Source organism: Sphaeramia orbicularis, chromosome 13 (genome assembly GCF_902148855.1).
Source record: "Sphaeramia orbicularis chromosome 13, fSphaOr1.1, whole genome shotgun sequence".
NCBI classification, from domain to species: Eukaryota; Metazoa; Chordata; class Actinopteri; order Kurtiformes; family Apogonidae; genus Sphaeramia; species Sphaeramia orbicularis.
This window is the reverse complement of record NC_043969.1, coordinates 51774243-51841742: the sequence shown is the minus strand read 5'-3', so window position 1 is coordinate 51841742 and position 67500 is coordinate 51774243. Positions and strand designations below refer to the sequence as shown.

The 67500-nt window shown below is 41.1% G+C and overlaps 4 protein-coding genes across 4 annotated transcripts in view; 1 reads left to right on the top strand and 3 right to left on the bottom strand.

Moving 5' to 3' along the window:
* Positions 1-4815, bottom strand: part of LOC115432054 (arf-GAP with coiled-coil, ANK repeat and PH domain-containing protein 3) — a 15914-nt gene extending 11099 nt beyond the window's left edge. The window contains 7 exon segments of the mRNA XM_030152830.1: positions 188-286; positions 288-372; positions 776-834; positions 2391-2444; positions 2538-2657; positions 4333-4390; positions 4470-4815. Of these exon segments, the coding sequence (XP_030008690.1) occupies positions 188-286; positions 288-372; positions 776-834; positions 2391-2444; positions 2538-2657; positions 4333-4390; positions 4470-4522 (528 nt within the window). The 5' untranslated portion in view covers positions 4523-4815.
* Positions 4816-21254: 16439 nt separating this feature from the next.
* LOC115431217 (WD repeat-containing protein 74-like) lies at positions 21255-29014 on the bottom strand. Its single transcript, XM_030151445.1, is given in 7 exon segments — positions 21255-21451; positions 25214-25549; positions 25552-25698; positions 25701-25767; positions 28302-28425; positions 28427-28655; positions 28658-29014. Coding segments are annotated over 7 exon segments (1350 nt in total). The 5' UTR covers positions 28908-29014.
* Positions 29015-29493: 479 nt separating this feature from the next.
* Positions 29494-47576, top strand: LOC115432059 (protein IWS1 homolog). Its single transcript, XM_030152834.1, is given in 18 exon segments — positions 29494-29697; positions 31436-31518; positions 32932-33566; positions 33605-33738; positions 35540-35605; positions 35742-35955; positions 37552-37609; positions 37683-37792; positions 38023-38054; positions 38057-38172; positions 38251-38333; positions 38512-38641; positions 38728-38845; positions 39032-39143; positions 40614-40675; positions 42218-42275; positions 43221-43332; positions 47320-47576. Coding segments are annotated over 18 exon segments (2292 nt in total). The 5' UTR covers positions 29494-29654; the 3' UTR covers positions 47446-47576.
* A 3193-nt stretch (positions 47577-50769) lies between these two features.
* On the bottom strand, positions 50770-59426 carry ostn (osteocrin). Its single transcript, XM_030152591.1, has 5 exons — positions 59377-59426; positions 57897-57992; positions 54839-55050; positions 52435-52576; positions 50770-51860 (listed from the first exon to the last, which is right to left on the bottom strand). Exons 2-4 carry the CDS (start codon positions 57990-57992, stop codon positions 52492-52494), a joined length of 393 nt encoding a protein of 130 aa, XP_030008451.1. The 5' UTR covers positions 59377-59426; the 3' UTR covers positions 50770-51860; positions 52435-52491.
* Between the last annotated feature and the right edge of the window lie 8074 nt (positions 59427-67500).

Below are 67500 nucleotides of genomic sequence, written 5' to 3'. Positions count from 1 at the left end.
ATGTGAGAACTGGACTCTGAAGGATAAGAAACTGTTGTGGACTGGTGACCTCAGACTGGAGGTGGTTCCAGAGCGGTTCAGGTACTTTAACTGTGCCACCAGGACACGGCGCCGCTTCAGCCGGGGCTTCGTGGACACAGTGAAGGCGACTGGACGCCGACACCAGTGGGCGGCTCAGTGCTCGTACCTGCAGACAGTAGTCCAGGGCAAAGTGCTGGTGGCATTTCCGCGTGGCGAGCAGCAGGTGACTGGCCCGCTCGGCGTCGGCGGCTTTGTGACGAGACGCCCTGAGCGTTCTTCAGCGCCGCCGTCTCCAGGTCCTCTCCGATACGGACGAACTCCCTCCTGGTCTCAGACAGCTGGGGCAGGAACCTCCAAGAGATGACATCACAGCAGATGATGTCACATGACCATATACAGGATGTGTGTGTGTGTGTGTATATATGTGTGTGTTTATATGTATGTGTATGTTTGTGTGTATATATGTGTATGTGTGTGTATGTATGTGTGTATATGTATGTATGCGTGTGTATATGTGTGTGTGTAGATGTATGTTTGTGTGTGTGTGTGTGTGTGTATATATGCATATGTGTGCATATGTAAGTATGTATGTGTGTATATGTATGTATGCGTGTGTGTATATGTGTGTGTGTGGTGTGTGTGTGTGTGTATGTGTGTATATGTATATGTATGTTTGTGTGTATATGTGTGTGTGTATGTGTGTATATATATATGTGTGTTTGTGTGTGTGTGTGTGTGTGTGTGTTGAACGTACCGTGTGCAGAGGTTGGACAGTTGCTGACTGATCGCCCTCTGAGTTTGATCAAACAACATCTGAGGAGAAAAAAAACAGGAGGGAAAGGAGTCAGTCATGAGTCATTGTCCACAGGGTTCTGATCTGGTTCTGATCTGGTTCTGATCTGGTTCTTTTTTCTGCTGTTTATGACTGGAATCATCTGGAACACAGACTAAAACTCCGTCCATTTCCACCTGCTTCTGCTCTGTTTGACGTCACACATGCGTCTGTTCTGCTTTAAGAATGTTTGGTGTTAATGGGTTCTGTTGTTTTGTCAGCTGACCTAATAACATTCATTCATTCATTCATTTTGAGCAGAAGAAAAAAACTAAACATTTTGATGTGTACAAAGAACTAATATCAGAGCAAATACATTAATAAATAAAGGTGACCAAAACAAAATACCAACTGTCATGTACACTAGTAATAAAGTAAATTCAATATGTACTGTTCAAAAAGGAGTTGGAAGAAGAAAACTTATTAAATAAAGATAAAGATTAAACAAATAAACCTAATATTATTAATGATAAGACAGAGCTCCAAAACAGCAGATGGAGGCAGAGGTGAAAGGTTGTCACCATGGTAACAGAGATGCTGTGTATGAAAACTCCAGAACTACTATGGTCTAAGAAGTGGGATTCTGTGATGGACTTCTGCTGTTTTATTGGTTTCTGTTCTGAATGATAAACTTGACAGTTGAAAATGTTCAAATGTTGAACTACTCAGGTCATGTGTTTTCATGTGACGTTTGTTTTAGGGTCAAAACACAGTAATGTCCTGTCAGAGAGTGAACTTTGCTTTTTGATTGCCATTCCGACATCTATTTCAATATAAAGTAGCTCCTTGTTCTGGATAATTCCTTATGGTCCAACTGAAGCAAAAAGGAATTTAAAAGTAAAATGTGGGTCATTTAGTAACACTAATCTGTCAAACTGTCTCTAAAATGTCCCATCAGCGACTTTTCAAATACCGTGTTTTGACCCTTTATGTCACAGGTGTCAAACATGCAGCCCAATCAAAAAATAATTTTAAAAAATTAAAATAATTTAAAAAAATTTTAAAAAATAAAAAAGTAAAAATTAATTAAAAAAAAAAAATGCAGCAAGGCAGCAAGAAAAGTTGCATTATATACATTATGTAGCCTAAATGTCACCTAAAATTAACCTTCATTTGCAACATAGTATAGCAAACTATTACATGATCAAAAATAAATAAATTTTAACTGAAAATGTCTCCCTTTTGAATGACTGGAGTCACCAGAAATGTGTGATCTTAAAATGGGGTCATGAGCCAAAAAAGGTTGGGAACCACTGATTTAGAAAAAAATGAAAACTAATAAAAACTAGCAAACCTGCTCTAAAAACGAATTAAAATGAACTGAATTAGAGAAAAAAAAGTCAAAACTAAATAAAACTAAACTATAATGAAAAATCCAAAACTTTTAGAACCTTGACGTAAACATGATCATAATGTCATTTGTCTTCTTTCTCTGTTGTGGTTTTACTGGTCCGACCCACCACAGGTCATACTGGGATGAATGCGGCCCCTGAACTAAAATCAGTTTGACACTCCTGCTTTATGTGCATTTACTCACAGTGTGAAAGCTGACCATCTCCTGCAGGCCCTGGTTGAACTGGTCCAGACAGTTCTGGGTTTGGGGGGGGCAGAGAGCTGGATCAGGACCTGAGTTCAAACAACTTCAACTTCAACATCATTTTTTCCAGGTGGAGTCAGTACATACGCTGATGACGCTGTCCTTTCTGTGGGGGGTGCAGAGCTCAGACAGACCGGTCAGAAACAGCTGATTGGCTGCGCTGTACGCTTGCCCCGCCTCCACCATCTTACCACAGAGCTTCATCACCTGAGTAACAACAGACACAAACCAGTCCGCTCACATACGGTCTAAAACCATCTACTCACAGTCCTCCTCCGTGGTAAAAGGGGGCCGGTTTGGACAGGAACCCTGGGCTGTAAAGGACCCGGTCCGGCCCTGCTGGTACCGGTCACCACTGGTCAGTTTCACAATATTTCAGTAACAGACTTTGCATATTTAATGGTCCCCTGTTCATCACAGACACATGTGCCGTTATCTTTCCGTTATCCGTTACCTGTTGTACCTCCCAGTACTTTCATTCAAATGTACCATAAGTTGTTTTTACCTTCCAGTACTTCGATTATTTATGTTTTTTTCTGATACAGTACTCTATTTTACAAGTGTGTATTTGTGTTTGTCTGTGCAATAACTGTTTTTATACGTTTTTGCTGTGTTTATGCTTTGTTTCTGTTTTTGTTCATGTCTCTTTTTCTTTGTATTCTGTGACTCAGGCAAACACACAACAATTCCAATGTGTCTATTAGAATTGTAACAATATGAAAATTTCATATCACGGTTATTGTGACCAAAATTATCACGGTTCTCATTATTATCACGGTATTGTTGAAATGTGCTCAAAATGTTCAAAAAGTACTGATACATAACCTGAAATAATATAACCAAGTTGTATTAAAAAAAAAAAATTAAATAAAAAAAAAACAAAAACAAATAAAATAATAGGCACAATATACTTTCTGTTGCAGAAACCTTCAAATACTAACCTGTAAACAACAAACATACAAATGTGCATTAAAGATGGAACCTTACAGCCATAATTTGACCATTTTCCAGATCAAGTTTGTGTTGAAAGTGCAGTAATCAAACACGGTTATCATGATTAGAATTTAAATGGTAATACTAACCGTCTGGAACTTTACCGCGGTTTATCGTTAGGGCTGTGTATCGGCAAGAATCTGGCGATACGATACAAATCACAATACTAGGATCACAATATGATATATCACAATATATCACAATACTGTTAAAAAAGCAATTTTTTGTTTGTTTCTTTTTTTTTTTTTTTTAGATTATTTCCTGAAAGAATTGAATTACACCAGAATGTACAAATACTAAACACATTTGTTATTGATCAGAACAAGATCTAATGCTATATCACAAAATTTTTCTAATTCTCCTAGTTTCCAAAGGAACTAAAATCTGCCACAAAGTGCTTTTAGGATGCTTCAAATAACCACGATTTAATAAAACAGTGTTAGATAATAATGAATAATAAAAAAATGAACCTCTGCTATATCTGCATTTGAATAAATACCTAAAAATATCCATCCAGTAATTTTTAATAATATCGATACAGTATTGTATCTATACTGTGATGTATCTGTGCAAATGGCAAATAAAGTCTATTCTATTCTATTCTATTTTATTGTATTCTATTCTATCTTCTCTATTCTATTCTATTTTTTCTCTTCTATTTTATTCTATTCCCTTCTACTCTATTCTATTTTATTCAATTCTTTTCTATTCTGTTCTATTTTATTCTATTCCCTTCTACTCTCTTCTATTCTATTCTGTTCTAATTTCTTCTATTTTTTTTTTTTTTTTTTTTTAATTTTATTTTATTCTACTGTCCAAGTGACATAAGATGAACAGGAAAAACACACGGAAGTCATTAATGATCATGTAATTTTTAAATTTTTTTTACCTTGTCCAGTTGTGTCTCCAGGTTAGAAACATCCGCCTCAAACTGATCCAGAGTCAGTCTGCACACAATCAACCAAACGTCATCAGGACTTCTGCACATGCGCACTGTGGACACCTGTCTGTTCTGGCTGTTCTTACCTGAACTCAGGTGAGTCTTGGACGCACTCCTCAAAGTCTAACAGTGTCTCCATGGTTTGAATCAAGTGTCCTCTCGTGTTTTGGTCTCCTCCACCCACTCACATTACACTCACCGTGTCACGCCTCATAATAAACCGGAAAATCCATCATCGGTCAGCGCTGTCGCCACCGCACACCGGTCACGTACTGCACATGCGCAAACGCCGCTCTCGCATGTCGGCGTAGTTCGTCTAAAAGCGCAGGTTAAATCCTTTTCCTGGAGTTTTCAGTCCAACAGCTGTCTGTGCATCCTGTCTGCAGCTGCTGTTGCTAACCGACAGCTCCTGCCAAACATCCGGGTTGGATTAGAAGACAACATCCGGGAAACAGCCCCTCCTGTCGGTCCGGGGTGGTACTACACCTATATTTACAGTGACGTTTGAGTTCCCATTTTCATCCTATTTAAGGCTGGAAGTAAATCTGTGGCATCAGATTCTGAACTCTAAAAGCCATTGAATTTCTAGCACTGATTTTTTTTTTGCACTGAATTTAAGTAACTGATTTTTTTTACATCTGAATTTTTGTAATTCTAAATTTATGAACATAGTTGAATTCAGAGACAAACAATTCAGGTGCAAAAATTCAGTGCAAAAAAAAAAAAGTCAGATACTTAATTTCAGTGCAAAAAAAATCCAGATACTTAATTTCAGCGCAAAAAAACCAAAAAACAAACATACTTAATTTTAGAGCAAAAAAAAAAATCCAGATACTTAATTTTTGTGCAAAAAAAAAAAAAAAAAAATCCAGATGCTTAATTTTAGTGCAAAAAACAAAATCCAGATACTTAATTTCAGCGCAAAAAAACAAAAAACAAACATACTTAATTTTAGAGCAAAAAAAATCCAGATGCTTAATTTTAGTGCAAAAAACAAAATCCAGATACTTAATTTCAGTGCAAAAAAAGTTCATATACTTACTTTCAGTGCAAAAAAATCCAGATACTTAATGTCAGTGCAAAAAAAGTTTATATACTTAATTTCAGTGCAAAAACAATTCAGATACTTAATTTCAGTGCAAAAAAAACAAAAAACAAACAGATGCTTAATTTTAGAGCAAAAAAAAAAAAAAAATCCAGATGCTTAATTTCAGTGCAAAAAAAAATTCAGATACTACTGTCTGTGGTGAGTTTTTTTTTTTTTTTTTTAAACTTTATTTACATAATGCCGTGTACAAATAGATCAACAGAACATGGAAAAAACATAATGCTTGAGGTGAGGCAGGAAAAAAATTAAATATAAATACATAGATAGGTAAGTAAATTAAATCAATAAATAAAAGCATAAGAATAAATAAGAAGGAAAGAAAAAAAATGTACAACTTTAATTCATTACATAAGGCTTTAGTTTTCACAGCTTCAGCGTTAGTGCAAAAGTTAAGAATGTCCAAGTAGGATTTGAAGTAGGATTGAAAGACCACAAAGCTGGGTTTCTGTTCGGCAAATCTGCTTGCATGCACATGAAATTTTGCTAATAACGAAATGAGATGAAGAATAAACAGTTTCTTAACAGGCAGATCATTAATAAAGAAACCAAATGAAATATATTCAGTTTGAAGTTTAGAGAGATATTCAGTTTTCTATTTAAAAAAAGACTGACATCACACCAAAAAACTGGACTGAAGACCCATTCCCAAAACAGATGAGTTACTGCTTCATCAGTATTGTGACAAAATGAGCAAAGAGGGCTGACGTTGATCTGATACTTATGTCTGTGTGGAGTGGTACTACACCTATATTCACAATGACGTTTTAGTTTCCATTGTCATCGTATTTAAGGCTGAACCCCAATGTCAAATATATAATCTTATTTAATTTATATAATTTCTTCTTTTTTTTTTTACCTCAAGCTTTTTGGATTTTATTTTGATTTATTTATTGATTTTTATTTTACCTACATTTGTATCTATATATTGGAAATGTAAAATATTTTGCGAAGTGTGACTATTTTTTTTATCCTACTTTGTTGCAATATTACTATGTATATGTTCTGTTCAATATTTCATTGTTCAACCCAGCCAGCATGTCCACGTGGGCCCCAGAAGGGTTACATTTGGGCTGCATATAAGGGTCCCATGTGGGTTTTTGTCTGCAGTTTCCATGGTGACCCCACATGTGTTTGCCCAGATCAGAATCAGAATCAGAATCTCTTTATTGTCATTGTACCAAGTACAGTGAAACTGAGGCAAAGCTCTCAGGTTCAGTACGAGAATTTACAGATAGACAACAAATATCAGTGAAAGGCTCAGTTATTTACATTAAAAAAATAAGAAGTACTACAAACTAAGATATTTGTAAAACATAGAATTTAAGTAGTGCAAATAACATGAGGAGTGCAAATGACATGAAAGATAAATATCATGGGATATATAGTGTGAAGAATAAATAATATGAGATATTTAGATCTCTGATTCTGATTCTGATCTGGGCAAACACATGTGGGGTCACCATGGAAACTGCGGACAAACCCAAATGGAACCTTTCTGGGGGGACATGTTGGCTGGAATAATAAATAATAATAATAATAATAATTAAAAAAAGGATAAACCTGCACTCATGAATGATGCAACAAACCAAAATTCAGAGATTATTATATTACTGAGATAAAAAGCTGACCTTATCATACTTATTTTTTTATTATTCATTATTTTAATGCTTTTTAAAATGAAATAAAAACTTGAACAGACAAAATGAATGTACTGATAATACAGGGGTCCATAAAGTCTGTTTTCAGTTTAACATATTTATTACAAAAGCAAATGAATCTACAGATGTGTGGAAATTATTACAACATGTAAAGTAGATATTGAAGTTATCTTTGCCTCTTTGAATCCACCTCTAACTGGACCCTTAGATGGTCCTGGGTTTGTGTCTGTGTGTCTGGATCAGAACCTCATTAATGGAGTCAGTGACATGAGTGATGTTTGTCTTCAGGTGGTTCATGTCCTGGGTCTGTGTTCCATCCACCACATCTGGACCAGAACCATCTGGACCAGAACCATCTGGAACAGAACCCCATGGACATAAACCCGTATCTGGAACATAAACCCAGGGCAGTGGTACCTGGTGGACCAGGTCTCCAGGGCAGTGGTACCTGGTGGACCAGGTCTCCAGGGCAGTGGTACCTGGTGGACCAGGTCTCCAGGGCAGTGGTACCTGGTGGACCAGGTCTCCAGGGCAGTGGTACCTGGTGGACCAGGTCCCCAGGAAACCGCACCATCCCTTCCAATCCACCACTGTGTAAATGTTGGCTTTAGAACCCACCTACATGTGGAACCCAGTGTGGTGGTGAAACATCTATCTGGAACATGATGGTTGGTTGAAGGTCGTCCAGTTGTGGTGACACACATTTAGTCAAAAGGTCAAAGGTCAACGTTTACACTAACTGACCTGAAAAATGGACCAATGATTGGACTGAACATGATTCCACAGATGTGACAAAAGTCAACTACTGCTTTTGTAATAATAGTTTTAAATCGTAAAGACACTCAGTGGACACCCTGTAAATCTATCTACTACATAAAGGTCTGAATTCAGCTCTTTGACCCACCATGAAGCTTCTGTCATGTATGTCATTAGGGCTGGACCGGTGCACTGGTTTGTACAGAATGAACACATGTAGTCTGTGTGAAGAACACAAACACTGGCCTCATGTTTCCACATGAACCTTGAAATATGAAGGAAGAAGGTGAATGTATGGGCTCGTGCCCCTGAGATCATCTTGTTTATTTATTTGTTTGTTTTGATGATGCCTATGTCATCATTATATGCATTTTTAATTTTTTAATTTATAGTGAATGAGTGCTGTATTAATGTGACTGTTTTGTTTTGTTTCTGTCACCTGCCTTTGGACTGCAGATGAAAAGCAGGTATTTTTACTAATTCTGACAATTTTATATGTGTATTTTTTATACAGCAATGTTCATAAATGTGCATGGTCCCTATTAATAAACGAATACTATAAAAATGAAAAATAAAGTGGAACACACACACAGTCTGCACAGGGTGAACACCAGCAGAACCCATGTGTAATATGTGATGTCAAATTCATTTTACTTCAGTTCCACATACATTCTCATATGATTTAAAGTGGGCCGGACCAGTAAAATAATATAAATATAAGATAAGAACTGATAAATAATGTCATCTCCAAAATTTTTTTCTCTGTTTTTGAAGTGAAAAAAGTCAAATTCCGTAATGAAAATGTTACATCTACGAACCGTACTTGAACATAACATGAACAAAATGAACCTGAAAATTCTTAAGAAAAATCAGTGCTATTTTAACAATATTACGCCTGTTTATTATTTATACATGTGCATCACAACGTACAGATCACAGTGGATCTAAAAATGCACCAAACATTTAGTAACAGGCACAATATTGTTACAATTTCACATACTTCTATAAGAACTTCAGGTTGTTCACATTTTTTGTAAAAGGCTAGTCTGTAATTGTAAACATTTTTGTGTAATTTTACTTTTTTTTTTACACTCAACAAAGAGAAAAATTTGTAGTTTCCGTTATTATTTATAGGGTATTATGATAGTATTTTACTGGTTCTGACCCATTTTAGATTGATTGACCTAAAATGATTCTGAATCCTTGATCGTTAATATCGTCAGTGTTATTTCTGCATTTCACAAATTCATCCCGGGGACCAGATCGGACCCTTTGGTGGGCCAGTTTTGGCCCCGGGCCGCATGTTTGACACCTGTGTCCAAGATGGACATCTAATTGGTCCAACACCGTCCACATGCTGAAGGTGAACCAGCTCAGAGCAGATACAGGTCCAAACAGAGGTGGAGAGCCTCCATCTGCTCTAAAGTCTACGATTATGGAACATTTAGGATTCAGTCAGATCAACGGACAGAGACAAGTCAACGAAAACAGGAGCGCTGTGTCGGCGTTATTTGGTGAAGATCAGTATATTTGTGGTAACACATCCACCTTCATAACGCATTTAAAATGACACCACCCAACTGTTAATAATTAATATACTAATAAATTAATTAATCATTTATATGTATATTTTTACTTGCACCTTAAAAAGACCCACAGTCGTATTAAAACTTCAGCTGTGCAGTGACACTTAAAGGTGGGGTAGGAGATGTTTTCCTTAAGCATTTTTTACTATATTGCTTAAAATCCCTTTCACACTTTGATTGCAACCAATTAATTAAATGCTCTAACACAAAAATAAACATTTTAGTCATCTGTGGAACGGACAGGACTGAAAAAACACCATCCAATCCTTTTAACCGACCCATCGAAATAATTGAACGGTGACCTGTCTATCAAACTCAACTGTCATTTGTCCCTCCCCCTTCCCCCTCTCTGCGAGTACAATGCTGTACTCTGGAGGCGTGGCTTCAGGGGGGAAGTCTGACAAAAGGGTTTGGACTTTTGAATTGTGTATTTTCAAAATGTAGCTGCTCAAACCGTTTTTCCAGGATCTCCTACCACACCTTTAACTGTTCGGAATATGCTGCATATTTACTTCAATAAAGTTTGTTTTATGAAATTGGTCTCCTTCACTGTACCGAAAACATACTGAAAATGTACCAAACCACAGTTTTTCTGTACCGTTACACCCCCTAATGTTCATATATTTACAGAGAACAGACAAACCTTTATGAGCCAAAGCTAAAGAAACAGCGTTTATTGAAAAACAGACGTGAAAACAGTGTTTGTGTTCAGAAGCTGACGGAGACGAGGATGACGGTGACGTTGTCTGCGCAGCCCCGCCTCACCGCCTCACTGGCCAGCTGTTGACAGGCAGCTTCAAACAGCCCCTCTTCCTCCTTTAGCCCCGACCTTCGAATCAGCGTTCCCATCCTGAGGAGAGGCAGGACCAGGGTTTCATGCACATCAAGGCCTCGGTTGGACATTTGAAACAGGAATGTGATCAGTTCTAAAAGCACAAACGCACCTGCAGGACGCCCAGGACGAATTTAACGGCTTCATCAGCAGAAAACACTTTGAACAGACCGTCACACGCCAGTGATGATGAACCTACAGGACCAACAGGACACAAACTAATGCATTCATGGACATCATTTCATCAATGCACATATTCATTGATGACTGATTGGCAGCTGTCATGTGTGTGTTCTTGCCTGTCATTGGCTGTGAGTTGACCCTCCTCAGGTCGGGGGTGGAAATGACGCCACAGCGTTTGTACTGACCGTCTCCAATGGACCGGGACACCTCGAGGACGCCCAGAACCCTGCCGTCCCTGAGAACACACACTGGGTCAAAGCTGGTACCAAACGGGACATGTCTGTGGTCCTGACTGTGTCTTTGAAAAGGTCTGATATGAACCTGGAGCTCAGTCCATTCTAAGTAAAACAGCAGCTGAAGGAGTGTCCTACAGGAGACATGTGAGGACCAGGGGACTGCGGGGAGTCCCCCACGGCGCTGACGTAGGGATGTTATGATATGAAAATTTCATATCATGGTTATTGTGACCAAAATCATCACGGTTATCATTATTATCGTAGTATTGCTGAAATTGTGCTCACAATGAACAAAAAGTACTGATACACACACTGAAATAATTTAACCAAGTTGTATTTTGAAAAACAAAACAAAACAAATAAAATAATAGTCACAATGTCCCTTCTGTTGCAGAAACATTCAAATAATAACCCTTAGTGGTCTGAGCCTATTTTGTCCGTTTTTCAGTCCTTTTGATTTTGCCTTTATATACGATATAAACAAATGTTTACTATACCCATGTTCGACAATACCTCAAATAAGGACATATATTTACCATTTTTCCATAGTGTCCAGCCAGGGCCAAACTGAAATATATACTTATCTCTACTGTTTCTTGGTTGGTAACATGCCTGTGTTTATTCTGTATATATATTTACACTTTTCTTTTCTTCTTTTAAACTGTTTTGCACTACGCACCACTAGAGAGTTGTCTCTTTTAATTTTGTTGTACATATGTATAATGACAATAAAGGCCATTCTATTCTATTTGGGATCTGATTTTTTCAGCACAACTTCATCTATATCATCTGCCTATCATATTTTTCACTTTAACCTACTATAAAAACATAAAAGGACAAAAACACAGAAAAAAAAATTCAATTTGAAATTTTTTTTTATAATAATTTATTGCATAAATAACACAAAAATGCTTACCGAACCTTTTCAAAGACTTTAAAAGTGAATATGGTTCCAAATATTAGGTATAGAAAATCAAATTTGTAATAAATTAAAACTATACTCAAACATCTGACATAAAAGCAGATCTTTACATAGGCGTTTTCTCCAGAAAAGTGCGGTAATCAAACACGGTTATCCTGATAATTAGAATTTAAACGGTAATACCAACCGTCAGCAATTTACCGCGGTTTATTGTTATACCAGTAATCGTTACATCCCTAGCACTGACCCCTGTGGCTGGTGTATATATGGGTGGGTCTGGTACCTGACGGTGCCTCCTGCCTCTGGATCCTCATCCTCTCCTCATAGATGGTGGGGTTGTGTCTTTACTCAGAGCCAGAGTCACTTGACCTTCCACGTCCGTCGGCTCCTCCGGCTGAGGCCTCAGGCTCCATCCGACACAACACCGCCTGAAGAATACACAGACCAGCTCAGCTCCAACAGACGGAACACAGACGGACTACAAACAGGCCACAGATGGACTACAGCATGGGTGTCAAACTCATTTTAGTGTCAGGGGCCAAATTCAGCCAAATTAGGTCTGAAATGGGCCGGAACAGTAACATAACAACATAATTATATATAAATAATGTCAACCCCAAACTTTCCTTACATGATGAAAATGCTTACATCTATAAGCTATTTTATAGAACTGTGAATGACATGAACAACCTTAAATTTATTGAGAAACATAGTACAATTTTAACAATGTTATGCTGTAGTTTTTCACTTACACTTGTTCATTACAACTTACAGATCACAGTGGATCTACAAACACACCAAAACATTAATAACAGGCAGAATATTAGTACAGTTACACTGACTTATATTAAGACACTTCAGGTTGTTCATGTTTGTTCAGAATATTTTAATTTTTTGTGAAATGATAGTTTGTTTCAGTGCAAATACAGGAAAATTACATGAAAATGGTTTACATTTACAAGAGGAAAAAAATGGGAGTTGTGAGTATTTATAGGTTATTATGACAGTATTTTACTGATTTGCACATGGAACCTAAACTGACATTTTTGTGAATATCTTAAGGGTAATTTTTGCATTTCACAAATTCATCCCACGGTCCGGATTGGAACCTTTGGTGGGTCGCATTTGGTCCCCAGGCCGCATGTTTGACACCCCTGGACTACAGACAGACCACAGACAGTGTATATTTTGTGTGTGTGTGTATGAGGGATGTCACAATACCAAAAATTCAGGAATTGATACCGATAACACTAAAATCACATGATTCTCGATACCAAAGTCGATACTACGGTTAAAGAAAAAAAAACAATCATCAGAACCCTAAACTTAAACAGAACTCCTTTCAGTATTGCATATAAATGAATATTACTGTTCGCTCTAACTCTCCCATCTGTTCCACTGTCAGTCACAGTTTCCTGCTTTGAATGCACACACCTGATTGGCTGAGTGGGATCATGTGGGATGGTTCTACATTACATGTCATTAGTCTGTGTGTTTCCTCATCTACTCCCACCTTCAGCTGCTCTGGTTCAAATAGAAGCGCTCCACCACCGGCTGGAGGTCCGGGTCCATATGGGCCGGCCCTCTGGGTCCAGACCAGGACCATGGTCCCCCTGTTAGTGACAACTGGTATAGTTTCAGCATTGGTCTGGGCGGTGGTCCACACGGGCCAGGCTGTAAAAACTGTGTGGGACCATCAGACTAGTACCAATGTGGAGCCCCGATGGGATCACATGTCAGATGTTTAATGTTGAAGAACAGAACTCAGCTGGATTCTTTAAACAGATCTGGATGTCTGTCTACAAGGTGCTTTGATAGGGTCATGGTGCCCCCCCCTCCCGTTTCCACAGTGGCTTATGCATGTCCAGAACCACGTCATGGTTGTCTACCTGAAATACTTCCACACATGACTGCTGGTCCTTTTGTGTCCATTAGAGGAGGCGGAGCTTTAGCTGCAGCTGTGTCCATTCTTTCATTAGTCCCTGGACCTGTTCCATGTGTTCTGTCGGAGTGGACTGACCACATCAGTCCTGGAACAGTAGAACCCTATCGACGGTACCGATTCATACGCAGGCATCGGGTTTTCAGTTTATTAAAAAAATTAGTGTCGATGACTCTTTTTTTTATCATAGTATCGAATGGTATCGTGAGTATCAGTTCTCGTGACATCCCTTGTGTGGACAGTGTGTGTGTGTGTGTGTGTGTGTGTGTGTGTGTGGTGTGTGTTTTACCGGCTGTCTCCCAGATTGGCCACGTACACCGTGTCATCCACCACCAGGACGCAGGTGGCCGTTGAACCGTCCTTCCACGCCGGTTTCCTGTACAACAACATAAAACACATGAGCAGCTACAGCGAAAACAACACACACAAACAACACAAACAACACAAACGCACACTCACTGCATGGAGGCTTTTTTCAGGAAGTCTTCATCTGTCTGTCGGAACGTGTCCAGGAGACACTTCTTTATCAGTTTGTCACATTCTGAGTTTCTTCCTGAAAAAGACAGTAGAGTCTTCACCACTGTCCCTGAGGACGGAGGAGGACAGGACACACACTCCACTCACCACTGGGGAACTTCCTGGACAGAGTGTGATGGAGGTTTTCTGCAGCGAATCGCGACGCTCGGGCTCCTCCGTGACCGTCAAAACACCGCAAAGTACGAAAACACGACTCCTGAACAACACACCACTCATCTGAGCCTGTTCTGGTCCATTTCAAATGGAAATCTCACCGATTTGATGACTGTCTTCCACACATTTATAATATTACTTTTTTCAAGTAATTACCTTTTTTTCCTCATATAATTTTCCACTTTAATCTGACAGAATTTTTCTGAAATTAATACTGGAAGTTTGACTTTTACTTCTTAGCATGTCGCCCCCTCCTCCCCTGGCTTCTTAAATGTGTATGTGTATGTGTGTATGTGTGTGTGTGTGTGTGTGATGCCGTTGTCCGTACACTCCGCTGGGCAGAGCCGTTAAACAGCTGTTCATGTCCGGCAGCAGGACATGAGCATCCTGCATTCTCCTCACGCTCACCACGCCTCGCTGCCACATAGCCTTTGAGCACGGGAGACCTGGAGCAGAAACAAACCCCAAGAAGTGGAGAGTGAACACACAAACACTGGTGTGTCCATGTGCTGGATTGTCACCTGCCTTGCGAAGAGCTTGGGAAGAGGAAAGGAAGCAACAAACATTGGTGTGGAACAGCTGAAAACCTTCTTGCAAACTTTCTTGAGCTCCTCCTCCTTTCCGTTGGTGTCATCATCTTCTCGCTTTCGTTTTAAACTTCCTCTTCTTTTTCTTCGTTTGTGGCCTGTGCACCTGGAATGAACCAAACATGTTTTGTTTTAATGTTTGGTTTTCAACTATCCAATAAACCCTCATATCAACCATTGATTTGATACCGAAACAATCATCTATCATCAACAAACAACTATTACTCAATTATTACAAACCAAAGCTGCCAACTGTCTGTGCACTGCCCATTATGGACAAACACAGACTGTATGCGCAACCCCTTCTCTGGGCAACATGTTGAGAATAAGTTATTAAAGAACCTCCTGGTTTTTTTTTATAATATGTATCAATATGACGATGAGAATTTTGCATTCAAAATTATGTGGATAACAGACACGGTTATTCCACCAGGGAACAGACAAATGGTGACATAGTTGTTCCTGCAGCTAGAACATGTACAGAGAACAGGCTTGTATAGAGCTGTTACTCAGTGGAACAGGTGGCCTTGTGCTGTGAAAAAATCTGACAACATAAGAAGTTTTACAATTAGTCTTAAGAAAAAACTAAGTAAGAAACTGTCCAAATTTGAGATACACTTGTAAATTACATTTGTACATGTTTTAACTGTTTTATTATACAGGTAGTTGCCTATTTTATAAACTTCTCTTTATATGTATGCTTTAAAATGATGTATGTGCTATTTTAAGTGATGATCCCAGGAAGACTAGTTGTTACCTTGGCAACAACTAACGGGAATCCATTTGAAACAAATAAACAAACCTAGAGTGGAAATAACAGGCTCCTTCATTAATGATATTCCTCTTTTTATTTGTGCTGTATTTGTATTTACATTACTTCTCTTTTTCTTTCTGAGATTCTAATATGTGGAGGTGTCAGGCTGAGTAGAACTCTGCAAATCTCCGTCTCCACTGAATAAAAAAGAACATTAAACTCAGATTTAGTACAAACATGTTAAAACCTGATGTTTCCAGCTCATCAACCCGAGAAACGGCTAGTTAGCATCTGTCGTACTTTAACGCTACTCGTGCTATTTCCAGATGTTTTCAGATGCTGGTTGGACAAAACTAGACATTAGAAGCCGTGGTTCATTGATCCTTTTATTGGAGAAGGGCAGGTCGTGGAGTATCTCCACTCACCGGGGGTCTGCGTGGGCTCCGGCAGGTCGTCGAACAGATCCATGGACTCAGGGATTAGCCAACAAGCTAACTAGCCTAGCTGCCAGGAAAGCTACCACGGGTAGGCTAAATGTTCATGTATGTCTTTAAACTACCACATCCGACAACAAGTGTTCACTTTATCCAGTTTTAAACCGCTTTGTTTTCTTTTAAACACACAATATTAGGAGTATGTGTAATCCCCGCTGGCGTTTATCGCTAATTTCACATTTACAACAGCTAAACCGGAACTGACTTCAAAATAAAAGTCCTGTCATTAGAACTACGGTGGCCGTAAAGGTCATGAATGTGCCGTAGTTTACTCTACAAGGTTCTAATAGTTTTGGATTTTTCATTATAGTTTAGTTTTATTGAGTTTTGACCTTTTTTTCCCCTCAAATTCAGTTCGTTTTAATTCGTTTTTAGAGCAGGTTTGCTAGTTTTTATTACTTTTCATTTTTTTTCTAAATGCTTAGTTTTAGTTTAATTTTAGTATTAATTTAATTTAATTTAATTTATTTTATTTTTTTTAATTTAATTTTTCATATCTATTCTCTTCTTCTCTGTCGTATTCAAATAAATCCCAGACAGGACTCTGCTGCTTTCTCCCAACTTTAGTCTCCATGTTTCCAGGTAGAGTGGGGACCAGAAGACGACTGGAAACCACAAGTGACGGACCAAAAAGTGTCGTATGGTGACAGCAGAGAAAATTGCTAGAGCGAAATAAATCGCTTTCATATCAATCCAAGACTGACAAAGACGAAAACAAAGAGAATTTTATCCATATTTTTAAAAATAGTTTTAGTTAGTTATGTAGGCACACAATACAGTTTCAATTAGTTATAGTTTTTTTCTTTTGAATATAGTTTTTATTTATTTCAGTTAACAAAAATGTTTTTTTCAATTCTAGTTTTCGTCATTTTGTTAGTTTTCGTTAACAGTAATAACCTTGTTATTCACAGAATATAGAAAAGATTGATTGATTGATTGATTGATTGATGTATTTATTCCGAATATGAATGTCATAACAGAAGAAAATAAATAAACAGGACACTTAAGCACGACATATAATACATATTTGAAAGGGAGTGAGAAGAAGTATAACTTATAAACTCCCCCTTCTCCTTAAATAGTTAATAACAGTAATGATCTTCCTATTAAGAATGTGAATGTTGTCTCATGATTGTTAAATGTTGTCCAATAACTGTTGAATGCAGTCAAATTAATATTGAATGTCGTCATAGAACACACTAGTCTCTTTTCCCATTTTCCCTCTAATTGCGCGAAAATAACTTGTGCATGAAAATTTGCCTAATGGGAAAAAAAAACACACCAAAACTGTCGTTTTTCAATGAAAGTTTTTGGCGCTTGCAAGAGGTGGTTTCGTGTGTAGGGACATTGATATACTGCCCAAAACTTAGAGCCGCACAGTATAGTTGTTTGTGCCTCGTCATTGTGATGTATGCGTGCGCAATAGTCCCATCGCAGGTCCTTTAATGTAGGAGGAAAATGAACTCAGCATGTTCTCATCTAAGTTCAACCTGGGTACCTGACACACACTGCACACAGCCATCCACCAATCACAACTGTTCTTAATCAGTTTGTTGAAGCAGACCACGCCCCCTGCACATGCAGTGAGTTGCTGGTAACAACACTGAAAAATGAGCAACAAACAAGAGAAAATCACCAAAAACAAGATCTTGGGTGCCAAAAAGAAAAGCAACGTCAGTTTATCTGGAATTATTTCAGCTACAGAACGATTGAAACTGAAACATGTGTTCCTGTGTCACAGCGTCTTCCACTGTCGACACACAAAAGGAAACAACTCATTAGTTTGCCATTTACATCGGCCCCACCAGATATTATATCCTCCTGAGTAGTTTTTCATATCACAATATATTGCAGGGTTAAAAAAAAATCATCACAGTGTCAGTTTTTTTCCAATATCATGCAGCCCAGCCCAAAACTGTAATGGAAAGACCTTTTTTATGAAATTTGAGTCACTGGAACAAAAAAACAAACAAACAAAAACCAGATGTTGATGGATGTCCTAGAACAAGGAGAAGAAGAAGAGTTTGAACCCAAACATGTGTGTGTATGTGTGGACACACCAGGAAACCACATCATTTTAGCCAGGAGATAGAGGGGGAACCAGCATTCTACATTCAAAACAACACAGCATCCCCCCCCCCATTTTTATGGTTCATGTTTCTGGAAGGACTGACACGGACATCTACCAGAAGAGAGGAAACTCACATCAGCACATTTGGGATTGAATGGAAAAACCACCATTACACACTTCTGTTTGGAACACATTTAGGAAATATGGGGAAAGTTTAGCTCAGATGGACGATGGAAAAGAGACTAATGACATCGACATAAATCAAACTAAAGTGAATCAAACCGTTCGTGTGACAATATTCCACTGATTGTTTTCACTATTTCTTTTCTTTTGCTGATGGACATTGACTGTCCCCGCTGGACATTAGTAAAGTTCTTGTGCATTTGTTTGTGTCCATCTTCAGGTGTGTTGTCATAGAACAGTCTGAGGGGGACGTCATTACTGTCCTCTGTCCTCTGTAGACCAGTAAAACCAGGAGGGATGGTCTCACTGGTCAACAACTCTGACTGTAATTAGCTTCAAAGGAATTCTAGGAAACTGTGGCTATGTTAAGAAACCAGAGGAACAAAACATGTTGACATGATTCAAGACCTCTGACCTCTGGGTTTCATAAGGGTACTTCTGTCAGTCAACGATAAAACAATAAAGGGTTCAACGTAGAATATACACATGCTTTTATTCATGAACATAACTTTAGGTCTTTGGAGTAAACAGTCCATTGTTCCTTAAATTTGTATAAAAGTATTGAAAGCCAGTTAAAGAGGTTGAGGAGTTTTCACAGAGAGTGAACTGAGTCTGGAGTCAGAGCATCAGCGTCACAGCACAGTCCAGGAATTGGACTGAAGTGGACTGAAGGGTCCCATTCCAGGTGTATGATGCAGACACAACAACCAGAAGAGTCCCACCTGGACTAAGGGGTAACAATTACATAGAGTGGATCCAAATGCCATCACACTCAGAGTGAGTAACAGTTCCAAAACTCTTTATTAGCTCCTCCACACCAAGCTGTGGGAGAGCTCACATGACCAGATACATGTGCCAGACCCCAAACTCAGGTTCACCAATGGTAGGTGTGGTCATTGCCACTAAGCCAACAGTGCAGGCTGATTGAGTCTCGGTTAAGCAGTCTGAGAGGAAGGACAGAAGCAATGAACAGGGCCGGTCTGGACTGGGGACAAAAGCCTGTGGCACTGTCACTGAGGGAACGTCGTGGACTGAGGTTTGAATGGAGGTGGATGGTCCGGAGCTGAAGGAGAAGCCGAGAAAGAGGAACACCAATCAGTCACAGACGAGACAGAGAACCCCGGAACAAACAGGCAGTACAGTAGTCAGGTAGTAGAAGACCGTTGGGTTTACCGAGGCAGAGGCGGGAGATGTGGCCAGGAACAGACCGTGGCAATGGGTCGAGGAAACCGAAGGGTAAAGGGAAGCAGGTAGGGACTCTGACCACTGGGACGTCAAAGTAACAGAAAACTGGGAGGGCAACAGATTGGTCCAGAGCTCACTATGAGGAAGCATGAGAATAAACCCAACCACACAGGCAGATGAAACCAGGAACAAACAGGCAGATTTAGTGGTCAGAGAACAGAAGCTGTTGGTTAAAGGGGGCGGAGATGAGAAGACGTAGTCGGAACAGGCCAGTCCAACCAGGAAGTCAGACCGACAACAAATACTGGAGAGTCGTGCATACTGCGAAGACAATCTGGGATATGAGTGACTGAAGAGGGGGCTGCTTAAATACTGGCACGCGGATTAGGGTTCTTTGGGTTCTCCTGGTTCTTTGGGTCCTCCTGGTTCTCCGGGCCTCCTCCCACTGGTTCATGGTGTGGGACAGGCAGTGCTTGTTCATGTGGACATTTGGTCTCTGAGTTGAACTGGACACTTGTCCATTGTGAACCTCAGTCAGATCCCTTCAATGACCTCCAGGATTAAGCAGTTCGGAAAATAATGAATAATTGTGATTGGAGATGACGGACATGTTTGGTGTAATCAGACAATAAAAGTCAACATCATGGTCACTCATGCTGTTTGGTTTGTGTTCACATAACAAACTAATTAGAAGAACATCAAGATCATTGGAAGGTCATAATAATGAAAAACAACTTGCCCCACCCTTCAGCCAATGACGATGCAGCTCTGTGCTGATGTCAGCGCAGTTTGTGATTATAAAAGTCCTGGGTGACAGCGGACCCTCGGAGCAGTGTTGTGCCCCTCCCCCTTCTGTCTGTGCCAGTTCCTCAGGTTGATAAATGCTGGTTGTTTGACTGGGGATGGACATGACAACCCAAACCAGTCTCAGGTTGAGCTGTTGGTCTTAGTGGGTTTTTAAAGGTGTGGACCAGTTCAGGTACTGGTACTTCTGTGTCACCTTGGTGGATACTTGTTGATAGTTGTGCTGAATGTGTGTGTTGTGCTTGTGATCTGTGGTGCAGCCCAGTCTGCACCAGCCCATGTACGTCTTCTTATCCAACCTGCGTTCAACCACTCTGCTGGGCTGTGCGGCCTTTTAACCCAAACTGCTGCAGTGACTTCCTGTGTGACGTGCAGCTCATTTCCAGGAGGGGCTGCATTGTGCAGGCCTTCTGCGTCCACGTGTACGTGGCTGTGGAGTCCAACCATTCTGATGGTGATGGCGTTCGACCGGTAACGTGGCCATCGCCCACCCACTGACCTACCCCACTGTGCTCAGCTCCAGCAGAGTCTACACACTGTTAACAGCAGCGTGGACGTTGCCCGTAGTTGCCTATGTGAGCCTGTTGTCTCTGACCAGCCAGTTGCCGCTCTGTGCGTCCCATGTCAATCCGAACATTTTGTGACAACCGATCTGTCATGTATCTGTCGTGCGTCGACATCTCAATGCTGAGTTTGATTAGAATTAGTCTTTGCGTGCACCGTGGTCTTCCTGCCAATGGGGTCATTTTCTGTTGTTACGTCCAAATCCTCACCGTTCAGTTTCCAGGTGACGAAAAGTCAGAGACCAATAAGGCGCTGTCCACATGCATCCCCCACCTGGTGACCTACGTGGGTTTTGTTGCTAGTATCGTGTTTGAGATCATTCAGCCCGGCGCTGGTGGGTAAACATGTCCCCACATGCGTCAGAGTGAGGATGCAGATGGAGGGTTTCCTGGTGCTGCCGCTGCTCAACCCACTCATCTATGGAGGTCAACTGCCCGGCATCAGGGACAGCATACGCCGACTGTTGAGAAAGAACCTCCACAATCTGAAACTGGAAACATGCATGGGTTCTACCTACAAACAACCCCAAACAAGGACACATAGAAACCCACAGAAACCAAACACAGACAGGAGCCAGAGTGGATGAGCAGTGTTAACAGGTAGAGTCCACACTAACACTGAAAGTGTGGCTCAACATGTCACCGCAATACAGGTAGTTTTTGGGGGTTTTTTTTTTCTTTTTTTATTGAAAGACCACAAACAAACATGGCATTCATGTCACTGTGTCACAGTTTCCATAAAAGTACAAGTACATAGGAATTAAGAATGAAAATGTAAAAGATGAAACAAAAAGAACAGGGGCTCATCTCAAGTTGTAAACAGAAATTTAAGACAATACATGAAGGTCTTTCTTATCTTTCAAACACTGTAGAGATTTGTACAGAATATCAAACTCATTCACCCTATGATTTAGACATGGCTCAGTTTTAACCCTTTCATGCATAGTGGTCATTACAGTGAACTGCTGTTCTCCAGCTGTTCTCTTGTATATTCATGGGTTTTGTTGTTCCCAGATCCATATCAGCCAACACAGTGGACACTCATGCGTCTCCCATACACTGACATTCATACTGTTACTGTAACTTTGCTGTTCTTGATAAACCTGATCTGCGAGTGACATGTTTGAGTGTAAATCAATGGCTTGGTATTGTTATTAGATTGTAATTAACAGTTGTTTTTTTTTGTTTTTAAAGAAAAAGGTTTTTTTTGCACATTACCTCCATAAAGTGAGTAATGACTAGTGTTAGAGTACATTAAAATGTGAGAAAACACCAGATTTGCTCTGTTAAACTGTTTTTATTTCATAGTTTCATACAATATATCAGTAAATACATTTCTCCTGCTTCAGAATTAAATGCACAGTGTCCAGCTGAGTAAACATTTTGCAACTTCCGATGAATAATAGGTTGATAATAAAAATTTCAGTCACTTTGTTTTTTTAATGCCTAGAGGAATAAACACACTCCGGAAAAAAAATCTTGATTAAGGCTCTTATAATTCATGCATGAAAGGGTTAAGTTTCTACATTTGTGGATGAATAATCTTCCAAATAACATTAAATGTTGAATGTAACAGTTGACTTCTCATGACCACATAAGGCCAAATTTCATAGCCTTCCAAGTTAAAGGTGTTGTTTCCACCCTGTGGACTTAAACCAGCTCCAGAAATCATTCCTAAAGGCCTGTACAGGATTGGACAGGAAAAAAAATAAATGTTCTAAATGTTCTATGTCTTTCACAGAACACACAAGTTGTTCACTTCAAGTTACATCTCATTCTTAGAAATGTGTTGGTTGGATAATCTGATTTATTATTTTGAAATGAACCTGTTTCCGTTTAGGAGGGAAGGGGAATGATAAATAAAGCTTTCTTCTTATTTTAACCTCCTCAACCTCAAACTATTTCAGACTGAACTTCCTTTTGACAGGAAAGAGAACTCCCATTAGAATATTTCTGATAGTTGTGTTTTGTGCAATTGTCATCAAAAATGTTCATTCCTGCAGGTACAGGATCCAGGTAGTTTGGATGCAACATTTCCACTTCCCACATAAAGCAACAGAGACAAAGAATTAAAAGAGTCAAACAGTCACAGTAGTGACGCTAACGTTTATGGTCTAATACAACAAGGAGCATTATGACCACTATTACTGATACTACTGACCTTTACTATCTATCTATCTATCTATCTATCTATCTATCTATCTATCTATCTATCTATCTATCTATCTATCTATCTATCTATCTATCTATCTATCTATCTATCTATCTATCTATCTGTCTGTCTATCAGTCTATCAGTCTATCTCTCTCTCTTGCTCTCTCTATCTCTATGATCTCTCTCTCTGTCTGACTCTCTCTCTTTTATATATTTTTAATATATATTTATATATGTGTGTGAGCTGAATTGGTTTGATGGTGTTTAGACAGAACACGGTCTCTCAAGTCGCTGTGGTGACGACATCAGTTGATAAGAACCGATCTCTGTGACCGATGGAGTGGGTTCGGACCCCAGGGACGTGTCCAAAGCATGGAGTCCATGTTCAGCTCATGGTAGTTTCAGCAGATCTGAGCTCCTCCCATCCATGTAGAAGTGCAGGTTCTCTGAGCAGAACAGTGTCTTTACTCAGTCTAAGTCCACCATCAGGTGCAGTTTGGACCTTTGTCCAGTTCATCCCTGTCCTCTGGGTCCACGTCCTCTCCTGGTGGACACTTCTGTTAGTTTGATTATTTATCATTCTGATGGGAATTTGACTGTGTCCTTCTCAGTCCTCCCTGATGCCAACAGCTGTGAATCCACACACACTTATAGACCTGTGACAACCCAGTCTCATATCAAAATGTGAAATCACTACGTTAATAAAAGGAGGGACTGCCATGTTTGTGTTTTGAGAAGCCTAGCTGCAAGCAGTCACATGACCCATCTGCAGGCCAATGGAAAAGAATGGGATAAAAAAAATGTGAAGTTTACAATTTTCAGGCCCTAATTGTGAAACTGATGTTTTGCACTGTGAACAAACGCAGCTATTTCACATTTTGATATGAGACTGGGTTGCCAGTGAACGCTCCACTCTTTGATTCAAATATAGTATTAAATATTGACCAGCTGAGGACCTGCATTCAAACACAACCTGCTCCACTGGATTTTTCTGTTGTATTTTTTTGCAGCCTGTGTCTCCTCACATGGATATTTTAAAACCCTTTGACCTGTTGAACGTCATATGATGGTCATAGATTATTGATGACGTCATTGAACAGATATTTAATCAAACAACACCATCTGCTGACGGGAGACTAGAGCCATTCTAAGCACTGTCCCTCAGACGTAAAAAGTTTAGAGTATGTCCTCAGACTTCACCGTGTGTAGATCTACCGAATATATGAGCTGACACTGGGTTACTGATTGAAACTAAAGCTGTCAAAGTTAACTCAGATGAATCCATTCTCCTGATGAATGTGATTGTAAATGTTAACTGCTGAACCATCTGCAGCAGAATGACTGTGAACATGTCCTCCAACACATTTGGGTCAGTTTGTCCAGTAGAGTTAGTGTTAATGCACGTGAACACATGGTCAGTTGATCCGATAGTGACAGGCAGCAGAACCAACCCATAAAGATAGAAGAGCGCAAACAGCACGTTGGCCCTCGGGTTTTTTGTCCTCATATTTCCATCCAAGACAGAACAGTTGTGGACAGCTGTTTTGTTGAAGCTGCTGAAGGTGTTTAATAAACCTGTTCAGTGCAGATTTATTCTGTTCTTTCTTGAGTCTGTTTGCACATGCAAAATGAAACGCCATTAATATAGATTAAAAATGAATATTTCATTGTGATGAACTGAAATTAATTTGTGTATAAAGATTATAAATTGTAATCATTTGACAGCAGTAACTGAATCATATTAAATGCATTTAAGTGGCGTTCGTATCTGTCTGTGAGGTTTATGAACACAGTGACGTTTGTACTTGGAGTAAACGAATGAATCTGATCCAGTGACGACAGCAGCCTTTAATATTTACATCATATGGAAAGTTTGACAGAATATAAAGTGAGATTTCAATGTGAAAAACATCAAACCCTTATCTGTGATGAGTACCAGTTAGAATCTGTCCTCATGTGTCGTCACTTCATTATATTCGGTTACAGTTTGTTTGAATAACGTGTGTTGTGAATACAGTTGGACTGATGGGACCACCGGCTGTGTCCATCAGAGCCTCACACGCTTTCACTGTTCATGTGTTTGAGACCATCAGCGCTCAAATGTCCTACATTCTGATCACACCCCAAACCCCCCTCAGTCCTGTCCCTTCTTTCTTTTCATTTTGCTCTTCTTCTTGCTGTTGTTCACCCTCCTCCTCCTCGGTGCTTTTCCTCTTCATCTGCTCCCCCGTGTCCCCGACTCGCTCCATGGTGTCCCACACTTCGTCCTCCTCCTCGTCCTCCTCCTTCACCTCCTGGCAGATGCCGTCCACGGTGCCTTTGTCCTCCGGGTCTCGGCTGGCGAGCAGGAGGCAGTTGAGCCGAGACTTCAGATAGACCTTGTGCTGCAGGCGGCGGTCGTCCAGGCTGTGGATGCGCAGGAAGCGGTCGAGGCCACAGGACGCCACCACGGGCTGAGAGGGTGGCACTGAAGGCCTCGCACGCCGCCCGACAGCCCCTTCAGAGCCCCACACACCAGGCCCGTCCTCAGGTCCAGCATGGCCACCTGACCGTGGGTGTTCCCCACCACCACCGTGTTCCCACCGGGGGCCAGGGACAGAGCTGTGAGGGGTACTCGCCGAAGCTGAGCTGGAGGACGGGGCGCCGCTGAGGGGTGGACGGGTCAAACACGTGGACCTGATGGAGGACACACAGAACAGGGTTAAAGCTGCACAGGGAGCCTTCACAGCCACTAGGGGCAGAAGACGAAAACCACTTCAAACTGTAACTAGAGAAAAGATAAGAAGGAAGGAACACAACATGATAAAGACGAAAAGACAGTAAACAACATGTAAAATATAAAACAGGGACATAATTTCAAAGGTGCGTTTGTGTTCTCCAGGACTGTCCCCTTAAAGTTCAGGATCCTTTAAAAACATTTAAGCCACAGGGGTCAAACATACGGCCCACGGGCCAAAACCGGCCCACCAAAGGGTCCGCTCCGGTCCATGGGATGGATTTGGAAATGTAAAAAATACATTCAAGATATTGAAAATCATTTAGTTCAGGAGCCAAATTCAGCCCAATTCAATCTGAAGTGGCTCAGATCAGTTAAATACTACCATAATGACGCAGAAAAAGGGACAACTCCATTTTTTTCTCTTTGTTTTAGTGTAAAAAAAACAATAATTACATGAAAATGTTGACATTAACTATCATTTCACAAAAAAATGAGTAATCTGAACAATATGAACCTGAAGTGTCTTAAGAGTGCAACGTGAGCCATATTCTGCTGTTACCTACTGATCTGTCAGTTGTACGTGTTTAAATAATAAACTGAGACTGAATAAAGTTTAAATTGCACTTTGTTTCTTTAGTAGAAATTCCAGGTTCATGTTATTTACATTTTTAAAGACTGTTTGTAGATGCAAAACATTTTCATTATGCAATTTTACTTTTTTCACTCTAAAACATAGAAGTTATATATAAAAAGTCCAGATCTGACATTATATTTGTGTTATAATAGAACTGGTCCAGCCCAGTGCAGGTCATGTGTGTCCCCTGAACTAACATGAGTCTGACAGTCCTAAAAGAAGTTTCTCTCAAATGAATTCATTGTTTCTATCCTTGCAAACTGTTCCTACAAAGATATAAAAAGGACATCAGTGTGGATTGCTCCTTTTGTAATCAATCAGAAGAAATGTATATCATCTGTTTTGGTTCCTGTCCCTTCTCAAGTGTTTTCTGGCAAGATGTCTGTTTTTTAATTTGTCAAAACATTGATTCTGATTTTTCTCTTACTTATTCAAGAACATTGTTTGGTATTTTCTCATATCCTGCTAACAAATCAGATCAATATTACATCATCAATCTAATTCTATTTTTTTTAGTAAAATACCACATTCATAAATCCAAATTCTCCAATCACAAACCTTCCTTTTTAATCTTTAAAACTGAGTTTACTCAATATTTTCAAGTATTCTGATAATAAAAAAGCTATCAAAATCACTGATCTATGTAACACTTATAATCTTTGCCTGAACTGATATATTATTTCTGCTTGCTTATTTTGTCCCGTGGATATGTTCTGTTCATGTTGTTATATTATTATGGTATTGTACCTTTTATGTTTCCATTGTACTATGTATAACACTATATATATATATATATGTATAACACTATATATATATATATATATATATATATATATATATATATATATATATATATATATATATATATATAAAGTCTGACAGTCCTGATGGAAGAGCTGAAGAACACAATCTAGAGCTGCCACCGATCAATCGACTAGGTGCTTGAAGTCAATGCAAAAAGTCCTGATTCGATTAACTGACTCGAATTGATTGAAGGGAGATATTCTATCGCAGTTTTCCTGAATTGAAGCTTCTTTGTGCGTCACAATAAGCGTCCGTGTGAAACACAACAGTGGAACCAATGTTGAACAGCAGAGAAATGAAGGAAACAATAGCAAAATCATTGGCTTAAATCTGGCCCAAAACTGGCATGCCATTTTGGCAAAGTTCTGGGGGATGTATGGCCCTAAATGGCCCAAAACAGGCAAGCCAAAATCAAACCAAAAGGAAGCCAAAATTCACCCAAAACTAATTGCAGACTTCCAAAATAGCCATAATTGTCCCAGAAAAGCCTCAAATCCCCATAATCCAGCCAAAAGGTAGCCAAAACTGACCCAAAGAGAGGTCAAAAGGAGGCCAGAATTCACCCCAATTTGTGTTGATCATGCTTTTAAAATGAAGTGGGTTTTTCTTCTGGGTAGAAATTCCTGCTCTTTGCGCAGTGTTTTGGCTTTACAGAAACTGCCAAACACAACCAAAACACATCCATATATGGAATAAGATGCTGCCGCTCTTTAGTCAGTCCTCTGGTTTGCCATAAACATGTCATACCACCCCTATACCTGATCCTGCTCTTCGCCCAGTCTTTTGGTTCAGCAGACATATGCCAGAACTCAGACATATGCTGCTGGTGCCTCCACATCTATTATGGAGAACCCTAGTCATACCACAGTTAAGCCTAAAGGTTTTCATAAAAGCCAAAAATTCCAAATGTATGCCATAATACTGCCAAAATATTTGCTATCTGGGTTGATTCAGGAGAATTGTGGTTGAATGATTTTTTTGGATCACTTTGAGTCGATTAATCGGTTGCAGCTCTAACACCATCTGAGCCGAACACGTGAGCGGAGCCTCCACCTGGTGGTATCCCGAACAGGTGACCACTCGGTCGGAGTCCGGGATGAAGGCCAGGTCCCGGACCCAGTAGGGCTGGCGCAGGTCCAGCCAGTCGTCCCGGAGGTTTTTGGCGGTGAACACGGTGCTCGGGCTTCTCCAGGTCCCAGATCTTCAGCCCGTTCTCCTTCCCGCCGGTCCCGACTTTGTGCCGGTGTACCGGACTCTGCCGCATCCTGCTGACGTTCTTCCCCGCGTGCAGCTCGGTCACCGGCTCTCCGCTGTCCTCCCTCCACACCCGCACCGTCCCGGACTCCACGCAGGTGACCAGCGCGGAGCCGCTGAGGACGGCCAGGCCGCTGAAGCAGCCGTCGGCCGGTCTCCGCAGCGCCGGGTCTCCGTGAAAGAGCCCTTCTCGACGCTGAAGGTCTTGACGCTTCCGTCCACGGAGCCCACCAGCAGCTCGCTCTCCGCCGGGTCCCCCCAGCACAGCGCGCGGACCTCCTGCTCGCGGCTCAGGTGGCTCATGTTGCAGAAGTTGAAGGCCTGTTTCCGGGACAGACTGACCCCCTTTAGGATGCCGGTCTCCGAGCCCAGCCACACGGAGCACAGCCGGCTCCGGTCCCCCATCACCCCGGGCTCAAATCAACCGAACACTAAGAAAACCGCCTAGTGTCAAACTTTCTGAGGCCGATCCAAACACGCGTGGGGATCTGAGTAAACTGCGTCGCACATTAGTGACGTCACACAGTTTTTTTTTTTTTAACTTTATTGGAAAGAACACAAAATTGCAGGCGTAAAAAATCACGTTATTCACTTGGTTACTTTTATTTTATATCCATTAATTTGAATTGTACTGCAGTATTTGTTGCTCTTTGTCACTATCCAAACCAAGAACTGTTTAATGGGAACTAAAGGTGTCAAACGAATATTACGCAGCACAAAACGGAAGTATTCAATAATACCTCAATATTACTTATTATATATTTGATAATGTTGTCAGTGAAAAGGCATACGCACATGATCAAACAGATTCTAACATGTAATCTGTAAATATTAATATTTTATTAATAATAATAATAATATAATAATAATAATAATAATAATAATAATAATGATGATAATAATTTAAAAAAACAAAAAATAAAAACAAAATAACAACAAATTTAAAACGCAAATATTAAGCGCCCGAACTCTCCACGCATGCGTATTTGACGAGGACTTCCCCATTTTGGCTCAACACCTCCGGCTGCTATGTTTAGCTGTTAGCTGTAACAGCGAGGCTTCAGCTTGTCTACGTTTATTTTTACGGCTTTCCTTTTTACTTTCAGCAAGCACAGAGGTGTTTCGTAGTACGGGGTTGAATCTCAACCTTAAATGGACGGAGAAGACGACGACTTTATGTCTGGCAGCCACTCCGGTAAAAGTGCTTTGTGTCCGATATAACATGCTAATGAGCGATGCTAACTGAGCCTGTTTGTTGTAGCTTTAAATGATCATTTAGTTAATAACTTTGTTTAATTTAGACATGTATAGCTTAGTTTGTGTTTAATTTGTAAAATGTTTCATACGGACAGTTTTGTGGTTATGGAATCCAGGTTTCTTAGTGGGATTTGGCTCATGTTGGTGTGTGTTTCCTATTTAAACCTTTACTTAGGATCTGTGTTGTTTCCTCTTGAGTTGTGAAAGATATATTGAAATAGTTTATTTTAGTAAAAGTACTCTGAACTCAACAAAACATTATACATCCAAATTTCAACTTGAGTAAATGTAGTGAAGTATTTTCGTAAAGTCACAGTGCTCATTGTGTAGTGTTTTAATACCAGACATTGATGATTAAATTCATTGTAGTGCTGCATTTACCTGTGTGTTATACTTTGGATGTTTAAGGTTGGACTTAAACCTGTACATATTGTTGGATCATATGTTTGTGTTATTGCTGTCATCTGAGATCCATGTATCTTTAAAAAGTCATCTTTCATTCTTTATTTTTTACCTTACCTTCCTTACCAGGAAGTCCTTTCTTTTCCTTTGCCAAGGGAAACGTGGCCAAGGTAGCAGCCATACAAAGTAAAAACTACATAAAACACATCCATCAAACACGGCGAACAATAAAACAGAGTAACAAGTGTTCAACCATAATGAACTCTTAAGAAAAACAGTGACATTCCTCCTTTACTGCATTCTCCATGATACTTTCAAACTCTTTGAGCTTAGACAGTCAGGCTTGTCTCCAAGTCTGAGAGAACTTTTTAAAGGGTTTATTTAGACGAAGGGGAAAGTCAAACTCAACCCATTAATAGGCACTTTAGTCTTCAGTTTATCAAACACAACATGAATGAAGACACAGGGTTTGGCTCTTACACATAAATTTAATAGAAACAATGTTAATTTTACTAATGAAGCTTCAAAAATACTTTGAATTCTCTGTATATATATATATAATTATATATATAATATAATATATATATATATATATATGTGTGTATATATATGTATATATATATAGTGCGTATATACACACACACACACACATAATATATATATATATATATATATATATGTATATAGTGCGTATATAATAATCTACATAAATGTAAAGGGAAAAATGCTCATTGAGATATTAAAAATGTCTTTTTCAGAGTGTCGTGGCCCAGACAGCAGGAGCAGAAGTTACACAAAATGGAACTTGCATCCACACTAAAAATATACATAAAACACAATAAAAGTCAGTTCTAAAACCATAGATAAAACACTAAACTAAGAACATGCATATAAAACACCATTAACAATTTAAAAGGTACAAAAACTAGAACAATGTTCCTTAAAAGCATCTCAAAGCAGAACCTGATTCAGTTATAAAAATATCTACATCCATGTTGATTTTTTCTCTTTGATTTAAAATGACTTTGAATGGATTAAATCACACCAGATTCTTCAGTTTGATCTCCTTCTGTCGGTTCTGTTCTATTCAGTGGAACCAGAACATTGAAAAGCTTTCTTTCCCAGTTCTGTTCTGACTTGTGGAACTCTTTGGATTTTACTTTCACTTTAGATTTAATCAAGTTAGTTTGTCAAAGATCTGCTAAAGTCACTAACTTGCCTATTCGTGACGGTGTTACATTCAGTGTAATAACATACTGATAATAATTCTGCAGATGATGGGGGGGGCACTCCAGTTCAGGATGAGCATGCGGCATCAGATGGCGAGGAGATGAGGAGTGACCGGCACCAGTCGGAGGTCAGTGTGAACTGGAAGGAACTGGTTTCAGCCCAGTGGAGGTTCAGGTTCTGACAAATAGAACTGATACACATTTGGAGTAGAGACATGAAAGACCTTTGAAGCATGTTTGTAATAATTCAGTGTTTCATTAAGTAATATGTATAAAAGAAGTAAACCCAAGATTTCCATGAAAAGATTATTCTTAATTTTTGGGTCTATATATTCATTTTATACTTATTTACTGGGGGGGATGTGATACCAGAGTTATTATTATTGGTACAATACTGGAAACAAGGCAATATTCAGATTTATTATTTTAAATGTAATTTAACAGTTGGATCTGCATTTTAAGTGATCTGTCTGCCACTAATATTTCCATATAGTATGTTTTTTTTTTAAATTAAATCTAAACAGTGTCTTGGAGAATTGTTGTAGTGTCACAGAACATTATTTTGTCACATGTGTACACTTCAGCAGCTCCACATTTAGGAGGAGGAAGTGAAGCCCCTCAGTGTCACAGATACATCAGAACCAAAGCAGCAGAATCAGACATTATTACAGAGTGTCAAACTCATTTTAGTTCAGGAGCCATATTCAGCCGAATTTAGTCTGAAGTGGGCAGGGCCAGTGAAATAATAACATAATTATGTATAAATAATGCCAACTCCAAACTGTGCTTACATGATGAACATGTTTACATCTACAAACTGTCCTTTAACCTCCTCAGACCCAGGAAAGGACAAGTTTGAGCTTTTTTTAATTAAATAATTGCAGATATTGGAAACACCGTGATGCAACACTTTTTTCAAATGAATTTTTAAAATTTTTTTATGGAATTTCCTTTGCAGTGGAAAGGTGTTTTTATTTATTTATTTTTTTAGCTGGGTCTGAGGAGGATAAAACAATGTGAATAACACGAACAACCTAACATTTCTTAAGAAACAATAAGTGCACTTTTACCAATATTCAGCCTCAGTTTATCAATTACACATGCTCATTCTACTGTACAGATCACAGTGGACCTACAAAGACACAAATATTTAATAACAGACAGAATAGCGGTCCAATTACACTGACTTCTCTTAAGACATTTCAGGTTTTTAATATTTGTTCAGGATATTTACGTTTTTTGTGAAATGATGTTTGTTTTAGTGTAAATTCAGAAAAATTACATGAAAATATTTACATTTACAAAACTGAAACGTGGAGTTATGAGTGTTTATAGGATATTATGATAATATTTTTACCGGTCTGAATGTGAAACCTTAACAAATATTCTTGTGAATATCTTAAATTTAATTTTTGCATTTCACAAATTCATCCCATGGGTCAGATTAAACCCTTTGGTGGTCCACATTTGGCCCCCAGGCCCCATGTTTGACACCCCTGCGTTAATAAGTCCCAGATTTACACAAGTGTTTGTGTTCACAGGACGAGGGCAGTAATGATGAAGATGCTTCACACACGATGGAGACCAGTGGGGCCATCAGCGGCTCAGACAACGAAGACCAGCGGGGGGGTGGAGCCAGTGGCTCAGACAACGAAGACCAGCGGGGGGGCGGAGCTAGTGGCTCAGACAACGAAGACCAGCGGGGGGATGGAGCCAGCGGCTCAGACAATGAAGACCGGCGGGGGGGCGACAGCGACTCAGAGGGCGAAGCGCCACGAGAACATGACGACAAAAGTGACTCGGACGTGGATGTACCGCGGCCCGTCGACAGCGACGACGACTCTCCGGTCAAACGCAGGACGAGTGCATCGGAGGATGAGGAAGATTCGCCGGCGAAACGCAGGATGAGCACATCGGACAACGAGGAGTCAGCGAGCAAACATGACGCTTCCGATAACGAGGAGGGGTCGTCTCCCGCCAAACGCAGGGGAAGTACGTCAGACATGGAGGAAGGGGAGGAGAGGCCCAAAGTGGGCGGAGACAGCGACTCTGACAACGAAGACGCCAAAGCGGCAGCGTCACCAGAACGGCAGTCCAACGCCGACAGTGACTCTGACAGGGCGATGCCGAGCAGACGCAAGGCAGCACAGATAGACTCTGATGAAGAGGAGGAGGCTGGGAAACAGGAGGATGGGGAGGGGGAGGAGGAGGAGGGGGCAAGTGGAAGGCTGTGATGCAGTCCGACAGCGACGATGAGGACGAAGGCGGGAAAGCCAAAGCTGCAGCAGGAAGTGATGGAGAGCAGGAGACGCAGCAGAGGGACAGCGACGAGGAAGACGACAAACCAGGTACCCACACCAGCAGACCCCCCCACCCCAAAAATAAACAAACAAATGTACAAACAAACAAACCATCCATCCATGTTCACTGACGCCGTAACCTCAACTCTAGTGAGAACATCTGTCATCAACCAAAGTCTATTTACATAAAACCTTTATGAGCTTTAAACAGACACAAGAAATCACACAAAAAAACAACACAACGTTTACAATATTACACACGCATCAGTTCAGTATTACACACATATCAGTTCAATATTACACACACATCAGTTCAGTATTACACACATATCAGTTCAATATTACACACACATCAGTTCAGTATTACACACATATCAGTTCAATATTACACACACATCAGTTCAGTATTACACACATATCAGTTCAATATTACACACACATCAGTTCTATTCAAGACTCTCATTACACATTAAAGCCACGTATGACGTTCGGAATTTCACGCAGCAGAAAGAAGCAATGAAGCCATTTCCATGTTTGTTGCTGCTGCGGCCATACTGTGACTGAGTGGAATTCCCAAAAAGCCCAAGTGACGGTTTGGTTCTGTTTGGCTTGTAAACAAACAGATGCTTGTGATGGAGTACACTTGGAGGTTGTTCACCGTGATGGAAGTGATTCAGGTGCGTTAGCACGGAAAGACTACCGGATTAGTGATACTGAGGATATGACTGGGGTTAGACACATTGGATAAAAAATTGGTGACAAAAGTCATACACAGCTTTAAGGACATTGAAAACATCAGAGATTATTAAAAAAAAAAACAAAAAAAAAACAGACTAAAAGTTGTAAATCTGATATTATTTTTACCTCCGCGAAGGAGGTTATGTTTTTGCCGGTGCTGGTTTGTCTGTCTGTCCGTGTGCAAGATAACTCAAAAAGTTATGGACGGTTTTGGATGAAAATTTCAGGAAATGTTGATACTGGCACAAGGAACAAATGATTAAACTTTGGTGGTGATGGGGGGGCGTCACTGATCTGCCTTGGCAGAGGTGTGCGCTCTCCGAGTGCTTTTCTAGTTCATTCATATTTTTTTATTTAAACCAATGCTAAAGATAATTTTGCATATGGTCAATGTTAATTTTTTTAGTTTCACAACCCAACATTCAACTGTGTGGTTAGTAAACATGTTTTTACTGGTACAGTTTTCTTTTTCCAGTTTACCTGCATTTGATCCTAAAGAGTTAACTTTGAACCCTGAAGAGTGGGGACTAAAATTTAATGTAGAAGTATATTAACTTTATGAATACATACAGTACTATATAATAACATTTCTTACTATAGAAGTTGTAGAAGTAAAATAAAGTCTCATTAAATGTCGTCTTTATTTAATTCAAATGGTTGTCATCGTGATGAAAAAATCCCAACTTGAGTTTTGTTGATTCTCATTCCAGGTCAGTTGCTACAGATTTGTTGTTTTGGTTCGAAATAAAAACTGTAGCATTCAGTATTATTTACTAAAGGAAACAATGAAAATAAAAACATATATAGTCCACAGGCTTTTACAACTAAAATAAGTTAAATAATAGAGAATTAGATCAGCTTGAAATGGTTAATTGAGTTTAATTTAATTGTTCGGACACTTTGTTTTCCACTCAGATGTTCACTTTACTTACACTTTGACCTTATTATTTTCTTTTCTCTAAAAAAGTCCCGTTTTTGTGTTTGTTTACTGCACTGCATGTTTCTGACTGCTGTGACGGTACCAGATCCAACTGAGCAGAATACCACTGTTTATGTGGATCAGACTCAACCTCACCCATTATTTGGAATGTCTGTATGTTTCTGTGTGCAGTTAAGAGGAAGAAGGCCATCCTGTCAGACAGTGAAGACGAGGATGAGGAGAAGACAGAAAAACCAGGTAAGACCTCAGGTGGTTCTGCGTCATCCTTTAAATGGACCCATCCACGAGTTCAGCATCAGACACCAAAACATGTTAGGAAAACATCTGAGCAATGCATGTGGGTTGGAGGTCACATGACTCTGTGGTGGTCCAGCAGCGAAGAGGAGTCGAGCCGTGTCGGACGATGATGAGAACTCGGACAGTGACGCCTCCGTGGGTCCGGATAAGAGCCTCGCTGCCAAACTGAGAGAACTGGGCTCAGCCAGCGAGGATGAGGAGGAGGACGACAGGTCAAAGGTCACGGCAGGGAAGAAGGATGAGAAGGCACTGTTCGGCAGTGACAGCGACTCTGGGGATGATGAGGAGGAGTAAGTGTTTTTCCACACATGTTCAAGGTCTGAGTTTTCAACTTAGTTTGATGAAGTTTAGTTTACCATAAAACACACAGAGGTTGGGCTGTGAATCTCAGGATACCTCACCATACGATACGATACGCAATGTATATATTCTTTATTTACCCTGGGAAAAAAAGCCTCATTGAGATTGCAAATCTCTTTTTCAAGAGTGACCTGGCGAAGAAAAGCAGCAGAACACAGTTTCTGACATGACAAGACATAATCAAGACATATTACAAAAACTTAGTCGTTTAAAAACAGTTACATTGACCAAGTTCATTGATTTCACGCTCTTTAAAATAGCTTTAAATTCACCAATAGTAACAAGTTCAGATGGATTTAGGTTGTTTTGCAGGACATTCCATGCAGAGGGGCAGCATATTGAAATGCAGTCTTCCCCAACTCTGTTATACATGGCTCACGATAATAAGTCGATATGGCGTTACTGCGATTATCGATATATTGCTCTTAATAACCTACGATATATCTGTGTGTTTATAAGGGTGAAACAAAAACAAACCAGCCGAAAAAATAAGTCATAGTTTACTACTGTTTGTACTCTGGGTAAATTATGCTGTAAAATATAGATTAAAAACACTGACAGTGTTTTAGTTGAACTGAAGTGGAAACAGGATGTTTGTATGTGTCTGACAAACACTGACACTATTTAAACCACCTGATATCATGACTTGTGTGAATGTACACACCACTTTAATTAGCCTGTTATCTTTACGCATTATAAGCTTTCCACATGTATGTTCATGCTGTTATTACCCCCCTGTCCAACCTGAACCGATGCGTCAAATACCACACTGAGGGTTATGGTTATGTGAACCGCAGATCTTGGTGTACATTGACGTGTGGTCAACTGACGTTGAATAACACGTGAAAGGTGGAGAATGTGTACGAATAACACACCAAATGCCATTAGAACTGGTGTGACATACAACGCTGTTTCATGAGCTCATTGTCATTTTAAACTCATTCAGAAAACACCATCTCATGTCTCTCATGTACATGTTGGTGGTGTCACCCCTGTGTCGTATTTTTGTGCGACAGTTCGTACATACTGCAAAGTCTTTCTCCATCTTTGTCCCATCCACACTAGAAAATACAAAGTCAGTCCACACTTTGGATTTAAATGACTCCATTCACTAAGGAGGAACCATGAAAGAATTTTATAACAGCTAGATTTGAATAATAATAATAATAAAAAGCAATACACGGCAAGAGCGCATTGATTATCCATCGTAAGACTAAATATCGCGGTAGTTCACCATATGGATATTTTGTCCCACTCCTTCACAGAGGTCATTTCTAAATTAGCAGACACTTTGGTTTGGTTGGTTTGTAATTGTTAAATAAAATGTACAATTATAAAATGGAAGAATTCTGTTCCCAAATTCAGTGGAACCTTTTATTTGTACACATGCTCCTAAAGGTATTAGGAGTTAATATTTACTGGTTTAGAAAATACTGAAATAAGGCTCAGTGGAAGATGCAAATAAGAGGAAACGAACAGTGGCTTTGAAGATCCAGGTGTGACCTTTGACTTTTGTTTTCCTCCAGGAAGATGATTGCAGACATCTTTGGTGAGTCTGGAGACGAGGAGGAGGAGGAGTTCACGGTGAGTGTGACCTCACAGGTCGACGTCATGTGGGTAAAACTCAGACGCTGATGGTGTCTGTGCTCCTCATCAGGGTTTCAACCAGGAGGATCTGGAGAGCGACAAGAAGGAGGCCAAGCAGCAGCTCCACCAGCAGGAGGAGGAGTCCGACTCTGATGAAGGAGTGGACCGCAGTGGACAAGAGTGGGTTCACATGTCACATATGAGTGGGTTTACATGAGACATGAGTGGGTTTATGAGTGGGTTTACATGAAACATGAGTGGGTTTATGAGTGGGTTTACATGAGACATGAGTGGGTTTATGAGTGGGTTTACATGAGACATGAGTGGGTTTATGAGTGGGTTTACATGAGACATGAGTGGGTTTATATGTGACAAGAGTATGTTTACATCTGCTATGTGTTGTGTTACAGTATGAGTTTCATGTCGGACTTCGACATCATGCTCGCCGGAGAAAAGCCATGAACAGTAAGAAGAGGCGGCACCGCGATGGAGGCACGTTCATCAGCGACGCCGACGACGTGGTCAGCGCCATGATCACCAAGATGAACGAAGCCGCCGAGGTTCGCCGCTCACAACAGAACCAGTCAGAACGTCCACGTGCTCTGGTATTGGATCCTAACTGACCGCTGTTTTCACAGGAGGACCGAACCCTGAACAGTCAGAAGAAACCAGCGCTGAAGAAGCTCACACTGCTGCCACAGGTCGTTATGCATCTGAAGAAGTAAGAGCACAGTGAGGGAGCTGAGGTCAGGGTCTGCACACGGTGGTGGAGAACACAAGAGCAGCAGGGCCAGGATCAGGTTCAGGTCCAGGTCCTGGATCAGGTCCCTGCTGATCCATCAGATGGAGACGTTGTTGTTGTTTATGTTGTTATTGACGTTGTTGTGGTTTTCCCTCAGGCAGGACTTGAAGGAGACATTCATCGACAGCGGTGTGATGTCAGCCATTAAAGAGTGGATCAGCCCCCTCCCTGATAAGTCCCTGCCGGCCCTCAGGATCAGGGAGGAGCTGCTCCGCATCCTGCAGGAGGTATGTGTGCACACTGGGCCCGGTCTGGGTTGTGGTCCAGGATCAGGTTCTGGTTCTGAGTGTTGCCCTGTATTCCGTGTGTGCAGCTCCCCAGTGTGAGTCAGGAGACGCTGAAGCACAGTGGGATTGGACGGGCCGTCATGTTTCTGTACAAACATCCCAAAGAGTCTCGAACCAACAAAGACCTGGCGCTCAAACTCATCAGTGAGTATCAGAGGAAATACAAATATACGATCATGTGACCAAAAGAAAACCACTGGGCTGTGATGATTAAACAGGAATCTGTTTGGCTCTGTGGCTGAAATATCCAGGTCAGGTGTTGTTGACCTGTGGTCTGTGTCTAAGCCCAGCTGATGGATGTGCGTTTGTTGTTGTTTGTTTGTTGTTTAGATGAGTGGTCGCGGCCCATCTTTGGCTTGACGTCCAACTATAAAGGGATGACAAGGGAGGAGCGTCAGCAGAGGGATCTGGACCAGCAGATGCCTCAGAGACGACGTTTAAGGTACCGCATAAACCCAAAACACCAGAACCCACCCGGTATCAACCGGCCAGTGTATTTATACAAAGGGTCAAAGGTCAGCGGTCCAGTGGTCTGGAAAAGCAGCAGGAATGTTTGTTTGTAAAGGTAGGGTAGGGGATCCTGGAAAAACAGTTCGAGCAAGCTACATTTTGAAAATACACAACTCAAAAGTCCAAACCTCTTTCTTCAAACACCCCCCCACCCCAAGCCACACCTCTAGAGTACAAATGTCAGTTGAGTTTGATAGACGTATCACCATTCAGTCATTTCGATGGGCCGGTTAAAATGATTGGATGGTGTTTTTTTCAGTCCTGTCCATTCTACAGGTGACTAAAATTTTTTATTGTTGTGTTAGAGCATTTAATTAATTAGTTGAAATCGGGTGTGAAGGGGATTTTAAAGGTGTGGGAGACTTTCGTGACCAATTTTTCATCAAATCTGTCAAACCTGTCATAGTCTAAGTATTACAAATCCGTAAGTCTTTCTGTGATTACTCACCTGAATCTCTTGCATTTACAGTGAACAATTTTGACGTCCCATCCACCATAAACAAACCCGTGTGTTTACAGAGTCAGGAGGTAACTCGGGCATCTTCGGAATTTGTTGTGACATGCATTGTGGGAAGCGAAGGCTCGCGCCGCCGCCTAGCAGCGCAAGCATATGATATTATATGAATGAAACACAACGCGGAAACAGCTGAAACAAGAAAATGGCTGGAGGAATATTCATAGAAGGAAGGGAGCTCCTGCTGTTTCCACATCGTCTGTAGCAGCTGCCGCTGCCAGACAGCAGTGCGAACCGGTGTTTCCCACAATGCACGTTGCGACAAAATTCTGAAGATACCCGAGTGGCTACTCTACTGGCTCTGAATGTTAACACATGGTTAGTTTATGGTGGATGGCACGTCAAAATTGTTCACCGTGATGCAAGAGATTCAGGTGAGTAATCACAGAAAGACTTACAGATTTGTGATACTGAGGACATGACTGAGGTTTTACAGATTTGATGAAAAATTGATCACGAAAGTCTCCAGCACTTTTAAGCAATATAGTAAAAATGTTCCAGGAAAACATCCCCTATCCCACCTTTAACACTAGTAGAAAAAAGTACCCATCAAACTGACTGGTTATCATAACCTCAGATTTGACCATAAATCCAAATGGTGCGTTTAGACGCTCTGTCTGAACGTGGTGTAAAATGAACAGGTTTCTGGCTGAATGTGCAGATTCCAAATGTTGGAGCTGAAGCATCATTTCAAAGGAACAACTGAGAGCGGGGTCTGTTTAGTTCTTAGTTCAGGATGGAAAACAGACGTGTCCTCCGTTTGGTTGTCTTCATCGTCTCCTCATCCTCACCTGCTACATTTGTCCTTCCAGCCTTTTCTGTTTCTGTTCTGTTCATCCTTCCTCATCTGCCTCATTTCATCCCCCACCCCCCACCCCCACCCCCCAGTCAGCCTCAGAAGGTGGAGAGGTCGGAGGAACCCGACGTCTTCTCTCCACCAATCAGGTTCAGTCATTGAACTGCATGGTTGCATCTGCGTCTGCAGGCTGAATAACCTCCAGTGTATGAGTTCAGGTTGAACTGGTCTGATTAAAATAAATAAATACTATGAGCAACTAGAACTGGAACAAGACGTCAGAGAAACAAAAACACAGTGGAGTTTCTGGAAACGACTCATTTTGTATTTTTCATTAGTTTCATCGATGCTTAACTAGTTTAGTTTCTGGACTTGACTAGGTTTGGTTGTTTTTCTGTCATTTTAAATGTAGTCTGAGTTTTTCAAGTTTAATGAGTAAAGTCTTGGTTTACAGCAGCTGAAAATGGTCCGATGACAGAATGCATGACATGGGTGTGGTTTCTAAAACGTGAACCATCACCATGGAAAGAAACTGACGTTGAATGTATGTGCTGTTCGTTTCTTTTCTGTTCATGTGGCATCGTTCACTGTAATTTTTAATACGTTATTTTTTAGTTGTTTTGAATCCATGTATCATTCGTTCTTTTCATATTCAATTGAGAATCCACAAACGGTAAATGGAAAAAATGACTCAATATTTCATTATTCATGTACAATCAAAAATCAAAAAAACAGTTGTTTTTCATTCTTTTGACTGTACGCGCAAATTAAAAAATGGAAATAATCAAATGGACCAAATGTGGGGTTTCATGTTGACATTTTTGATATCTGATTTAGTTTGACCCATTAGTTCCTGACTTGGTGTGTTGTTCTGGACAGTCGTGGGTTTGCTAGTATTCTGTCTAATGCATTCTGTGATAATGGAGAATTTGGTGTTATTCAGAGGCAGCAAATGCGTTACTGTGAAGGAGGACGACATGACAACTAAAAAAATGGACAGGATCTTCCAGGTATTGTTGTTTTGTCTAATACAGTGGGTCCATGGAGACAATCTAAGGAGAAGACACTGCAACTAACACACCAAGAAGTCAGGAACTACCGAGTCAAACCAAATCGAATATCAAAAATGTCAACATGAAACCCCACATTTGGTCCATTTGATTATTTCCAATTTTTAATTTGTGCGTACAATTGAAAGAATGATGAACAAGTCATTTTTTGTTTTGATTTGTACATTAATAATGAAATGAGTCATTTTTTCATTTTTCGATCGTGAATTCTCAGAGTATGAAAAGAACCAATGATACACAGATTTGTTCGTCATTGTATTTCAGTTTTCACCGCTAATATTCATGCAATAAGCCCTTTTCTTACCTGGGTCTGTGTGGACCAGTAGAAAACGCTGCTGCTTGGACAGAAGACGCACTAATTGAAGCGACCAGTTAGATTGTGTTGACTTTAGCTGAAGCAGAGGTAGGTTTACTGGCATGTTGGAGGCATTGTGGGTAAACTCTGCTACGTGACTAACTGCTCTGAGTGCACAGTGTTCATAACAGCATGGACATGTGGTTCTGCTGTCCTCTGTGATGTTCGTCCTCAGACTCTGTCCTATGGATCTGATGGACTGGGCTTGTCTCTGTGTTTGCTCGGTAAATACATCCTGATATAAACTGGACATTTGTGTTCTCTGCTCTAGTTCGGTGTGGACAGACGCCTCGGAGAGACCTGGAGAAACAGCTGACCGGAGAAGAAAAGTATGTTGGTTTGGATTCTGAGTTTAGTCACCACTCAAATGCAGCTTCATTAGAACTAAATGAAGGAATTAGAAGTGGAACCTGTATACCATCAGATCCAGGATGTTTAAAACCTATTGTTATATGTAATAGAACAGGACCCTCACGTACAGGGACAATAGAAATGTTTTCATTGGCTTCTTCCACTTCTGTGTCTAAGTTCACTAAATGAAAACCACAAACGTTCAACTGGACTTTAGGTTTATAGAAGGTTAACGTCATAACAAAAAGACATTTGACCATAACTGCATCCATCTGTTCTGACCTGTCAGGTTTTAACCCTTAGGAGTTCACGGTCACGGTCCTGTGACTGAATCACATGACATTTTCAACCCGTCGTAGCATCAGAAGTCGGTCATGTAGACCACTGGGGACAACTGCATTCGAAAGTGTGGACTTGAAACACTCCCACTTTTTATTTGATGTTGATAGAGTGAATACAACCGGAGATATGACAGTTTGAACAGGGGTGAGAAGACACCTATGTAAAGATCTGCTTTTATGTCAAATATTTGAGTTTAGTTTTAATGTATTACAATTTTAATTTTATGTACCTAATATTTGGAACCAATATTCCCTTTTAAAGGCTTTGAAAAGGTTCCTTAAGCATCTTTGTGTTATTTATGCATTAAATTATATAAATTTTTCAAATCAGATTTTATCTTTTCTGTGTGTTTTTTGTCCTTTTGTGTTGATACAGTAGGTTAAAGTGAAAAAATAATAGGCAGATGAGATGGATGAAGATAGAATAAATATTTATTTACATAGTATGTAAGGCAAAATCAAAAGAACTCAAAAACAGCCAAAATAGGCTCAGACCCCTAAGGGTTAAAGTCCGATATCTACTATGTTTCTATTCAACATGAACCAGTCAGTTCTAAGGGGTTGTCTTTTCCATCTCTGCAGAGCTTTGAGACCTGGAGACCCTGGGTTCTGTGCCCGGGCCCGGGTACCGATGCCCTCCAATAAAGACTATGTGGTTCGACCCAAATGGAACGTAGAGATGGAGTCCAACAGGGTGAGTATGAAAGACAGGACAGTCTCAACCAATCAAAGCTTTAGACATGAATTCAATAGAAATGTTACAGAAAATACAGTTATTTAAACAGTTCCAAGTAGAGGATGAAAGGTTCACATTTATAAGCACATCCAGTGGTACATTGACTAAAGAGTTTCATTCGTTCTGAGCTCGTAACTCAATTTGCTCATATGTGGAATCAGTTTTCACCATTGAACTGAACTGAACTGTCCTTAATCTGTTCCAGCCCAGATTCACACCTAATTTATAGATAATTTATAACAACGAAAGCTCAGCGTGTTGTCTGTGTCATATGACGTCCACAAAAGCCCCTTTTCCACGGGTGTTCTGGAATATTCCCCTTTCATCTGTTCCGTCGTCTGCGTAAATGAAATGATAGATCATTTGGTTCCTCCTCTGGAGGTAGGAACAGAGCCCTGATAAAGGTGGAACCAGGATTCGGGAGCGCTATGGAAAAGGAACACCTCTGGTTCCAACCAAGGTTATTATCGTTAACGAAAACTAGTGAACTGAGGAAAACTAGAACTGAAAAAACATTTTCGTTAACTAAAATAAATAAAAACTATAATTAAAAGAAAGATGATAACTAACTGAAACTGTATTGTGTGTTTACAAAACTAACTAAACAGATAAAAATTATGGATAAAATTCCCTTCGTTTTCGTCTTTGTCAATGTTGGATTGATACGAAATCAATTAATTTCACTCTAGCAATTTTAGCTGGCGACACCGTACGGTACTTCAAGGTCCGTCACTTGTGTTCACTTGTGGTTTCCAGTCGTCTTCTGGTCCCCACTCTACCTGGAAACATGGAGACTAAAGTTGGGAGAAAGCAGCAGAGTCCTGTCTGGGATTTATTTGAATACGACGAGAGAAGAAAACAGACACCACTAAATTAAAACTAAACATTTACCAAAAAAAGAAAACTAATAAAAACTAGCAAACCTGCTCTAAAAACAAATTAAAACTCAATTAGAGGATAAAAAAGTCAGAACTAAACTAGAATGAAAAATCCAAAACTATTATAACCTTGGTTCCAACCAAGGTGGGACGTGTTGATGACGGACTGTGTGTGCGACCCCCGCGCTGGGGGTTTTTAAAAATGAGCGTGGTTGTGACATTATAGGCCAGACGTCTTATTCTGTTAAATTGGAAGAACAAAAATCCTCCGACTCATCAGGCTTTGTTAAGATATTATGCAACACTTACATTTGGAGCAAATCAAATTTTCACTAAAAGATAACGTTAAGTTATTTTACTCACTTTGGCAGCCCTTTATAAATTACTTTAATTATTAATAAGGAGGCAGACTCCCCCCTTTTTTCTTTTCTTTGTTTTTTGTGTGCGTGTACTTGTACAGTGCAGGTGTATGTTCTTATTTTGACATCACATATTGAACGCTGTAGTGACTTTTTTATGTTGTCATTGATCTAATTTCAATAAAAAAAGACTTAAAAAAAATGGGGGTGGGCCGTGTACAGTAAACAAACATATCAACAACACCACCAGACAGATGTGGACCTGGGGACACGCCCACATCCACCAGACAGATGTGGACCTGGGGACACGCCCACATCCACCAGACAGATGTGGACCTGGGGACACGCCCACATCCACCAGACAGATGTGGACCTGGGGACACGCCCACATCCACCAGCTGTTGGCACCTGGGCCGTAGGACTGTATCCATGAGAACATTAGTGGAACCTGTGTGAACCAGACATGGGATGCTGGCTGGATGTGGTTCGAATGAGCTGCGGCGTATCTGGAGATCGCTCGTAATTCGGATTTTGACTCGCAACTCAAAGCAAAAAATCGACCAAGCGCCGACTTGTAACTCAGAAAACTTGTAAGTCAAGGTACCACTGTAGAGTGATTTTTAAGATGTTGTTCCACTGAAGTTAGAAGTAGGTAGTCGAACAGAAAGAATGGTCTGCATTAACTTTTCATATACACACACACACTTGTACATAATATAATGACATTTTTAAGTGTACGTTTAAAGAAAGGAATGAATAAATGAGTTCCAAAGTTAGCAGATGCTTGAATAAATGAGATGGTGAATTCAAAAATACTTAAATAAATCCTTCTAAATAGTTGAATTGAGCGCTGAGCTGTGATTGGTCCTCTGTTAGAGCGCCTATAAGAAAGGCATCAGTCTCCAGGAGAAGCACAAACGGCGCTTTGCAGAGCAGAGGAAACAGGGGCGTCCCAGGGGCAGTCAAGATCAGCATAGAGGGGCAACAGAATGCCCCTGTAGTAGCCCCGGCGCCTCTGGGGGGCAGTAATTCCTGTTGCATGGTGTGAGGCCTGACCAGCATGGAGGTGCCCGGCACCGCCGCTGTGAGTCCGCTGGGACGTGTTCTGAACCCGTTGGGTCAGTTCTGTTCACATCACCTGAGAATCCACAACTTGGAAAATAAAAAAAATTGACTCCTTATTTCATTATTCATGTCCAAATCAAAAATGAGTTGTTTTTCGGTTCTTTTGATTGTACGCACAAATTAAAAATTGGAATAATCAAATGGACCAAATGTGTGGGTTCATGCTGATATTTTTCATGTCTGATACAAAGTTGCTGACTTGTTGGTGTGTTGTTGTGGACAGTGGTGGGTTTGCTAGTATTCTGTCTAATGCTTCTGCGATAATGGAGAATTTGGTGTTATTCAGAGACAGCAAACGTGTTACTGTGACAGGAGGATGACGCGACAACTGAAGAAAATGGACAGGATCTTCCAGGTGTTGTTGTTAGTCTAATACAGCGGGTCCCAGGGAGACAAGCTAGAGACACTGCAACTAACACACCAAGAGTCAGGATACTACGGGTCAAACCAAATCGGATGTCAAAAATGTCAACATGAAACCCCACATTTGGTCCATTTGGGGTCAGTGGACCGTTGGTCATTGGATTTTATTTTCAGAACAAAGGGAAAACTAGTGGTTAACTGATTTTTGTTTTAAAAGCCAAGAATTAAAATCAAATTTTGAGGCGTTTTTCTTTTTTCAAGCGTCAGAAACAGATGAACCAAATTTTAAAAGCTGATTGTTTTTTTTTTTTCGTTTTCTCTTTCTAATAACAAAAAAAGAAAGATCCTACCTGACAGAAATGGAAAAACTGACCAAAGCGCCTGTTTGTTTTGTTTTTTTTTTCTTTTTCATTTTCTGAGACCGGATGTTGTCATTTTCAAGGAAAGAGCTAATGCCATCGAGGTCACAAAGATTCTTACAAACGATGGGTTTGTACGAATCTTCCAGTTCATAGACATTTGTGGTGGGAGCATGTCTATGATGTCCAGATTCATAAAATTTTGCATTAAATTATTAAAATCGAATTTTGAGGTGTTTTTCTTTTTCACTGTCTGAACAGATGAACCAAATTTAAAAAGCTGATTTTTTTTTTTTTTCGTTTTCTCTTTCTAATAACAAAAAGTTAATACCTGACAGAAAGATATCAAAAATGTCAATATGAAACCCCACATTTGGTCCATTTGATTATTTCTGGTCTTTAATTTGTTTGTACATGTTAAGAATTAAAATAACTTTTTTTAAATTTTTTGATTTGTACATAAATATTGAAATGACTCTTTTTTTGTTTTCTGATTGTGGATTCTCAATTAAATATGAAAAGAATGAATGATACACGGATCGTTCTGTTCCAAAGCACAAACATTTGGCGTTTTCCATCAAATGTTTGGAAGGTTTGAAGTCGATTCACAGACGGAAGTGCACACAGGACACACACAGACACAACAGACACACAGGGACACACACGGACATGGCGTCCCAGAGCCTGTGGTCCTGTGGTGTGGGGTCCAAACGGAGGCTTGAAAAAAAAATGACCTCCTGAAAGTGGGCAACAATTTAAAAAAAAAAAAAAAAAAAAAGACCTGACTGTGATGAATCCAAATGTCAGCCTGGTGGTTACCATGACGACAGATGCCTCATGAGCTCTTTGTTGTCCCTGCAGGGTCCGGTGAAGAAGGGCTTGTCCCGCGTGGACAAACAGATGCGTAGATTTGCAGATATCCGCCGCCTGACGAAGACTGGTCACGCCGTTAAAATCAGTGTGGAAGGAAACCGGATGCCGCTCTGATTTTAACCTCATTAGGATTTACTCAGTTTTTTTCTTATTAAAGTTTTTGTTCCTAACCCCCCTCCCCTTTGGACAAAAAGTGTCAAATGTACTTCAGAATGATCAGTGGAATAAAAAAATGACTAAATGTACCAGTAACTGTGTCGACTTCTTATTCTGACAGTTCAGCTTCGATTTACAGTGAACGTCCAGTTAATGTCTACGTTAAAGACGCAGTTGGACATGGATGGAACGTTCTGTCCGTCCCTCTGTCTTCGTTACATCTGTATTTCCTCTAATTTTCTGTAGACCATTTCAGGTTGTTCATATTTGTTCTGGTTATTCACATTTTATTGTTTCAGGACTAGTGTGTAAATGTAAATATTTCATAATTTAATGTTATTTTTTGCACTAAAACAAAAATTTGAAGTTATTATTATTTATAGGCATAGTGTAATATTTAATCACAATCAAACCCAGAAGAGAAATATGGAGTCGTTCTTTTTGTCGGTTCTTCTGCTGTTACTATTTGACTGTAGATCATATTGGTCTGTAGTGGAACCTGAACTAAAATGAGTTCCACAGCCTGGACTGTGGAATTTTTACACTTGTAAATTCATCCCAGGGGCCGGATTGGAACCTTCGGTGTGCTGCATTTGGGCCCCCAGGATGCATTTTGAGAGCCCTGCACTAAACTGTCCAGAGCACAGGGAAGAAAAAAGAACAAGAGGAGGAAAAACAGGAGAAAGACAAGAAAGACAGAGGTAAATTCAGATAATAGGTCATGAAACGAAGCCTCAGTTAAACTGTCAATTCTTAACACAGTGGACTGTTAGCACTAGCCTCAACAGGCTATGCTAATTAGTAAATAAACAGTTGATATTTGGTGTATCTGGGCAGCATGGGGGCGGGTGGGGGGGGGGGGGGGTGGAGGGGGGTGGGGGGGGGGGGGGGGGGGGGGCTGTACTTTTATGGATCATTTGTGCAGATTAATGTATTAATTTTATTAATTAAGGTGTTGACATCGGCCTAATCTACACTTTTATTGTATTTACATGTGGCTAATGTTTGTCCTGTTTTTTTTAGTCCATCAATGCTCCTCCCTTTTCACCCCTTTATACACTGTATTTTGATTTTTTAACCCTAGTTGTTGTTCAATTGTCAAAAGTATGTTAATTGTTTTAAACGTTACATCAGTGTAAAGTACACATTATATTATCACTAGTAGTAGTAGTTTTATTAGAGCACATAGAATCATCAGATAAAGAATCATACAACATGGTCAAAAAAAAAAAATAAATCAGTAAAATTTTTCTGCGCTCGAAGAGGATGGACAGAAGTATACTTATTGACTCCAGCCCCTTTTACAAACTAATAATGAAACTAGACCTGCTTCCTTTGCTTTGTTAACACACATTTTCCTCTGCATATTTTTTACAATACACAAAACATCCATACAAACCGTTCATATACACTTTTTAGTCACTTCACACACAATCAGATTTACATAATCGGACCGTTTTTAAAGACTATAATATTTATATACACTTTAAATATTTACTCCAAATACGAATGAACAATAAATATGATAGTATCTACTTATCATAACCAATAACTACAATAATATTTTATGCGTACTTCTATAATGTCCTATATTTTGTAATTATAGTGGGTTTATGCATCCTTTTAATGCACAAATTGAAGAAGACATTTTTCAGTTTTGCTCCAGATTATTCCCACAGATGAACCTTCTACAGATACACCAGCTTTTGTCTGTTTGTTCTGCACTTTATTTTCTTGTAGATTTCAGTTCCTCTTAAATTCTAATTCCTTTGCCTGGGCTCAAACATCTCCTGTCGACTGTAGGGGAGCACATGGTCATGGGTTTTATGCATCATAATAGAGTATTAAGGTCAACAAGATCGTGTAGTTTTAGAGCATTTAATTTGATAAATAGGGGATTTGTTGGAGCTAAGTACTGTGCTTGATTGACAAGTCAAATTGCCTTTTTACTGTTATTATTATTAGTATTATTATTATCACTCCCACATGTCATAATAAACTGCAGTTTACTGCTTCTTTGATCTACATGTCACTGTATTGACACAGTTGTATCTAATCTGTTTATCAGTGTGTCATTCACTGTATATTTGTCGTGCTTAGTCGACACATGTATCTATGAGGGTTGTCATTTTTTTCTAGGAATCATCATTTTTTATATAACAACTGTAACCCTTTTCCTCTCTCCTCAGACGTACTTCTGATATATTTAAGCCCAGCTTCTGCAAATGCTGGGCCATTAACGGATGTCCCAACATCAGCCCCCCCCCCCCCCCCCCCCCCCCCGCTGGACCACTGGACCCTGCTGACTGGAACATTTAACTCAAGTACTAACAGTTAGTTCCCACAGGTCCATCTGAAGTTCCAACAGCTTCAAAATACCAAACAAAAGGGTGGATGAAGGCGTCCACATGAATATTTTTGTGGTAAGTGTATTAATGTGGTATTTCAGATTTTTTTGGTATTTATTTATTGGTCATTCGTTAAGCATGGACATTTGGTGACATGTTCTAAAATGAAGACAATGGTTAAAACAAAGCTATTTGACTTCTTTCATGTAAGTTGCTGATGGAGTGGGGCCGGCTCTGCCAACAGACCACGCCCACAACAGCACATGGTAAGTGACCGTCTGTAGATAGACCAACGCTAACGTTAAAGACTGAGACAAACGAGTCCAATATGGATTCACAAACACTGAAGGTAGAAAGGATGGATGGATGAGTGGATGAGTGAGTGGATGGATGAGTAGATTAGTGGGTGGATGGATGGATGGATGGATGAGTGGGTGGATGTCCTCATGTCCTCAGACCTTCACTCCTCAGACCTGTCGTCCCCATCCCTGGAACTGTAGCCTGACCTTTGACCTCATCCATCCTGGTCTCTCTGTTATTGAACATGAGGTTCTGTCTTGTCAGGGTTAGAACCAGTTCCACAGTCTGACCCCCCCCCCCCCCCCCCCCCAACTGGACCCTGTGTCCTAATGTCCATAGTGTGTCCTCTTCTGCTTCTGTGTTTGTTGTACAGATTAATGGAGGAACAGGAAGGACTCATTGTATTCAAATGTCCAGTGGACGTCCTGAACCAGGTTCTGTGTGTTCCACATTCAACAGGAAGCCCAATGTTCTTCAACTCTTTATATAGTTACATGTTCAGGCAGTGAAGCAGAAAAACAGACAAACCAGTCCAACAGGAACCAACATCCACAGGAACTGAGCCAAACAGGGGGACACATGGTCCACTGCACCCAACTGTTCATATGGAACCTAGCCCCAGAGGAACCTGGACCTGGAGGAACAGCCCCAGAGGAACCTGGACCTGGAGGAACCTAGGCCCAGAGGAACCTGGACCTGTAGGAACCTCAGCCCCGTAGGAACCTGGACCTGTGGGAACCTCAGCCCCAGAGGAACCTGGACCTGTAGGAACCTCAGCCCCGTAGGAACCTGTAGGAACCTCAGCCCCAGAGGAACCTGGACCTGTAGGAACCTAGGCCCCAGAGGAACCTGGCCCTGTAGGAACCTCAGCCCCGTAGGAACCTCGGCCCTGTTAGGAACCTCAGTCCCATAGGTTGAGGTCATCCAAGCCCCGCCCCTCTACAGGTTTACATACATCAGAGTGGTTGTCCATACACTCATACATACTTTTATCTGACCCTGGTGTTGGGTGGGGGTCAAAGGTCAGGACAGGGTTAGGATGATACTGTTGGAGGTTCACTGAGGTCCAACCTGAATGGGAGGGGTGGTCCTGCTGTCAACTGACCAATGGGAGGGGTGGTCCTGCTGTCAGCTGACCAATGGGAGGGGTGGTCCTGCTGTCAGCTGACCTGGTGACCTAAAGAACTACGAGGCAGAAACTCAAATCAAGTTGTGTCATGTGATCAGAGTCGAGGCACCAGACAGACGCCTCCAGTCAGGGTCTCAGGGTGGTGGTGGTGGGGGGGGTGATGCTGCATTCAGGTGCAAACTGCAGTACTGGTGTGGGTAAGTAGAGGATAGCAGATGTTTATTTGGGCTCTGTGTGGTTCCGTCTGTTCTAGTTTCCTTCAGTGAATTTAAAGACCGTGAACCCAGGTCCAATCTGTGACCGACTGGACGACGTTCTGCTTCTGTGACGACGAGAAAAAGAAAAGGATCCAAACGCACGAGTCACAAAGCTTTGGTTACAGAGCAGCACCTGAATGCACCACCATTACATCCGTGTGTTTGATTGGGTGGCTGGGTGGGGGGGTGGGGTGGGGGGTGGGGGGGGGGTGGATGTGTCCAGGTAAGGTGAGATGGTGAATTGACCGATGGTGGGGGTGTGGCTCAGCAGGTGACGGGGGGGCGGCGCTATCGGCTGCTACTGATGTGCGTTTATGTCATGCATCTGTTGTGATCCCTCTGCAGAAGAAAGAAAGAAAACAGGGTCTGAAAGGGTCTTAAAGGGTCAAAAAAGGAACTTAAAGGGTCTAAAAGGGTCTGAAAGGGTCTAAAATGGTCTTGAAGGGTCTAAAAGGAACTTAAAGGGTCTAGAAGGGTCTGAAAGGGTTGTAAAGGATCTAAAAGGGTCTTAAAGATCTAAAGAGTCTTAGAGGGTCTAAAAGAGTCTTAAAGGGTCTAAAAGGGTCTTAAAGGGTCTCAAAGGGTCTTAAAGGGTCTAAAAGGAACTTAAAGGGTCTAAAAGGGTCTGAAAGGGTCTTAAAGGTCTGAAAGGGTCTAAATGGTCTTAAAGGGTCTAAAAGGAACTTAAAGGGTCTAGAAGGGTCTGAAAGGGTTGTAAAGGATCTAAAGGGTCTTAAAAGGTCTAAAGAGTCTTAGAGGGTCTAAAAGAGTCTTAAAGGGTCTAAAAGGTCTTAAAGGGTCTAACAGGGACTTAAAGGGTCTTCAAGGGTCTAAAAGGGTCTTAGAGGGTCAAAAACGGACTTAAAGGGTCTTAAAGGTCATTCAGTGGTTTAATCTGTCACAGTCCACTTACCTGTCCAGAGGTGGGGCTGTGGAGAGGGGAGGAGCTATCAGGATATAGGGGTGTGGCCTATCCACGGTTGGGCAGACGACTTGTTCCAATCCTGTCGATCGGAGGCGGGTTGACTCGTCGCCGTGGCAACTCTACTACCTTGCTATAAAGAAAAAAAAGTCAAGAGAAGTAAAAATAAAGACTGTAGGTGTTTGTCGGGTCTTCAACGCCTCATTTACACAATTCTTCATCATTAGTCTCTTTTCCATCGGACATCTGTGCAAAACTTTACCGATATTTACACGATGTCAGAAAAACAGAAGTGCGTAATGTCAGTCTTTCTATTAAATTACAAATGCGTGATTTGTTTCTTTATTATTGCGAGATGATGCGACAGAACAGAGCTGAACATTTGACTGGTGTGACAGTAAAACACTCAAACTTGTTTTGTTTGAATGTGTTCTTTTGAAACCAGGAGTTCGCATTTTAGCCTCATGTTGTGACCATATTTGGAGAAAGACGACCATGGTGATGTGTAGTAAAACAGGTGGACGTGCAGGTGTTCAAGGCCTTTGCAGAGCTAATGCTAAATATGAGCGGCTAACTCCTTCCTGTTTGTGCAACTTATGAACCACATTTCCAGTAAAGAAAAAAAAAACAAAACAATATTCTAATAAATCAAAGGTCTGACTGTCCGACTGAGCAGGTACAGTGGGGCAAAAAAGTATTTAGTCAGCCACTGACTTCGCAAGTTCTCCTACTTAGAAAGATGAGAGAGGTCTGTAATTTTCATCAGAGGTACACTTCAGCTATGAGAGACAAAATGAGAAAAAAAATCCAGGAAATCACATTGTAGGATTTTTAAAGACTTTATTTATAAATTATGGTGGAAAATAAATATTTGGTCACCCACAAACAAGCCAGATTTGTGTCTCTCACAGACCTGTAACTCCTTCTTTCAGAAGCTCTTCTGTCCTCCGCTGGTTCCCTGTATTAATGGCACCAGTTTGAACTGGTTCTGTAGAACAGACACCTGTCCACAGCCTCAAACAGTCAGACTCCAAACCCAACCATGGACCAGACCAAAGAGCTGTCCAAGGACACCAGGAAGAAAACTGTAGACCTGCACCAGGCTGGGAAGAGTCAATCTACAACAGGCAAGCAGGTTGGTGTGAAGAAATCAACTGTGGGAGCAATTGTAAGAAAATGGAAGACATACAAGACCATTGATAATCTGCTTCGGTCTGGGGCCCCACGCAAGATCTCATCCCGTGGGGTCAAAATGATCATGAGAATGGTGAGCAAAAATCCCAGAACTACACGGAGGGACCTGATGAATGACCTGCAGAGAGCTGGGACCAAAATAACAAAGGCTACCATCAGTACCACACTAGGCCCAGAGGGACTCAAATCCTGCAGCGCCAGGCATGTCCCCCTGCTTAAGCCAGTCCATGTCCAGGCCCGTCTGAAGTTTGACACAGAGCAGATGGATGATCCAGAAGAGGACTGGGAGGACATCATGTGGTCAGATGAAACCAAAATAGGACTTTCTGGTCAAAACTCAACTCATCGTGTTTGGAAGAAGAAGAATGCTGAGTGTCATCCCCAGAACACCAGACCTGCTATGAAGCATGGGGGTGGAAACCTCCTGCTTTGGGGTTGTTTTTCTGCAAAGGGGACAGGACCACTGATCTGTGTTCAGGGCAAAATGAACGGGGCCATGTATGGTGAGATCTGAACCCAAACCTCCTTCCATCAGTGACAGCATTGAAGATGGAACATGGCTGGGTCTTCCATGACAATGATCCCAAACACACCGCTGGGCAACGAAGGAGTGGCTCCGTAAAAAGCATTTCCAGGTCCTGGAGTGGCCTAGCCAGTCTCCAGACCTCAACCCCATAGAAAATTTGTGGAGGGAGTTGGAAGTCCATGTTGCCCAGCGACAGCCCCAAAACATCACTGCTCTAGAGGAGATCTGCAGGAGGAATGAACCCAATACCAGCTCCAGTGTGAGCAGACCTGCTGAAGACTGACAGGAAACCTGTGACCTCTGGCTCTGACAACAAAGGTTCTGTTACAAAGTATTGAGTTGAACTTTTGTTATTGACCAAATACGTATTTTCCACCATAATTTACAAATCTTTAAAAATCCTACAATGTGATTTCCTGGATTTTTTTTCTCCTTTTGTCTGTCATAGTTGAAGTGTACCTCTGATGACAATTACAGACCTCTGTCGTCTTTCTAAGTAGGAGAACTGGAAAAATCAGTGGCTGACTAAACACTTTTTTGCCCCACTGTACATGAGCTGTCAATCACACTGGACGCTGCTCCATAAGAGACGCTCCAGTGTCCGTCCACCTGCAGACATTAGACAGAGCCCGGGTCTCAGGTTCGGCCGGGGCGGGGGGGGGGGGGGGGTCCTACCTCTGCTTGTTTGAGCCCTGCTTGGTTTCCATGGAGCTGACTGACAGGCGGTCCAGTGGGGCGCTGTTGCTGGGGAAACTCCTCTTCCTCTTCGGCTCCATGACGTCATTCTCCATCCTGACAAGGTGATCCAATCGCAGGAGTTTAGCTGTTAGCTCCTCCCCTGCTTTCACTCCCACAGTCCGGGTCCTGGACATGGACTGGTCTACGCGCTGGAACACAATGACACTGGACTGTAAAGTTCTGTTTTCAGTCGCAACATTCTTCGGATTCAAAGTAAATTCCATCAAACACCAGAGCTGTTTTAAAGTCCACAGAGGAAAAGCAACGTGGGATTTTTCAGAAGGAGGTTATTTTTACCAAACTGTCACTTTACAGACATTAACCAATCATGTTGAGTGTAAAGGACGTCAAGTTAATCACGAACCATGAAGCATCAGGATTCAGACTGACTAAAGCAGGGCTGTCAGGGGCCACGTACAGCCTTATATGAGCTAAAGTGGGCCGTACTAGTAAAATAATGTAAGTTATAGGATAAGAACTGATAAATAATGTCAATTCCAAAGTTTTCTCTATGTTTTTAAGTAAAAAAAGTAAAATTCTGCAATAAAAATGTTTACATCTATGAACTGTATTTGAACATAACATGAACAAATATGAACAACCTGAAAATGTTTAAGAAAAGTAAGTGCAATTTTAACAGTATTACACCTTAGTTTATCATTTATTCATGTGCATCACAACTTACAGATCACAGTGGATCTACAAATACAAAAGACATTTAGTAATATTCAGAATATTGGTAAAATTCCACATACTTCTCTTCAGACATTTCAGATTGTATTTGTTCAGGTTATTCATGTTTTTTGTAAAAGGCTAGTCTGTAAATGTAAACAATTTTGTGTAATTTTCCTTTTTTTTTTTTTTTTTCACACTAAAACAAAGAGAAAATGTACAGTTTTTGTTATTTATGGGTAGTTATGATAGTTTTTACTGGTCTGACCTTCTTTAGATTGAATTGACCTAAAATGATTTTAACATCATTGATTGTGAATTTCTTCAGTGTAATTTTTGCATTTCACAAATTCATCCCAGGGGTTGGATTGGACCCTTTGACGGGCCAGTTTTGGCCCCCGGGCCACATGTTTGACACCTGTGGACTAAAGGAATGCAAACATAATCAAATGGTTTTTGTGCCTAAATTTGACCAAACCACAGCCTAACCCTAACCCTAACCCTAACCCTAACCCTCACAGCCCAAACACAACAGTTATCCAGTGTTTCTTCTGGTGTTTTAAAGGTGGATTCACACTGACTTTATTTGGTTCGTTTCAAACGGACCAGAGTTCATTTCCTGAGAAAGTCCAGACTTTTTTTCAGGTGTGAATACAAATGTGAACTCTGATTTGAACCAAACCAGCGGACCCAGACCACCTCTTCTAGGTGGTCTCAGTCCACTTCCAAATGGACTCTGAGCCGGTTCACTTCTGATGTAAACAGAACCGGCCTCGACCCCAAAAAAAAAACAACAATGAACCATGAGCCTTTTTGGGACACCGTCAGGGGGCATTTGGAGTGAGAAAGCTTGGGGTGGGGTGGGGGGGCTGACACTGAAATGGGAGGAGTTAGTCTGTATCAGTAGGTACAGGTTCTGTCCATGACACATTTGTGTTCCACTAAACCTGCCTGACAGACATGGAGGGTGCAGATAGTCCAGAGCTAAAGGATAGGGCAGGGGTCCTCAGTGGGGGTGGTGCTGCCCCCCCAGGTCACTGTTAGAACACGTGTCAACTTTAAATCCAATAAAACAGTTAAAGGGACGAATGGACTGACTGAGCCCAGACCTTTAAGAACAGGACCAGCACCACTGTATATGTGTGTGTGTGTGTGTGTGTGTGTGTGTATATATATATATATATATATATGTACAGTATATAAACACATCCAACACAGTAACTGAACCATCTGTTCTCCTACAGTTTAGTCGATAGAAGAGTTAGTTTATTTACAGATATAAACTAACTCGACCTACTGACAGACCAGGACAGACCAGGAGCAGGACAGACCAGGACAGACCAGGACAGACCAGGAGCAGGACAGACCAGGAGCAGGACAGACCAGGACAGACCAGGAGCAGGACAGACCAGGACAGACCAGGAGCAGGACAGACCAGGACAGACCAGGAGCAGGACAGACCAGGACAGACCAGGAGCAGGACAGACCAGGACAGACCAGGACAGACAGACCAGGAGACCAGGACAGACCAGGAGCAGGACAGACCAGGAGCAGGACAGACCAGGACAGACCAGGAGCAGGACAGACCAGGACAGACCAGGAGCAGGACAGACACGTTAAAGGTGTCCTTGTTTGTCTCCGTACAGAGACAGTCCACGTCTCAGATCCACCTGGGCTCAGATCCAACTGTGTGAAAACACCCTGAGGTCTGACTCCAGTATTTTCTAGGAGGGAGTCTCCGAACAGAAAACACTGGGCTCAGCGGCGCAGAGGACACCCTGCTCGCCGTCTCCACCCGTCCACTGTTTTCCTACGTCAGACAGCCGGCGGTGAACCGTCGCTCACAGCCGGGACCGTCTGACGTCCTGTCCTCTGATTGGCTGTCATCCAGACTCAACACAGTCTCCTGTTCTGATGGAACATCATGTGATACAGGCTCTGGGGCCCTGTTAGCCCTGGGTCCATGTGATCTGGATCTGGATGACAGACCTGGACTACAGACCTGGACTACAGACCTGGACTACAGACCTGGACTTCAGACCTGGACTGCAGACCTGGACTGCAGACCTGGACTGCAGACCTGGACTGCAGACCTGGACTGCAGACCTGGTGGTGAACGGTGGCTGGAGGATGCTCCTGTGGACCCCACAGTGGTACCTTTGGACCTCATACATCTCCCCACATGCACATCCAGGGACTGATAAGGAGTGTGTGTGTGTGTGTGTGTGCGTGTGTGTGTGTGTGCGTGCGTGTGTGTGTGTGTGTGCGCGTGCGTGTGTGTGTGTATGTGTGTGTGTGCGTGTGTGTGTGTGTGTGTGCTGACCTGTGGTGGACGTCGGTCCACTCTGACTCCACTGATGCTCCATTGTAACAGAGTGATGGACAGAAGACAGGAGACCAACACACACCTGAACTGCATCTGAAAGGACAGCAGACCTCCTTTAATGGGATGAACTTTAATGGATTAAACCTTTTAACGTGGACTCAGCGTCACTGTTCAACTTTTGAAAAAATTATGTAGAGTCAGTCCCTCAGGACATATACAACCAAACCACACATACACACACACACACAGTGGACCAGTTTAGCTCCGCCCACAGGCCAAGTGTATTGTCCAGCAACATCGGCTAATTTTAGCATTTTCCATCCCTGCAAATAAATGCCTTTTGACCGTCACGTTCATGCTCAGTCCAGCACCAGCCTGCATTCCCTCAAGAGACACACACACACGGAACCAACAAACTGTCACACAAAGATACACAAAAGAACCACAAAGATACACGAAAGAACCACAAAAGAACCACAAAGATACACAAAAGAACCACAAAGAACCACAAAGGTACACAAAAGAACCACAAAGATACACAAAAGAACCACAAAGATACACAAAAGAACCACAAAGAACCACAAAGATACACAAAAGAACCACAAAGATACACAAAAGAACCACAAAGATACACAAAAGAACCACAAAGAACCACAAAGATACACAAAAGAACCACAAAGATACACAAAAGAACCACAAAGAACCACAAAGATACACAAAAGAACCACAAAGATACACAAAAGAACCACAAAGATACACAAAGATACACAACATGTGTTGTCAGTATAATGCACTTTATAATATTTTGCACATAATCAAGTGAAATTGTCCATCATTTCACTGCTAATGTGACTGTAGCACACACACGCACACACACACACACACACACACTCACACAGACACACACACACACACGCACACACACACACACACACACACACCAACCTGCACCTCAGCACTTTTTTCTTCATAATATTAACCTGTTGTATGAAGACAAACTGACTGATAAAGTTTTTCTACTTTGGATTCAAATGAAACTTTATTGAGCCTTAACCATCTGTAAACAACAGACTGTTTCTAAACTGTAGAATTAGACAGAAATACAAAGATCCAACTGCAGATGCATCTGAATATTAAGACCAGTTACAGACAGATGATGTGTAGTTTACTGTTAGTAATGCAGAAACAAACTACACAAAACACACACAAACACACAAAATACACAAACACATACAACACACACTGAACATGAACACACACGGATATGAATGACATCAAACCAAATAATAGAAGATTGAAACTACAGTGTGGACAGTTGTACAGTTCAACACCAGTAACACACACACACACACACATGCACACACACACACAGACACATGCACACGCACAAACACATGCACACACACACACACACACACACACACACACACATATGCACACACACACATGCACACTCTCTCTCTCTCTCTCTCTGTACCTTCTGTCTGGAGTTGTAGCTCTTTCTCTTTCTCTCCTCTTTCTCTTTCTCTCCTCTCTCTCTCTTTCTCTCTCTTTCTGTGTCTTCTTGCTTCTCATCAGGTTTTATAGCTGCTGCCCCAGGAACCTGTCATCCAATCAGACACCTCCGCTGCTGTGACATCACTTCCTGTGCTCTGCTCCTTTTTCCTTTTCCACTGTTGGTGTGAGGCTGATGTTTCCTCAGGTTCATTATCTGGAAATGACACCTCTGGGGAGTCAAAGGGAGCAAACACAACCTCCTCCTCCTCTTCTTCTTTCTCCTCTCCTTTCTCCTCCACCACCTCCTCCTCCCCCTCCTCTTCCTTTCCCTCCTCCTCCTCCTCCTCCTCTTCTTTCTCCTCCACCACCTCCTCCTCCTCCCCCTCCTCTTCCTTTCCCTCCTCCTCCTCCTTTTCTTTGTCCTCCACCTCCTCCTCCACCTCTTCCTTTCCCTCCTCCTCCTCCTTTTCTTTGTCCTCCACCTCCTCCTCCACCTCTTCCTCCACCTCTTCCTTTCCCTCCTCCTCCTCCTCCTCCTCCTTTTCTTTGTCCTCCACCTCCTCCTCCACCTCTTCCTTTCCCTCCTCCTCCTCCTCCTTTTCTTTGTCCTCCACCTGCTCCTCCACCTCTTCCTTTCCCTCCTCCTCCTCCTCCTCTTCCTTCACCTCCTCCTCTTCTATGTCCTCCACCTCCTCTTCCTCCTCCTCCTCCACCTCCTCCTCCCCCTCTTCTTCCTTTCTCCCCTCCTCCTCCTCCTCCTCCTCAGCAGTATAATCTACATTTATACTGACATTATAGTTTTTGTTTTGTTTGAATTGATTCTTTTTTCTGCTTGTGTCTAAAATCCTTTTTAATCTTTGTCTTCCTCCTCCCCCTCCTCCACCTCCTCTTCACTGCCTCTTCACCTTCTCCTCCTCCTCCTCAGACTTGTCCATACCTTAAATGAAGCCTTTCAGACCCTGTTTCCTCCTTTAACTCCTTTAACTGGTTGAACTGGTTTATTTATCTTTGTCTCAAACTGAAACAGCTGATAACAGACCTGTTCTATCCAAACAGAACACTATTGACTCTGTATATTAGCAAATCTATAAATGCCTATAAAAGTGTTTCAAAGGGTTTGAGAGTTTGAAAGTTAAGGCTGGAAGGTTCGATGACATCATCGTGGGCAGAAAAGGTCGTCACTAATTAAAGGGCAGCAGTGAGCGTTTTTCCCATCATTATTAGTGTATTAGCCTGAGCGTCATTACTGTTATTAACCCAGGTGTGTTTTCTCAATGATCCAATCCTCTATTCTGGACGGGTAAAGGAATGGGGGTCATGTGACCCTGTGGGCAGAGGTGGGGGGGTCCAGTACCCTGAGCTGAACAGCAGTACAATCGACACTAACAAATACTTTCATTGTGATAATATTGGATTATTTTGCAAAAATTCTATTTAGGCAGAACCTTTACATGACTCTGGCCACAGCAGGTCTAATGCACTATTTGGATTTTTGGGTGAAATCTGATTTTTTTTGTGTGTTGGTTCATATTCTACATTAAATGTGACTTCTATCAGTTTTGAGTCTGAACTGAATGTGACCCTGAAGTGACCCACATGCACTAAAGAGGTCCTGAAGTGACCCACATGCACTAAAGAGGTCCTGATGGAATACACGACCACGCAGACACACACTGTGTTTACAGAAGGAAATATGGAGAATTTTGACGTTTGTCGCATTTCAATGACGTAAAGGTCGGATAAATGCAACCTGGGCGTTCAGACTGAAGTCACATTGGAAAATATCAGATCTGTATCAGATTTAGGACCACATATGAAAGTGGTCTGGGTCAGATTTAGGACCACATATGAAAGTGGTCTGGGTCAGATTTAGGACCACATATGAAAGTGGTCTGGGTCAGATTAGTGCTGTTCAGACTGTCTTTAACAGATCAGATCCAGGTCACACATGGACACAGTCTGAACGTAGCTTTAGTCCTGAGGCCGTTTCAACCACATGTGACCTGAATAAAACTCCAAATCCCAGGGTGCATCACAGCCACAAACATCCAATCACATCAACATCCTGTCTCCAGTTCAGTTAAATCTCCTGGAGTATCTCCAGGTGGGTACTTCTCTCCTGTCTTTGTATTTTATTTGTTTACTTCTACTCCAGTTTTGTACATTTCACTCCATTTCCTTTTTCAGATGAAGATTTCACCTCCATCTCGTCCAGTGGAAGCCACGTCTCTGAAGGAGTTGTATGTTTTTCCCAAACTAAAGCATGACATCATGGGTTTCAACTTTCTTTTTTGCTTTCTTATGATAAATAAGTCCTTTAAAAACTGCAGTGGCATCCCTCTATGAGACAAACCAAATAAATAACTAAATAAAAATAAATGCTTAAATTTGTCATTACCCTATATGTCCAAACCAAAACCAAATGCCTCATAACCCTTAAAGACCCAAATGTCCACCTTTAACCCTTAAAGACCCAAATGTCCACCTTTAACCCTTAAAGACCCAAATGTCCACCTTTAACCCTTAAAGACCGAAACGTCCACCTTTAACCCTTAAAGACCCAAACGTCCACCTTTAACCTAAACCATCTCCTGATCTAAACTGTTTAATTCCTGTTGATCCACTAATCCTATCAATCCATGTCAATAATTGGTGTAAAATACAGTTCTTCATCTTTTCATGGTCATCAGATATGACCCATTTGGACCTTCAGAGGCTCCGTAGTTACCATGGAAACACCGTCATCTACTACAGTGTTGATTCACCAGTAAAACCCATTTAGTTGGATCAGTGACAGACGTTGTAGATGCTTGTTTTTATGTTCAGTCATTGATATCCTCGCTGAAAAAGTCACTTTTTCTTCAGTCTTTTCTGTTGTCAAATAATAAAATAATAACCTTTTAATTAACTCTGAATTTTCATGAACATCTACATGATCAGTAAGTCATACATGGGGAAAGTACCTGATTTACACTGAAAAATGCAAAATACAGAGGATAACATTGTAATAAATGGTGATAAATAACTTAAACCCCCTTTACACAGGAGTAGCGATCGTTGAGAGATCATTGAGCGATTAAAAATGGGCAGATCTCTTAACGATCTTTCAATGAGCGTCCAGTGATCACCAAGACCTCTCGATGATCCTCCAGTGATCTCATCGGTCTTCTGAAACTTTTGACTCTAAACAAACACTGAAGGAGCCCACAATGATCTCATCAATTTCCCAAAGATCTCTCAGCAATTTTTCAATGAACGCCAAATTTTTCCACCCCAAAGGTAGAGATGGTTGACAGATCAAAGAGGGCATGGGTACGACTATCTCGATGACCCCCGCCTGATCCGACAGTTTAAAGTAAGGGCCAAAGGCACAAGGAACTCCCAAACATTTACACACAAACGGCTTTTTCGAGGCTTTGGAGATTGTTGAGAGATGGGGCCAATTTTTGATCGCTCAGTGGTCACCCAGCGATCTCTGTGCTGTGTAAAGGAGCCTTAAGAAAGGTTAAATAAAAAGAGAAAACCATGTGGGAACCAAGGCTATAAAAGTTTTACATTTTTCATTATAGTTTAGTTTTATTTAGTTTTGGCTTTTTTTCCTCTAATTCAGTTAGTTTTAATAAGTTTTTAGAGCAGATTTGCAAGTTTTTATTAGTTTTTGTTATTTTCTAAATGCTTAGTTTTAGTTTAGTCGTCTCTTTTCTCTTCTTCTCTGTCGTCGTATTCAAATAAATCCCAGACAGGACTCTGCTGCTTTCTCCCAACTTTAGTCTCCATGTTTCCAGGTAGAGTGGGGACCAGAAGACGACTGGAAACCACAAGTGAACACAAGTGACGGACCCTTAAATATCATATGGTGCCAGCAGATATTATTGGTTGAGGGAAATAAATCGATTTCATATCAATTCGACATTGACAAAGATGAAAATGAAGGGAATTTTATCCATAATTCTTTATCTGTTTTAGTTAGTTTTGTAAACACACAATACAGTTTCAGTTAGTTATCTTTTTTTTTTTCTTTTAATTATAGTTATTATTTATTTCAGTTAACAAAAATGTTTTTACAATTCTAGTTTGTGTCATTTCGTTAGTTTTCGTTAACGATAATAACCTCGGTAGGAACTGACACAATAGTAACACTGGGTCTTTATGGGTTAAAGAGGCGCCTTTCAGGAAACACTCAACGCTTTCTGATGGAGTCATTTGGAATTTACAGATCTGTAAATGAAAGCTTGAGCTCAGACTCTCCATTAGATGGAACCAGGAGAAGGGAAAGTAACCACCTTGTTGCTGAGAAAACAATGACGCGTGAATAACAAACCTGAGATCAGTTTCCTGTCAGCTCTCACTGTGCATCACTGGGAGGTCAAACTACAGCTCCGGTTTAAACACACACAACCTGTAATTAAGGCTTTATGTTGGACCTGCATCCTCCCTCTGATCACCACGGCAACAGGGACAACAGACACCTCCACACAAACGGGTCTTAATACCTGCTCTGTTCTCTGGGTTCAGACTCTGGGCCTGGGTTAACCCTTACCCTGACTCCATCACAGCTGATCAACTTTAAACTGCCTTCTGTCTTTGTCCCTCAGATCTGAGGGTTTTCAGTCTTTGATTCTGTCAAACATCTGCTCAAGAAATGGAACTGAACTATATGTTCATTATGGATGGATGGATGGATGGATGGATGGATGGATGGATGGATGGAGTTGGCGTTAACGCCTAATGAGTCACAGTGATCATGTGACTCAGACCCTGTAAGCCGTGGGTCTCTGGTCCAAACCCAACCCAGGTGGACTCCCATGGGGACTCCTGCCGTCCTCTGTCTCCCTCCTCCAGGTTTAGGGTTAAGGTTCGTCTACAGTTAGGATCCAATGAGTAGAAGAGACTGTGGATTCAAACATCTGGGGTTCATCGTCTTTGCATTTTCAGACTGGACAATATGATATGGTACACAGATGGAGCAAACATAATGATGTCATAATGGTGTGTTTTCCACTGGACAGGATATTAATGGAGTTAGAGGTAAATATTTTCTGGTAAAAACTCCCCTCTGGTTCAGTTTTAACCTCATCATCAGGATTTGACATTTATGTTCTGTGTTTGTTTTGATGTATTTATTTTTATTTAATTATTTTACATTTTTTTGTTTCACAAGGAACATTACTGGAGTTGGAGTTGAGTCCAGGGCCGTCCGAACAGCAATATGGGCAGAGCAGCATACTGGGGCCCCTCCCACAACTACTAGAGGACTTCTTATTGGATGGAAGTGGGTGGTCTTCAGGATGTCATGTTCATGAACATCAGTCAAAGCCAGTTCACACCACGCTGCCCCATGAGGCTACGAAGCACATGTGATTCAAGAACCAGAACTGTACAGACGGACACTTCAACATTCACCAACACAGGTTTCAGAAATTATTTTTCTGTTCAAATTCTAGCACAAAATAAAGTTTTTTTAAATTATTGAAAACATTTTGGTACAGAATTTTTTTAAAAATTGTAAAACAATTTTTAAAATTCCAGTTCAAAATAACAAAATCTACATAAAATGAGAAATTCTGGTCCATTTAAAACCAGCTGCTTCACATCACACTGTGTGTGTGTGTGTGTGTGTGTGTGTGTGTGTGTGTGTCAATGAGCCGTGTGATTGACTCATTATTGAATAAACAAATAAAGGGGCACGCCCACCCAGGCACTTTCCCAGCATCCTCTGGGAGACCTTAGAGGGAGCTACAGTAGAAAGAAAGAAAGAAAGAAATGGAGAAAGAAAGACAGAAAGAAAGAAAGAGCAAGAAAGAAAGAGAAAAAGAAAGAGAAAGAAAGAAAGAGAAAGAAAGACAGACAAAGAAAGAAAGAAAGAAAGTGAGAAAGAGAAAAAAGAAAGAGAGTAAGACAGAAAGAAAGAAACAGAGAGAAAGAAATTAAGAAAGAAAGAAAGACAGAAAGAGAAAGAAAAAAGAGAGAAATCTATCTATCTATCTATCTATCTATCTATCTATCTATCTATCTATCTATCTCTATCTATCTATCTATCTATCTATCTATCTATCTATCTATCTATCTATCTATCTATCTATCTATCTATCTGTCTGTCATTCCCTCTGTATCCACAGGGGGCAGTATAGTCCAGTATGTTGATGCTGCAGAGTATTCAGGGTGAACCTCCTTAACCCTTTAATCCCTGATTCCAGTTAAAGGTTCTGCTGTGAATCTGCGTCCCTAACCCTAACCCTAACCCTAACCCATACATCATATGATCCAGACTCATTCCAGATGACTAATTAAACTGATGGTTGGGAGTGAACACAGTAAACACAAGCAGCTGCACATTTTAATTGAAAAAACATATTTATTTGCGTAATCCCATGGAGATGTCACAATAACTTACCATAGTTTTTCCCCTGACAGATTCAGTAAAAATAAACTTTCAGTGCAATAAAAGACAACAACGCCACTCTGCTGCCGTCACAGTGCAAAAACACAACATATGTACAGCCTTTGATTGACAGCTGACTACAGCCCGGTCACAGTCTGGGTCTGCGTCCAATCAGAGGACAGACGAACCCACATCAGCGCTAACATGCACAACAACCTGTCTGACCTCTGCAGCGAGACGGGTGGAGCTCAAACGGATCAGCTGGAGGGATGATGGGAAACCAAATATGGAACTGACACGGTCACAAATCAAAACCCAACGCACCTGCATGTCCTTAACCCTCAGGTGTCCAGGTGAGTATATTAAACACACTGTAACCCTCAGGTGTCCAGGTGAGTATATTAAACACACTGTAACCCTCAGGTGTCCAGGTGAGTATATTAAACACACTGTAACCCTCAGGTGTCCAGGTGAGTATATTAAACGCACTGTAACCCTCTGCTATCCAGGTGAGTATATTAAACACACTGTAACCCTCAGGTGTCCAGGTGAGTATATTAAACGCACTGTAACCCTCAGGTGTCCAGGTGAGTATATTAAACACACTTTAACCCTCAGGTGTCCAGGTGAGTATATTAAACGCACTGTAACCCTCTGGTGTCCAGGTGAGTATATTAAACACACTGTAACCCTCAGGTGTCCAGGTGAGTATATTAAACACACTGTAACCCTCAGGTGTCCAGGTGAGTATATTAAACACACTTTAACCCTCAGGTGTCCAGGTGAGTATATTAAACACACTCTAACCCTCAGGTGTCCAGGTGAGTATATTAAACACACTTTAACCCTCCGGTGTCCAGGTGAGTATATTAAACACACTTTAACCCTCTGCTGTCCAGGTGAGTATATTAAACACGCTTTAACCCTCAGGTGTCCAGGTGAGTATATTAAACACACTTTAACCCTCAGGTGTCCAGGTGAGTATATTAAACACACTTTAACCCTCTGCTGTCCAGGTGAGTATATTAAACACGCTTTAACCCTCAGGTGTCCAGGTGAGTATATTAAACACACTTTAACCCTCAGGTGTCCAGGTGAGTATATTAAACACGCTTTAACCCTCAGGTGTCCACGTGAGTATATTAAACACACTTTAACCCTCAGGTGTCCAGGTGAGTATATTAAACGCACTTTTCAGGTTCATGTAATCCCATCTAACATGTTAAATGTCCGAGGCCTTAGTTGAACTTGTTTAATATTGACTGTGTTGTTGGTGTTGGTGAAGGTTCCAGTTAATATTATGGGATGTGATGGACTGGATAACTGTTCTTCTGTAACTTAAAGTCCTGTTCTGAAGTGCACTTGGTTCAGTGACTGCAAACAAACCCGTTTGTTTCCACCTGGTCTGAGTTTCAACTTTACAACTGTTTAGTTTCAGATGAAGGTGAACCTCAAATGGACGTGAATGTTTTCAGCGCCTGAAAACAAAGAACGTACATTTTCACCATGTTTTTTTTTTTTTTTTGAAACAGTCCTTTTTGTTTTTCAACCTGTCTTTTTTCCACTCTTTTTACCAAACCCGTTGTACACGCAGGTCGACCTTCAGACAGGACGACACAAAAACAGCCAAGCAGAACTAAAGGGTCAGTGAAGGCCCGCCCACCAGCAGATGGTAAACACTGATTGGTCCGTTTGTTTGTCAGTTCATCATTCAACAAATCG

Excerpts from the sequence above, each read along its gene's own strand:
- ostn (XM_030152591.1), bottom strand. The coding sequence starts at position 57,992 with ATGCAGTTCAGGTGTGTGTTGGTCTCCTGTCTTCTGTCCATCACTCTG. Across the intron at positions 55,051-57,896 it reads TGGACCGACGTCCACCACAG|CGCGTAGACCAGTCCATGTC; the intron begins GTCAGCACACAC and ends ATTGTGTTCCAG. Across the intron at positions 52,577-54,838 it reads CAGGGCTCAAACAAGCAGAG|CAAGGTAGTAGAGTTGCCAC; the intron begins GTAGGACCCCCC and ends TTTTCTTTATAG.